Source organism: Conger conger, chromosome 6, assembly GCF_963514075.1.
Source record: "Conger conger chromosome 6, fConCon1.1, whole genome shotgun sequence".
NCBI lineage: Eukaryota > Metazoa > Chordata > Actinopteri > Anguilliformes > Congridae > Conger > Conger conger.
In genome coordinates, this window is record NC_083765.1 from 17,405,209 (window position 1) to 17,461,327 (window position 56,119).

At 43.2% G+C, this 56,119-nt stretch overlaps 1 protein-coding gene across 5 annotated transcripts; it reads left to right on the forward strand.

Moving 5' to 3' along the window:
• The first annotated feature begins 16,455 nt into the window (after positions 1-16,455).
• On the forward strand, positions 16,456-55,670 carry LOC133131747 (inositol hexakisphosphate and diphosphoinositol-pentakisphosphate kinase 2-like). Of its 5 annotated transcripts, XM_061247185.1 has the most exons (31): positions 16,456-16,586; positions 21,746-22,262; positions 23,824-24,019; positions 24,557-24,647; positions 25,004-25,089; positions 25,915-26,069; positions 26,976-27,077; positions 27,610-27,771; positions 27,873-27,994; positions 28,111-28,212; positions 29,247-29,333; positions 29,425-29,500; positions 30,008-30,117; positions 31,564-31,649; positions 33,149-33,274; positions 36,310-36,431; positions 36,936-37,118; positions 38,210-38,351; positions 39,417-39,640; positions 40,132-40,259; positions 40,350-40,464; positions 40,571-40,678; positions 40,776-40,892; positions 40,989-41,126; positions 41,564-41,657; positions 42,543-42,668; positions 45,772-45,834; positions 49,156-49,335; positions 52,406-52,543; positions 52,878-52,991; positions 53,615-55,670. In XM_061247185.1, the coding sequence occupies exons 2-31, from the start codon at positions 22,116-22,118 to the stop codon at positions 54,205-54,207; spliced, it is 4,233 nt and encodes a 1,410-aa protein (XP_061103169.1). In that variant the 5' UTR covers positions 16,456-16,586; positions 21,746-22,115; the 3' UTR covers positions 54,208-55,670. The 5 variants fall into 5 exon arrangements, with proteins under 5 accessions (XP_061103169.1, XP_061103171.1, XP_061103170.1 ...); XM_061247187.1 differs by lacking the exon at positions 49,156-49,335; XM_061247186.1 differs by lacking the exon at positions 45,772-45,834.
• Positions 55,671-56,119: the final 449 nt, after the last annotated feature.

A 56,119-nucleotide genomic window follows, 5' to 3' on the forward strand; every position in this document is an offset into this window, starting at 1 on the left:
CCGTCAATGCATGGAGCACTGGTAGTGCATGTGCCTTCTCAGGCCCTGGCCCTGCTGTAATTTCATGGGCTTCTAGGTATCGGAAATTCTTTCCAGTTCCAAATGCCAACCAGAGATCATCTTCTGGCTGTAGAGTCCGAGCCACTGCCACAGCCAGCACCACAACATCACTATCAACTGTTTGAATAATGATTTTCTGATGACCATTTCTTGCTGCATGGGCCACATGTAATAACATGTGACTATCTGCTTCCTTATGTGTACAAGGATATGCAAACTATTAACTAGATGTGGGGCTAATTTTAGATAGCATTGAGGAAACTAAAACTACACTAATACTAAACTATCACCACAACCAGTACATTAAATACTGGCAACAGAAAGCATGGCAATTTAAAGCAGAGTGTATTTAGCTGGCATTGAACCCCATGCTGAGTTTTACAGCAGTGGTGTCACCAGTGTGCCCTGGCTGTGTTTCGACATCCCTTCTATTTCCATTCAGACAATGGTTATTTTCATTTTGCAATTCCAATAAAATAGAAACAAGCTCTAATTTATTAGAATTACAATTTTGATGCCGCCTATGGCGACCATCTTGAAAGAAACAGTGGTCATATTGAATTGTGAGGTAGAAGGAGACTTCTGGCCAATTTTAAAGTTCCAGATTTGAATTCTGCATCAAATCAATGATTTGACACCGAGATCATCCATATCAGACATTGTTATCAACATATATCCATATCAACAGTTACGGGTGCCATCTTGAAAAATGGCAGCCATCTTGACTTTTCAATTACTTGCATGTATTATCCAAAAGGTAAGTTCCAAGAACTAGTATGTATTGTAAATAAATTAAAGTAATTATGTCCTCAGTATCATATCATATCCATCAATAATAAGAATACAGTTGTTGCTGGCTGCCATTTTGAAGAATGGCTGCCATGGGCACCATATTGAAAATTCAAGATGCCCATATATCTAGTTTTTTGGGGAATGCCTTTGGCTATAACTGTGCCAAATGTCATGCTTTTATCACAAAATGCACAATTGTTTTGGTTAACTGCCCCGCTATTACCTTGTTTCATCAGGGAGAGAAATAAGCAGAACACAACCAAAAAAAACAAGCAGCCTCTCATGATTTTAATATTTTTAATAACAAGCTGAAGTTGCGATCCACAGGTCATGTCCATGACAGTCAGTTTCCACTCCCTCCCACCCAGACCACCCATCTCCCCACTGAATGTGAAACTGCCCTAATATCAGGACTCATAGGTACTTTCATATATGTTGATTGAAACTTTCCTTCCCACCTTTGGGGGGTGGGGGTTGCCATGGAAATTATGATGAGATGATGTCACGTGTCTTCTGCAAGGTGAATAAGGTGAATGCTGAACAGAGAGCTGTCCATTTGTGCTCATCACCAAATGCACAGTAGAAGAGGATGAGGAGAAACTTACTAAGATTGGGAAGCACAGAATTTTTCTGTGAGAGAAATGTATAATAGGGGTAGCCCATCCCAAATAGAGCTCATTTCCACTTCTTTCAGGAATAAACTCATATTATGAAGAGTCAATTCTTACACAAATGTAACATAATGATTTTTAAATTTACTTTGTATTCAAACAGAAATGAACACCGTCAGCCAATCAGAATCAAGCATTACTTGATGAGCACAATAATTAGCAGGCTCTATGAATGGGATTATCATTATTTTAATGTCAAAAATCACACAAGCTCACTAAGTTATGGACGTTTGCCCTACAAAGAGGGCGTATGTCTGGCTCTAAAGTGATCAGCTACGCCCCTCCTAGCCTCGGACTGCATCCACAACCAGGTGCAGACAGAGGGCTCCTTTCAGCCCAGCTTGTTCCTGTGGTCCATGTGCAGGCCTCTGAAAGGCCTCTGTACAACATGAAATAGCAACACAAGCAATTAAAAAAATTAAGCACATAAAAAAGTGAAGGAGCTGGGATATACTTGGATATACTCAACGAAACTGTAAGTGCCTTCGCTGAGCAGTTTAGTTTTAAAAATTGAAATCAAATTACTGTTTTCTTCGCATTAATTTGAGTTTCTTTATTATTGGCTACTTGGAAGTTTAAATAAAGAATACCTTATTCATATTATTTAATCCTCTGTGAGACAAACCAATTTATGTGCTTGAAAAAGATTCAAGAATGCGTCACAAAAAGTGTAACTAATAACATGACCTGTGGTTGGGAATTGATATCAAAAAATATTTATTGAAGATATAAAATGAAATTACATAATTAAATAACATGCTGATTTCGGTCTACTGATTTGGTCTATTGACTGTAAATTGAATAAAACAAGAGGGGCAAGTACACTGTTCATTGGCCAGAGAGAAAGAATTGTATGTCATCAGCTCTATAAGAATATGACCTTAACCAGGACAAGCGCCATTATCTGAAATACTGCATGTATGTAAATGTAGTCATTGACTCCAAAACGGCTTCAGTGCTCGCATTGATTTATCTGTCAAACCCTTACCTACCACTTACACACATTAGTTGGATATTTTCTGTATCATTCAAATTGTATTTGTACCTCTGATTGAAATGTACCTGTAGTTCTGATTTAAAAGTCCATCCTTTTTTAAATCAGTGGGGTGTATATCTTTGCAAGGCACCTGGATTTTTCCTGTGAGATTTGTTGGTGGCCTGTTGCCATGGTAAAATGTATCCGTTTTTGACTTCAAGATTTAAACTTTAACCTAAAACCAGGCCTGCCTTGTTTCTCTCCATAAATACTTGTTTAGAAGCAGTAAAGCTGTACTGAGCAGGAGAGACCGTTAAATGTCAGCTGAGATTAGGGGAAGGGCGAAGTTATTCAGTCATGTTTGGATTCAAATACAAACTGCCTCAGCTGTAAAAAGGTAGCCCAGGGTTAACCTGTATGGTAGCATTGTGCACCCAGGCAAAATTTTCCATACAGTTGGTCTGTAATGGAAAGGATGCAATTTTATAACAGCTCTACAATGGCACGGTTTGTTTTTAGCCACCTCAGGAAATCTTACACTGCCCTGGCCTTGTTGTCTGTTGTCACTGTCACAAAAAGACGATTAGCTCATATACCATTCAAATCTAAACAGGTGGCCATTTTGAGTTGTTTTTGTCAGAAGATGTTTGTAATATAAAGGTGTACTTGTCAGAGTTGGTTTGGGTGAGTCAGAATTAAAAACACCAAAGGGTGTGACCATGGTGGAAAAGGGTAGGTTGACACAGCTGAAAGGAAAAGGTGCAGGCATTTGTATGTTTTTCCGAATATGCGTAACCTGGACTTTAGTGTGTGTACCTTAAATGTCTTAATGACCTCAGATTGTATCATCATCATTTCTGAGTATAGCATAGTATACTTTTGGGGTGATAACCCCAAATGTCTTGTCTTAATGTAACCTGTAAATTGCATTAATGCAGGGTTATGAGATTATCACAGTGAAATGGTGAAAAACTTCTGTAGAGACAGACAACGGGCCTCTGTCTAGTGCTTTTATGTTGCATCTGTCATGGGGTCATGCTTGAGAGATATATTTGATAAGAATTGTAAAGCAAATGCATGGTCCATAAATATTACAATAGTACATGATTTTCATTGTGACACGTACATTTGTAAAACGTATAGCATGAGAGTATTAGGAGATTTATGGTTAAGCTGGCAGGGAGTGTTGATTGATTCAGATGACAGTTTCAGATAAAGCCTCAAGGGACTAACCGGCATTTGCCTTCATTCATTAGCTCTTTTCATTGAAAAGGTTGAAACACATGGAGTGTTCTTGTGGGGGCTGTCTTGCTTTTACCAAGTGAATATAAAACTGAAGTTGAGGATAAACACAAAGGCTTCTTCTCTCTGCAGATGCAGAGAGTTCCTTCAGGCTCCTTTTCCTCTCACCAAGGCCACTGCTTTGTGCTCAGTTGTTTGCTCTTGAAGCCGAGGTGGGAACTGTCTCAACTCCAAGGCTACAAACCTTACTGTTGGAGAACAAATACCTTTCAGCCGGTGTGAGGTTTTTCCTGAAGCTGACTAATTCTGAGCCACATTTGACTGATTTCACTGGTGGGGCATGTGAGCTCAGTGGAAGAAGTGACTGTGGAAATGTACAGTACATCTAATATACTGGTAACATTTCTTAAGAAACTCTTTTACTCTTTTATACAGAATATTTATGACACCGAACCGAGCTTGACTTTACTTGACTTGACTTTTTCATAATAACCCAAATATTTGCACAGACCAAACCTAGCATGATAGTCAATCCATAAATTGTGAAATCGTGAAATTGTAAAATATCTCTCTCTGGCTCATCCTGCTGTGCAGTCAGCATGCAGTCACGTCATCAATACAGAGAAGTGAGCCAGTAGCAGCCATACAAGCCTACCACGTTTCACAGATGAGTGGGGTGTTTCAGATAATGAGCAGTTCCTTTCTTTCTCCACACTTTCCTTTTCCCATCACATTGGTACAGGTTAATACTCGTCTCACCTGTCCATAAGACTTTGTTCCAGGACTCACCATTCTGTTCTTGAGGCTTACCAGGGGCTTGCATCTGGCAGTGAACCCTCCAAAGTTATGCTGATGTAGTTTTCTCTATATGGTAGTCTTTGACATATCTAGCATAGACCAACATCCTGCGTCAAACAATATATTTTGATGCACCCAGTTTTGGATATAAATCAATTTATTGTTATTTTCAGCCTCATGATGGCTCACTGTACTGGCATTGCTACATATTTGATCCTCATGTTGAAAGGCAACAGACTCCAAATGCACACCTAGCATCAACTCTAAACATTTTGCTGCTAACTGTCCAATTACTTTTGGTCACCTAAAATGGAGATTCAAAAAAGGGCAGTAATTCCTTCTGTATATGGATCACCCATGTGGTGAATAGTTTTGTGCAGATCTTCAGCTTTTATTAAAGAGTATTTTTATACATTTTGGTTTTGCAATGTAGAAATTACAGCACCTTTAATATGTAGTCTCCCCCATTTCAGGGCACCATAATATTTTGGACAAATGGCTTCATAGATGTTTCTGAGATGTTTCATTCAATTGCTTCCTTAGTGCGGGTATAAGAGAGCTTTCAGTATCTTGTCTTGTGTGTCAAGTCTTTGGAGTTTTTGGCCTTTGTCAGCATGAGGACCAGAGTTGTGACAATGTAGGTCAAAGAAGCCAATATGAGGCTGAAAAATAATCACAGATTATCTGATAGGCCAAACACCTGCCTGACAGATCAGAAACTCTCTGGGCTGTGTCAATCACTCCTATCTGCAGCAGACTTGACAAACATAATACAGAGGTAACACTACAAAATGCTAACCACTAGTAAGCTGCAAAAACAGGATGGCCAGAATACAGCTTGTCAAAAACTACCTAAAAGAACCTGTAGTTTCTGGAAAAAGGTTTTGTGGGTAGAGACCAAGATTGACACTTTCTTGTGTCTTTCTGCAAACCTTGCATTCCTGCTTTCTCTCTCTCCCTTTGGGTAATACTAACATACTAATCATGTGTTCATGTGACCTTACGTTTCTTGTGCATGTCATTTACTAATTTACTAATACTAGGGCAGGATTTATTACTAATGATTACTAATTACCTCGTTAACTTGTCAATCCTCCACACCTGATTTCCATTCTCTTGCTGCTCTCAAGCTAATTGTCTACACCTGTCTACACCTGCACAGTTTCATGTCATGTCTGTGTGAAATTGTTTGCCTCCTGTTTGTCAGTGTAGTCTTTTGAGCGGTTAAACCAAGCCATTGTCTACCCGTTATGATCCAAGCCTGGTTTTTGACCATTGTTTATTGACTTCTGTTTTTTTGACCATCGCCTGCCTGTACCACAACTTTGCCTGCTGTTTTTGTTCTTTTGCCCTGCGGAGCAGACTTCGGTCTTGACTCTTGCGCCGTCATTGACCCTGAGCCTGCCTACCGTCCGCCTGTACTTCTGCCCTGTTGACAGCTTTCCTGGCTACCGGACTTCCTGCATGGTGTACCGACGACGAGACTGCCTTCTCCCTCAGTACTGCACTTTGGTTTTCTGGCTGGATATTTTTGTGTATGAACATTGCTTGTTTTTTGACCACGCTCTCTGGATATTCCCCGAATAAAGCCCTGACGGGACTTTATTACATCGTTGTTTCTGAGTCGTGCATTTTGGGTCCAAACCCCCCACGCACCTGTCTCAGCACGCCTGGCTCACAGAACTCGGATCAAACTTGTCAAAGTTTGCAGGTCAAATATGAATCAAGATTCAGCAACTGCATTGCTTATTTCTCATCTCAAATGTTTTCAGAAACATTTTATTTGACTGTTCAGGTGGCATTAGAGAAAGTTTATCAACGGTCAAATGTTTTGCCAAAGCCAAAGAACCACAGTCTACCCAATCAAGTACCGACTATGTGGTAGACAACATCCCTTGATCTTGTTAATCCCATTGACCATCTATCTGATTGAACCCACCTACAGTACTGTATATACTATATTATAGTTCTATCCCTCAAAGTCTCCCTGAGCAAGACACCTAACCCCTAAAATGCTGCTGATCAGCTGGTTGGTGTCTTGCCTGGCAGCCAGTCACCATTGGTGTGTGAGTGTGCATGAATGAGTGAACCAAAAGCATCAATTGTACAGCGCTTTAGATAAAGGCGCTATATAAATGCCTGCCAGTTTTCTGAAGTACTTAAAGAGAAATTTGCAATACGGCTCAAAGATCCCAGACATACCCCACTGCTCTCAATCTTCTTAGTGATATTCCAAAATGTTTATTTTGGAAAGCCTATTTGACTGACTTTATTTTTATACATTTGATTTTTTTTCTTGTCTCTCAGCCTCATAATGGCTTACTTGTCTTACATTGTCACAACTCTGATAAAGGCCAATAACAGACTCCAAAGGCAATGGAAAGCTTAAACACAAGACTAAAAAGCTCTCTTATGCCTGCACTAAGGAAGCAATTGAACACACCTGATTTATCAGGAACACCTGCAAGGCCATTTGTCCCAAACATTATGGTTGACTGAAATAAGGCAACTATGTAGAAAAGGTGTTTCTAATGGTTAAATCAAAATGTATAAAATACTGTTTAATAAATGCTGAAAACCTACACAAGGACATGTACAGTTTAAAATTGTGTACAAGTCTCAAATTGTGGAGTACAGAGGCGAATGTATATATTTATCCCAAATATATATGCATTGAAATTTTCCAGATTGTGACCGCTGAGCTGTATGGGACAGTATGTTTACTGTCCAGCCCTCTCCATGGTCAGGTCATATAGAGAAAGTCCTCCTCTGGAAAATATGTGATTTATAACACTCAAAATACATACAGCATTATAAATACATACATGAATGAGGCTGCTATATGACTTATTTGACTACTGTTATTTATTCATCAGTTTAGGTCCAAAATTAAAACACAATCTCTAATAAAGCTTATCCAAACATAATCTCTTAATATTTCAACAAATACTGCTTTCATTTGACTTCACACAGAAGGAAAATACAAATTAGTTTATATACCTATATACTATATATAAATTCACTGACCACCTTATTGTGTATTTATTTGACTTAGTAGTTGCTTCCACATTATTGGCTGATTAGATATACTGTATTAACATGCTGATGTACAGGTCTATCTGATAAAGTAGTCACTGGGTATATATATTCTAATACTAATATTGCTGTATGAAATAATATGAAAAAGTATGGAAAAGTAAGTCTTAATTATTGAATTAATGTTTGCAAATAGTTCAAATAATGATTTGTTCTTGACGATTGTCTTTGTTCTGGCTAATTCTTGGAAGTCATCAAAAGGCTTCAGAAATGATCTTCTAGTACAGGGGTGCAGAACTCTTGGAGGGCCATTCTGCGTGCTGGTTTTTGTCATTTTAGTTGTCTGACCACTCTGTAACTATGCTGGCTCACTCCTGTACTGGATCAGTTAAATCTTTAAGATACACCTGCAGTCTGTGACTGTAGCTGCTGCTGATACAAATGACCAAGATGCAGCATGATTGAGCTAATTAAATAATTAAGAGCAGAAGTGGCCTCAAAATCCTGCAATGGTTCGGCCCTTGCTGTGCACCCCTGTTCTCATACATACTAGTCACTACAGCATAGTAGGGGCTACAAAGACGATCTTCTGTCCGATATCCCGTTCTGCTCGTATGCTTTTCTCCAACTCTGACAGCAGGGGGAGCTGCCTTTGTAAGGATTTAGTGGGGCTTGAGTACTGACTGCCTGCTCATCCCCTTTACCTCATTGCAGGGAATACAGGGATTACAGCTGTTCGCAGTTCTGCATAGATTCACTGATCATACTATTATATCTCAATAAAACATGATTCACCGTACAAAAATGATAGTCTTCTGTGTGTACAAATCACCTGAGCAAGTCAATGAATAGACTCTCACAATAATTGTACAACCTATTGTAAAATTATAACAGTTTTGGTAACATTGTTTTTAAGCACAAAATATATCAATGTGATATAATATTTTTAAAGCTACTTCCATAAATCCATTGCAGTTTCAGCAGTAGATCCCTGCTACATGGGCATCCTCAAGTGGAAGTATTGAAGGGGCGAGGTCATAAGCATGTGTAGATCAGCACGTCACACCAGCTCAGGTTGGTGTGGGTGGAGCCCAGCCAAAAAAGCCCCTTTGAGCTTCCTGCCTCCTTTGGACACAGCCTCGCACTGTCAGTCAGGGGTCCTGAAGCACACAAGGGGAAAAGTATGTCTTTTTACAGTCCATTTAAATGAATGGGTTTATTATTGATGTAGTTCTCTGAGCCTTATTCCTAACCAGCTCCAACTGCATGCTCAAGAGAATATCAAATATTTACCAAATCATTTTTTTAAATATAAATACATCTGGCACTCAGCCCCTATGGTGGTCAGTCAGATATCTAACAGAGCTTGAAAACTTGTATTGCAGCATGTCCCAAGTTTACCTTTTCTGGGAAGGTTTATAACTACCTACAGTTTATTAATTTTCTATTAATTAATACACTCAGTGAACACTTTATTAGGTGTTCATTAAACTTATTTTTTTCGACTTGATTTTATGCTGCTATAGGCTGTCCACTTAAAGGTTTGTGTATCGTGTGTTCAGAGATGCTCTTCTGCATACCACTGTTGTGTGTTATTTGTGTTGCTGTCACTGTCAACTTTGACCAGTCTGACCCTTCTCTTCTGACCTCTCTCATTAACAAAAATTTTTTGCTGCTCACTGGATGTTTTCTGTTCACACAATTCTGCAAACTCTAGAGACTGTTGTCCATGAAAATCCCAGGAAATCAGAGAACCTGAGAACCACCCTGTCTAGCAGCACAAACATGCCATGGTCGAAATCACTGAGATCATATTTTCTTCACCATTCTGATGGTTGATGTGAACATTAACTGAAGCTCTTGACCCATATCTGCATGATTTTATGCATTGCACTGCTGCCACACGATTGGCTGATTAGATAATCACATGAATAAGTTGGTGTACAATACCTAATAAAGTGCTGAGTGAGTGTATATTTATACAGTATTTATCATGCAGATAAGATTATCAAGGTTTTCATAAGGAATATTAAGGACATATTAAACACCAAATTATCCCTGAACACTGTATGAACAATTATCCATGAGAACTGTCAACACCCACTGGGGAATGGATTTCATGGGTACAGGGTGATGGGCTTTTTCTTAAAGAAAAGCTCTATTGTGCCTCTGTAGTATTAAAGAATGAAAATATTTATTTTAGTTTCCTGTAGGGAGTGAACAGTGCATTGTGGTCAGGGGTGCACTGGGTTTATCTGGCTCCCAGTGCAGAGGGGAAGGCCACTAGATTCTTCTCAAAGAAGACCACCTACTCTCTGCCATTAGCCTAGCCGGGCAGTCACTCAATACTCAAAGGTAATAGGCCCACAGTCACCCTGTTCCAGTTGGAACACAACCTGGAGCTACAGATGCATCACCCTGTCTGTCTGAACTACTCACTATACTGGCTCATTTGAACTGCTCATTTTGACTTCCTAATTTTCCAGCTAGTTTATTACCGTGTTGGACCCATTTTAATAGCTGAGATAGATTTTTTATTGCATCTCTGTTTTATCCATTCTCCCTTTACACCTCGCCAGCCAACTGAAGATCCGCTCCCCTTCGAGCCAGGTTCCTCCTGAGATTTCTTCCCACTGGGGACTTTTTTTTTTTTTTAACCTTATGTGCTTGCTATTCAGGTATGATATTTGCCCTTCTGTTGCCCTGTAAAGCCTCTTTGAAAAAAGTGCTATACAAATGAAATTGAATTCACATCAACAGTATATCTTCCTGGTTACCCCCTTCCCACCTTTGCGTTCACACAAAGGGTGATCCTTTTGCTGCTTTCCTGAGAAGAAAAAATACAAACCAATGCAGCACTAGGCCTTTTATAATCATTACATGAACACACAGAACATGCATGTACCTTGAAAGATAACCATTCTTTTGATAATCATTGAATTATTGGTCATTTTAGAGATACCTTATGTAATTATATAATAAATACAATGTATTATATTTAGCAGAGCTTGACAATAACATTGTAGCTCATCAGCCACTGTGGCTAGCGGTTCCCTGAATGGTTTCCAAGTGTCAGTGCTGAGACCTAATGCATGTAGCTGCAATTTTAAATCATGTTGATAAAACATACAGAATTATGTGATGTGCATGCATGGTTCATGCTCCTTTACCATACCATTGTTGCTCTCTGTGCTACATCTGGCCTGGAGTGTCACTAAACACTTTGAAGCCATTTTGTATGTGGCGCCCTGTTCGGCTGTTGTTTGGCCCAGTTTGAGTTTTCTCCCACTGTGGAAGCTAGAGCAGGAGGGCAAAGTGGCGGGGCCAGTGTGTGTTATGAACTAATGTATGCTCTTTCTGCAGGAGGGTGAGTGAGAGAGAGAGAGAGAGAGAGAGAGAGAGAGAGAGATTGTGTATGTGCATGCATACAGTATGTGTGCACAAGAGCATTGGAGGTGGGAATTTGTGGGAACAGTATTTCCTTATCCAAAAACACAGACCAGCCTCTCTTCTCTGAGCATGTTTCTATGTTGGGAGCAGGGCCTGGAGTGCCTGCACACTGGGCTAATTGAGACACATTACTGCAGCCTCAGTACCAATGCTGCCATCTTTACAAGCCCTTTGGGTCATTAGCTAAACCACTTTGACTTCTGTGTAACTTGCACTTACAATTCCTGTTAAAAGGGGACTTTAGAATTGGTTTGGTATACATTTACAGGACTTTAAATGCTGAAATTGTGTTTCTTAAATAATTGATTGAATGTAATTTTTTGAGGAAAATTGTCATGGTTATAGTTTGAAAATATATACATAGCAGAAGCCTACTCTTTTCAATAAGGCATGAACCCCCTTTTTAAATTAGTAAGTTTTTCATAAATGTTATGGATTCATATTTATATTGATTTATTTGTTTGTTTTCTGTTTACTCCATATATTTTATATGTGTTTCAAATTGTTTGGTACATTTTCTAGGAAAGTAGAAAAAATGGGTTTAACAGATTTAAAATAATAGCCTGAGATCTCTCTCTTTGTTTTAAAAACTATTTTTGTATCCCATCATTTTTTGTATACATTTTACTGTAGCATTTCAAAGTGCATTCATGTGCACACACAAACAAACAGAAGCACGCACACACAAACACACATTAAGATGCTTATTTTAATGTTTGCAATTGTCGTGGCATAAGTAATACAACTTCTCCAGCACAATGAACTGCCTTAGTGCCTCCTTACCCTCCTGACCTTGTGAGAAACAGATTTTTTTCACAGCAAGTTTTGTGAATTATTTATTCTGCCTTACAATGTACATACTAGCTCTGGATAGAGTGATGCCAAAATGGCTTTTCGATAAACCTCAGAATTGGGCAGAGGTGCTGATTGTACTCAGATGAAACAAAAGCAAGATAAACAGCACCTCTTGGGCACATTCATTTTTAAAATTTGAATTATTGTCCATATAAAATAACTTGCTCCCATGCTCCGCATGCTGCAATTTACAAGAAGATGTTTTATTTTAATATAAGCAGGAATAAACATGCATTCCAAAATGAAAACATTTATTTTACTATATTGTATGTATAGTGCTGCAAATAATTAAACAGAGCCTGCAGAATCACTTGAGATTGAAAGCTGTCTATCCCGCCCTCCTCCTTGTCTCTGGCTTCTTTCTGCCTAGTACTGCCTGCACTTTAGGCTGAGCTGAGTGCTGTGTGTGAACAGTAACATCTTTTGGGATGAATTCCAGGCCCTTGCATTGACCCATGGGCCTCCCCAGGTTGTGGCTACTGCAGGAGGTCTCTAAATGAACTGTTTATGCACTAGCACACGCCTCCCAGTTCATTTACCATGATGGATGGCTGTCCCACACTAGTGTTCACATGTCATTCTGAGGGAGAGTGTGGATCTTCAGAAACACACACAGCCTGCGGAGTGACTCCAGCGTGCCCGATATGAAAAAGACCCTGGCTCTTATCTTCCCCTTTGTTATCTATGAACCTTGAACTCTGAACTTTGTTCTGCACTGAAGGTTGTTCTGTCTTACCTTTCTCCCTCAGCTCTTAAACACTCATAGTTATGTCCCCATAAGCACTGACAGAAAGGATGTTTTACACTTTTGTTTTCAGGTTGTTCACAATACCCAGTGCAATAAAAACAGTCACTCACTCAAAGGAATTAATCTATTGTTTTAACTTCACTGCCAGAAAAGTAATGCATGTTCAATTTGTCTTGTATATATAAAACAAGAAAACATGATTTTTGGGTTAATCTTATCATAGGATGATATGTGTGCACCAGTTGGAGTACGGGACACCACTCCGACAGAGCCAAGCTCTGGTCTACATGGTTGGCGTCTACATTCATTCCATGCACCATCTTGCTGACAGATTTTTGGAACATGTACACTGAGATTGAGTAGTGCCTTACTTCAAATGTGAATATGAGATTGTACACATGCACTACAGCCATTGCTCTGCTGTGGAGGCCCAATGGAGTGTATTGTTTCTGTTGGTTGCTTGATAAGAGCGCTGACAAGGGTGCACAGAGAGCCCACAAAGAAAGCAGTTCTCCAGAGTTCAGGTGTCAAAAGCAGCCTATGGACTGGAATTGAGTGTAGAGATGGGGACAGGTCTCAGGAGGCCCCTATAGCTATAATGGGGCCTGTTGTCCTGGTTTGACCCAGTGAGGTCACATGCTTTGCAGCACCTCTGGCTGTACAAAATAGGAAACATATATGGGTGTTGGAACTGTGATGGTGTGGAAACAGTGAATCTTTTGTGCATCCAGTCAAGAGAGGGGCAGGGTGGCAGCCTGGCAGGTGAAGTATGCCAGGGTATGGCCTCCATAGATGGACAGCGCAAAATCCATCTGCCAATGATCTTCATGTGCAGAGCACAATATGGGTACACCTCTGCAATAAATAAACCTGTTGGATGTGAGCACATCAATCAGAAGGTGTATTGCATGCACTCAAATTATACTGCATTTGTGCTGGATGTGGCAGTATGACACAGAAGGGGAGCACCAGAATATATAAAAATAAATGCTGTTGATATAACTTGAATTAATATTCCCTTGGGTGTTGGCCAGAAGATACAATGACATCAAACTACAGACACAGTATGTTACTGGAATATCACCAGTGGCTCTTTTTTCTTATTCAAACATTTTTCAAACATTGCAGTGATTGATTTTATTTGTAGTTTAACAATTATATTAATAACCAATAAAGGACTATTCTAAACCAATCCATAAATCAAATAGTTGAAGGAAAATTGCAAGATTTTAAAGAACATGTCAGCAGTACACAATTAATAATATCTTAGCTCTGCCAACTACATGCTGTCACTAGATATACAGTGCCCTCCATAGTGTTCGGTACAAAGAACCATTATGTCTTGATTTGCCTCTGATTTGCCACAATTTTAGATTTGGAATGGCACACTTAACATATGGTTACAGGCTTTATTAAAGGGTATTTTCATCCATTTTGGTTTCACCATATAGTCACCCCATTTCAGGGCAGGATAGCGTTCCGAACACATGGTTTAACAGGTGTTTGTAATTGCTCAGGTATGTTTAATTGGCTCCTTAATGCAGGTATAAGAGAGCTCTCAGCACCTTATCTTTCCTCTAGTCTTCCGATCACCTTCAGAAAATATTATTGTTCTTTATCAACATTAAGACCAAAGTTGATCAGAAACCAAACAGATCAGAAACACTCTTCAGGAGTCAAGTGTGGATTTGTCAATGACCACTGTCCTCAGAAGAATGAACAGAAATACTACACTGCAAGATGGAAACCACTGGTTAGCCGCAAAAATTGGATGGCCAAGTCAAGTTCTTAAAAGAGCAACTACACTTCTGGAAAATGTGGACTGATAAGACAAAGATTAACTTACTCTATATCAGAGTGATGGCAAGAGCAAAGAGAGAAGGAACTGCCCAAGATCCAAAGCATGCCACCTCATCTGTGAAACAAGGTGGTGGGGGTGTTATGGCCTGGGCATTATAGCTGCTGAAGGTACTGGCTCACTGGCTTTCATTTATATGCACTTAAACCACATGTGATTAAAAAAAAAAGACAAATCTTACATTGTGGAGTACAGAAGCAAATAAATAAATGATGGAGCTTTGTCCCAAACATTATGGAGGGCACTCTATGTGTTAAAGGCTAGGTACTGAATATGTAAGGCCCTCTGGTGGAATTGTGTGCAACCTGTGATACTACTGATTTTCCCCTTTCTATACATGATCCCATATGAAGAATGTTATTTTGCATTCAAGGCTTTGGTGGTGCTACTGTTTAATAACCAAAGGGAACTTGTCAAGAGAAATGTGTGCATGTTTGCATTTGTTGATATGTCAGCAAGTCTGTGCTTTGCACCCTCATTTCTCTCAAAGACGAGCCTTCTTAGAGGAGGCTGTTGACCTTGCTGTTTATAAAATACCCTTTTCATCAGAAGCATAGAGGCTCACTGTGACCCCTCCTACCCATCCGCTTATGCCCCCTCCTCCCACTAAATCCACACCAACAACTCCCTGCTTGGGCGGCAAACAGACTTGGTGCCAGGGGAGGGCTGGCTAGGGACTGACACCAAGCTAAGCTAGGGCCCACAGGGGGTCTTTGTGAGAAAGAGGCCATGGTCTGACGTCAGCCCCTGGGCCCAAGTTGGAGAGTGGCCCACACTTGGTCCTGTGTGCTGAACAAGGCCCGTCTGTAACTCCCACAGCATTTAAGCAGCCTTACACTGCCAGACATTGTAAGTGAAGGAAAATCAAGGAAACCCGAGTTAAGTTACATTCATGTGCAAATAATGCTCAGTTTTCACTCTCCTGCCTGAACACCCCGGAGAGGCACTGGGCAAAGATCTTGAATTACGACAGCGTTCTAATGTATTGCATCTGTGCCACTTTTGCTTCATCACTGCAACAATGCCCAGCCTAACCTCACTGGGTCTTGCCCTTGACATATGGAGCCTGATCTGTGCACAACTCATTCCTGCTGTTTGTTTTCACTCTTAAAGTTTGTTTTCAGGACCATGTTACCACAACAGAAGTGACAGTTAGCAGCAACAATCAACCCGAAAGACAAAATGACAAAAACGGTCCACTTGGGAATGTTTTTATTATTATTTACAGAAATATCTGAAGAACTTAACTTGAGAAAATCATACAGTTGCTAGCACAACTAGCCTATTTTATTTAGTTAATCATAGTAATGTTATTCCTTTCGAGAAGGAAGCAATTTAACATGAGTTAAGACAGGAGTGTGTGGATGTAACGGATTCGTGTTACTATATGAAAATATGACCTCGGGAGTTCAGTAATTTAGACCTATAGGTTTTGAGAACTGTTTTCATACTGTGGTTATCCAGTTTCTGCTAGTGGCTGCACTTCGGCAGGCAGCGGCTAGAGGTCTCGCTCCGTCTTGTTTATGGAAGAAAATCAAACAAACATGAATTTCTAGATTTGTGTCGGAATTGGTCACTAGGCCCTACCTCCTGTGTCACTTTGGAGCGCCTATTGGCTGAAACCACATTCGGGCCTTTGACTGTCAAAATCATCAAAGAAGGTAGGTTGCACTTGCAAGCTGTCAAGGGACGAGGAAGCGAATAACCGAAAACGAAGTCGTACTATTCGTAAGTAAAGTCTCATCTGAACTGCAAGCTGTAATCGTGCTTATATTTTCACCAATTACTTATCAAACTCTCTTATACTCTCTATTTTTTTGATGCGATGCCATTTTTAAAAACCTAATGTCATGAATGCAGCGTCTTGTTTACACACCATAGGCTAAACATAGACAAGTTCGCTATTTAGCTAACGTTAGCAATAAAGCTATATAGCTAGCTAACTGGCTACCTATTTGTTAGTGCAGTACAATTATTCGCTGCAGTTAGCCTAGCTGTATCCGCAAGCTATTTGGCTGATGATTCAGTGATGCATAAAGGAAATAACTAACACAATATTTGTGTTACGTGCATGGCTTGTAGTGTTAGCTAGCTAATTTGGTAAGTTACATATCGGGCATGCCATTGGTAATTGATCAACAAGTGACCCTCTCTAGCTACCTACAGATTGTAAACGTTAGCTAAGAACACGTAGCTATTATGTACGTGAGCGAACTATTTTGACAGTCTTAGCTAGCCTAGTAGCAAATGGGGTGATATCAACCGGATCAGCATTAGTTAACCCGCGATTGTTACCAATGAACTTGTGTTTGCTAATTTCCACAATATGTTTACGTAACATTTACTAGCGAACTGTGCTAACATCAGCATTACCATTGCTTTCAGCTTGCTAGACGAATTAAATGCTGACTAGCGCGAGTATTGCTTGCTTGCTTGCTCGCGAGTTAGATATTTTTAAAGCTAGCTATCGTAAGGCATTGCGTGCTAACAAGACGAATGGAGCAGTTGCAGCAGCCCCAAATAGTTATTGCGTTCCGCTGATTTAATCTAAATTCGCGTTTTCGAGATAACTTTAATTTTACATTGCTGACTTGGTGATTCACAAAATACAAATTTAATTTTGAATAAAAAAGTAACATATAACGTCATTTAAAATGTTTTAACGTTCCAAACGTGTTGTTAAATCTGATATGCACGTTAATTGATTATATATTTATCTAGTACATATTGGAATTCTATGAGCTGATAACCTGTCGCTCAACTTCTCATGTGATTTTGACTGTGCTAGTAAGGTGTGACAAATAACATTTGTGATAATCCACACCCTCTACAATAAGCTTACAATTACGAATTGCTCTAAATGTTGTTTGGGGGGAATAACCTCTTATCATGCATTGTTGCATTGGCTGATTAGACGGGTGTACCAAGAAATTAAGCTCCGGGCATTTCATGCCTGGTGTAATCTGGTTAAGCATGGAAAGGATCCTTCGGTTAAATAAGATGCACTCAGACACATATTGGGATTTATGAACTACCTGCTCTGCTTTAATTGAATTGAAACCATGTTTGTGGGCGGCACGGATGGTGCAGTGGGTAGCACTGCCGCCTCACAGCAAGGAGGTCCTGGGTTCAAATCCCTGTTGGCCGGGGAGTTTGCATGTTCTCCCCGTGTTTGCGTGGGTTTCCGGGTACTCCGGGCACTCCGGTTTCCTCGCACAGTCCAAAGACATGCAGATTAGGATGATTGGAGAGTCTAAATTGCCCATAGGTATGAGAGTGTGAGTGAATGGTGTGTGTGCCCTGTGATGGACTGGCGACCTGTCCAGGGTGTATTTCTGCCTTTCGCCCAATGTATGCTGGGATAGGCTCCAGCCCCCCTGCGACCCTGTTCAGGATAAGTGGGATAGGATAATGAATGAATGAATGAAACCATGTTTGTTTTCCATCCCTTGGAGGCTTGTCTTCAGGTAGACAGGCAGGCAGGTCCAAGAACATACAGTATGTTATTACACCCAGAAATCCTTGCAACTCACACAAGCTGTCATAGATCACTTTTCAAAATAAGATTCATTTTATAGTAGTACATGGACACATCAAACCTTCTGTGAAGAAGAATGTTTAGCCTATCGTAAGTTATGATTATGTCAGATGGTGAAAGGTCTTTCTCCTTTTTTGGGGGATGGTAGGGATCAAATTTTCTGTTTCATTTTTGCAGTAAGTCTACTTTCACCATCACAGTACTTTGGAGTGCAAATATTTTGTACTACAGCAATGACAGGTTGATGTGTGTTGTACTGTAAATTGAATCAGCAAATCTCCTTTGTTTTTTTCTTACAGTATCTAAATCTATTGAGCAGAGTCTGATTTACTACTTTACTAATGATTACTTAGTTTGATAAGAAGCTAATTATTACTGATCGTGCTTGTTTTAAATGCAGTCCATTTTGTGTTTGTCTTAAGAGATTGTCGTTATCTGAGAGAATTCAAAAGGAGTGATTATCCAGCACTTACTGTACACTGTGTAATGTATGCTGCTTCCACATATAACCTGTGCTTTGTTGTGAACTGGAGGTGACTCCATTAATTACACAGGCTGTTGTCACAGGGTTAGAAAGGCTTTTTGCAAAGTGTGGATCTTCTGCAGATTATTTGCTATTATAATGTGTTTTTCACAGGGAAAATGAAAATTAGAGCAGCAGTACCAGATTGTAAAACAGCATGCAAATTGTCTGTATTTGTGTTAATTGGGACTCACAAGTACATCAACCCAAAAACATTACGTTTGTTCAAAAGAGTAAACACACCTATATGCACTCAGTGAGGACTTTATTAGGCATGTATTAGACTTATTAAATGTAACTTTTTTTTAAATTTTGCTAAGTCTTTGCTGCTATAGCCTATCCACTTAGAGATTTGAAGCATGATGTGTTCAGTTCAGATATGCTCTTCTGCATACCACTGTTGTAATGTGTAGTTATTTGCGTTACTGTCACCTTCCTGTCAGCTTGAACCAGTCTGGTGAACCAGTCTGGCCATTCTCCTCTGACCTCTGTTATTACCAAGGCGTTTCCACCTACAGAACTGCTGCTCACTGGATGTTTTTTCGCACCATTCTCTGTAAACTCTAGAGAGTACATGGAAATCCCAGGAGATCAGCAGTTTCTGAGATACTCAATCCACTCTGTCTGGTACCAAAAATCTTTCCACGGTCAAAGTCAAAAGGTTACATCACATTTCATCCCCATTCTGACATTTGGTCTGAAAAACAACTGAACCTCTTGACCATGTCTGCATGCTTATGCATTTAGTTGCTGCCACGATTGGCTGATTAAATATTTGCATTGAAATGCTGGTGTACAGGTCTACCTAATAAAGTGATCACTGAGTGTATAACTGGTGAGTTGTCTTCTCCCTCCCTCCTACCCTCACTCCTACCCCCTCTTTTGCTGTCCCTCTGCCCCCTTCCCCCCTGTGTGTGTGTGTGTGTGTGTGTGTGTGTGTGTGTGTGTGTGTGTGTGTGTGTGTGTGTGTGTGTGTGTGTGTGTGTGTGTGTGTGTGTGCAGTTGACATAGCCATATATATATATATATATATATATAGAGGGTCAAACAGCCCCAGAGTTATTAGCCTAGATAGGATTAGTGGTTTCAACACTGATTAGCTTTTATCCAAGATTTGTTCTCCATTGCAAAAACATAATTATTCCAGGTTATCAGGGAATGGCAAGTATCAGTTTAAAGTAGTGTACTATTACACTATTGCACTAATTGAGGACATGCCTCACCCTTGTACAGGGTTAAATGACTCCATCGGACTTCAATATGGCCACAAAGTGCAATGTGTGATATGAGAGCCCTATTGGGAGAGCCAGTGGCTTTGACATTTAGCCTGTTGTTCTGCTCTCATCCTCAGCCAGCACGTCTGAATTACAGCAGTTGCCATCAGTTGTTTTCAGTATCGTTTGTTCGTGTTGCCTTTTAGTGGCCGAGTACCCTAACCTCATTCTTTCTTTGTGCTTCACTCTCGCCACCCCAGGGCTGGTTATATTAAGGATATGCTGAACTTGGCATCCGCCCCTTGAAGGCAGGAAGGCAGTGACGGGGACTGCGGTGGTTTGTTGGCATTTAAAGAGACAGCACACTACTGCCTGGGCAAGTTTGTGTCAACTACATAAACTCTGGAACTGTAGCATTCTGATGTGTGTTGTTTATTGAGGAGTTTAGGCTCAGTGCTCAGTCCCTGCTCTGTGTTTGGAGCCTACTTTGTTCTGTATAAGGCGATAAAACTATTTAAACTATACGATAGAAAAGCGATATCTTAACTAAAAGGTAATAGACGCTATCTTTGCAGAGGAATTGGGGAACACTCTCCTTTAGTCAGGTCTTTGGTCTGCTCAGCCTGTTATCAGGGCACTGCAGTGAAGAAACCACTTTAGTGCAGTCAGAGTGAGTCACTTTGATAAGCTCAGTTTAACTTGCCTATTTACAACACATGCTGAAAGTCACTTTTCTAGCCCCTTTTCTTCTTTAGTAGAATCCATTCTTTATTTCGACAAATGCTATATTTTTTACCCACCTTCTCCTTACATTTGGGAAATAAAATTAGTATGGCTGTGTTTTGTCGTGTTATTTCTGTGCCACCTACCCATGAGAACTGGGCCAGTGACTACTCATACACTACTAGCCAACCTGACCGTAGCGAAGTCTCGTGCCAAGTTTTTATGAAAACGGAAGAAATTATACTTTACACACACACACACACAAAAGCCAATGCTGATCTGGGAGTAATTTTTTAGTTATTTCTCATGAAAGTTGCACTGTTCAGAACATGGTGAGCTAACTTGGTGTTTGGAACACAATGATTTTACATTACTGATTGACCAGACTGTCTTCACACCTGACTCTGTTAAAGGGATGGTGGAAAACTTGCCGTTCTTGGCCCTCGAGTACTGTGATTTGGCAATCCCTGTTGTCCGCTATGGGTCTCTGCACGTCTGTTGAGTGCTGGTCGTGCAATCCAGGCGCCCCGGTAGACTTCATTTATATTGCCAAGTGCTTGGTGATCTGGGATTTTCCTGCTGGATTTGTTTCCATGACTGTAATTCAGTGTTGACAAAATATCCAGATGATGTATTTAGTGTATCTACATAATAGTCTAGTAGTTGTGTGCATGTTTTTATGTAACAGCGTTTTCCCACGGGAATGTTCTCTGTCTCTCCTCACGTCATCACTGGGACATTATCCGCTGACAGAAGGCATCAGTAACTGCATGGGAAAATTTGGTGGTGGCGCACAGTGTAATTAGTGCCTTCAGTAGTTGGGAAGCCTTTGAATAAGACGTTGCTTGTCTGTTTTGCAGTTCTCCCTTTACTTGCAGATGGTGGCCGCTCTAGACTTGCGTTGTCTGCAGCTGTGAAACTGCAGAGTGCTGAGTCAGCAGGCGTGCTTCATGAGAGCCAGGGCGGTGTTAGAATTAGCAGGGCGCTTGAGCCAGCCTCTTCCCAGGGGGCCAAACAAAAGCGCAAGACTATCTTTTAAGTAGAAATCCCAAATTTCAAAGTTTGTAAACTAAAACTTATTTTACCTGGGTGTGCAATTTCATGGATGCTATGTCGACTTTGCGTTGTCATCAGACATGCTGGAGAGTAGCATAATAAGTCGTTATCAATGCATTTTGTGTCCTGTGCTATGCGTTGTGTTCCCCGAGCTGTATTCCCGCTCATGTTGTGTGAATGTGTTTTGTGTTTTTTTTTCTCGCAGGCTGTAGCCCTCGTACACAGCGGAATGAGGTCCCTTTTCATTAGACTGACATCCATCAACTCCTAGGACCACTGGAGAAATGACACAGTATTTTTGAGCGAGGGCGGAGACTTCACCGTTTGTCACCTCGGACCATTCCTGTCACGCTGTGTAACAACTGTACCTCCTCTACGCCTCCCACACCCCTCCACCCGCTTCTCCCCCCCCCCGCACCCCGTCTCCGCCTCCCCCGTGCCCCGTCCCCCGCTCCTCGATCCAGAGCGTGCCCGGGCCACGCCGCTGTGCGGCCCTTCCCCCCGTCGGCGGCCCCCGCGGTGTGTTGGCGTGCGATGGCGCGGCGGGACGCTGAGGGTTGGCGCGGCGGGCTGTGATGTCAGAGCCCAGCAGCCCCGGTGAGAGCCAGCGTGGCGCTCCCAGATTCTTCGTGGGCTGCGAGGACGATGAGAGCGAGAGCCTGGACGACTGCAGCATGAGGACAGACATGGAGCTGTACGAGGACGACGAGGACGCCGACTCGGTGAGGGGGGCGGAGCCGCCGGGGAGGGCAGGGCCAGGGCTCGTAAATCAAGTTTATGTCATTGGTGGATTTCAGATGGCCTCTGACATTTGGTTGCTTACTACCACATCAAGTATGATTAAAGCAACAAAATGAATAAAATTGGATGCAAAGCCCTGAAACCTATTGTATTCATTATTATTATTATTATTATTATTGTTATTCAACCAACCGCAATAACAAATACTGGTAACTTTTTTGCTTATTGGTACACAAGTAGAGGCCCCACGCTCACAACACAATTCCTGAAGGTTGCTCTATAGCACGCTCTATAAGTTCTGAGCTTTGAGAGGCCATAACTTTTGCACCGTTTGTCGTAGAGGCACAAAACTAACAATTTAGAATTTTGTGAAAAACATGGGGAAAAAAAATCTTAAAATAAACCGTAAGTCTGATCGACATGAAATATAAGAACATATGCCAATGAGGCTAAGTCGGTCGTAGTTATGCTAATCATTCTCAAACTTGGTGTCTTTCCAGACAAGTTTGACATAGATGTGTATCAAGTTTGAACATGATCGAGTAAACAACATGGCTGCCACAAATGAAACTGGTGACGATACAATGTAGCCAGATTTGGCATGTTAGGATGGTTTAAGGTGGGAAATCGGTGTAAAGCTTAGATTGCCATACTGATCTCATTCCTTCATTTATTATCTCTCCATGCTATGGATGATCACCAACAGAAGCTGCAATAGTATAAAAGCAATTAGAAGATGTGGACAAATGAACAAACACAAAGTGCAAAAATACTTTCACTTTCCTGTAACTGTGCCAAAATATGACTGATCTGCACCAATACAATTTCATCTTTTATATTTTTCCAATGTAATCACTGATTCATTCCAAACTTAATTAAGTCATATTCCCCATAAAAGGGCACAACATCATGAACAAGACACAATGTCAATAAGATTGATATCTAAAAAAACATCTGCTTTCAAGCTTTAAAAATCCAGCCTTTACAACCATTGTCCACCATTTGAAAACACAATTACTATATTATTGAGTGATGTTCTTATTATTATTTTTTATTATTATTCTTATTAGTTTAGTCTAGTTTGCTGCTAGTTTTGCACCAGAAATGCCATAGTCTATTTGCCCTATTCCAGTTTTAACAACCCTAAACAGGTCTGCCGTAGGAATGAAGTGAGCTGAATCTAAGCACATGATCTGCAATGTTCTGCTGACTCAGCACAAACGTGTTTTTTCTGTTTACATGTTAGTATATGTATGAATGTGCTCCTGTAAACACCATTAAAGGCTAAGTGGATGAGGAAAGGTTTTCATATCTCCTCTCCTATTATGTAATTATACATGGGAGGATGGGTTGAAATGATTATACTTATGACAATTAGATGGATGGTCTACATGATGTAGTCAGCTGTGCTGTAGATGAAGCTGACTTCAGAGAGGAGACTGTGCTCCTTTCAGAATATGACTGTTGTGTAGAGGTAGTTTTGGAGTGGTTGGGATGAGGAGAGGATCTGACTCGACTGGTTGGGACCCCCCTTTCCTGCAGCCCCCAGAGCGGCAGATCGTGGTGGGGATCTGCTCCATGATGAAGAAGTCCAAGTCCAAGCCCATGACGCAGATCCTGGAGAGGCTCTGCAAATTTGAGTACATCACCGTCGTCATCTTCCCCGAGGACGTCATACTCAACGAGCCTGTGGAAAACTGGCCCCTCTGCGACTGCCTCATCTCCTTCCACTCCAAAGGTGATTCGCTCAGGCTGGTCACATGACCGCTGTAGCCCTCAGTTCTGCCGTTGGTCTGGGTGACATGAGTCACGTCTGTCAGAACGACTTCATGGTCTCTTTTATGAGCGTTTCTTGCCTTGTCTCCAGGCAACAAACGTGCTGCAACTGTCTCCTTTGCCCTCTGTTGCTTCAGTTCCCTCTTCTATTGCGCCAGCAAATGCAAACAAATGAATGTGTTTGAATGTGACAAAATGGGGCAATTTTGCCTTTGAGCAGTGATTGTTTTCAGACCTGGGTCATGTACATATTTGTTTTTGATTCGACTACTTTTCTCTATGCTTTACTCAGCTTGCCTGGTGTTTGGAAACCTATGAAGTGCTCTCAAAAATGGCCAAACCGACTTCTGGCAGGCTCAATTGCACAAGGAAAGATCAATAGAGCACAGAAAACTATTTGAATTCAAAACAAATGCTGTACGTATTTGACCCAGGTCTGGTTATTATTGAGCATTGTCAGGTGTATGCCTACAGTACCGTTGTGCTTGTGTATTTTTAGGATTTCCTCTAGACAAGGCTGTGAGTTATGCCAAACTCAGAAACCCACTACTCATCAATGACCTGAACATGCAGTACTTCATACAGGACAGGTATGGCCTTCCCGCGCGGTCACACGTACCACAGAACTATGGCCTGGCAGTGTGTAGAAGTGCGTCTCAAGCATATATTGTGATTGTGGGCCAGATTATGTTGACAAAGGATCGTCTTGTCAAGCCCAGTTAATATGGGGTGCATTGGCACTGCCACAGAGCGTGGCTTGAAATGCACTTTGTTTCATTTTTTATTTATGAGAAAGCCTTACGGTACATTAAGAATGTGCGCCTCATTTGGCTGCCGGCTGAGGTTGTGGTAACGGCAATTTGCTGAAAATTGAAATGATTTCGCCACGCTCTGTCTCCCGCATTCCGGAAGCTCAGTGCACAACCTCAGTTTAATTGCTTTTCAGGAGGGAGGTGTATCGCATCCTGCAGGAAGAAGGGATCGATTTGCCGCGGTACGCCGTATTAAACCGGGACCCAGACAAACCAGATGGTGAGTGCCGGCCTCAGTGGACTCATGCTTTTTCCCATGAGCCTTTTCCTCCCACCGTTCCATCCAACGCGTCTGCAGCCAGCCGGAAAATCAATCAGCCCTTCGCTTCCATTCCAGTTGTTTCTGATTCAGAAAATATATATTTTGCCTGCTAGTTTGCCAACTGTTAGTTCAGTCTTGCCAATCAATTTAATGCTTTATTTAATTGTGTTCCATAGTAAGTACCTCTGCCCCCGGTGTGTTTGGTGTTCAGGATCCACAGAACCCTATATTGAATATGTAATGTGCCTGGCATCTTGCAGCTCTTTATGCCTGTGGCCACTGCCCTGCTTTGAGTCACTGAAGAATGCACGCTTAGTATTTTACACTTTTCTCACACCTTAAGCGGGTGGTTCACAACTCCCTGGTTAATATTTTGGGCTGTCTGCGTGCCTCAGAAGGAGAAATGAATACTGATAAGAGTCTGACAGGCAGTGTGGGCTGTTCATCTAATTAGCATATATGACATCACAGCACAATACAAGTTTTGTGGTGGATCTGAGATGGTAATAATGGCCCGGATTAGCCTTATGATTTCAACGCTAAACGTATGTCGGGGTTGAAATGATCTGTAATCTGACATGCTTAACACGTTTTCTGTCCAGCAGTTTTCAGGTGAGAAACATTTGTGGTATTAAGCTGAAATTATATTGACTATTGATTTTGACGAAGGTCAAAATGTGGTGAGCCATGCAAGGTCAATGGTCTGATTGATCTTTACTAACTGCCCAGCGGCAATTGTGTCCCTCGGTCTCTGATTGGTTGGTATCTGTCCCCATCTCTCAGAGTGTAATCTGGTAGAAGGCGAGGACCACGTGGAGGTGAATGGGGAGATCTTCCAGAAGCCGTTTGTGGAGAAGCCCGTGTGCGCTGAGGACCACAACGTGTACATCTACTACCCTACCTCAGCTGGCGGCGGCAGCCAGCGCCTCTTCCGAAAGGTCCCTCCTCACATTTCAGCTCCCCGGCGCTTCCCAAGCAGGCCAGCCTGATTTAAAGGGCCTCTCGCCCCAGTGACGCACGCAGAGAAACACTTCTGCTGGAGAAAATAGAACAGGCCGTGTGTGAATCTGTAATAACACTCCGCGTCATTAAGCAATAAAGCATGCTGTGGCGTTCAATTTCACGACCCGTTGAGTTGCGGAACAAATCACCTTATCTTTGGCTGTCACTTCCTGTCTTCCTCTCGAGTAGGTGTTATTCAGAGTGATAGTTGGTCTGTTTGTTTTCAGAGTTTGGCTGTCAAGATTGGGGGGGGGGGGGTTATGACGAATAGAACATGATGCTGTTACCTTAACAATGCAGCACTGTGTGCTTGTCAAACTCCCATGAATCTCTGTAATGTCAATCAGTAGCAGCTCATTGAACAGCGATATTGGGTTGTTCAGTTGTATGATGCCAAAACACGAAAGCGATGTCTTTATAACGAGAACAAAGAACAGTCCTGGTGAGATTTAACACACTTATAGAAGGCTTTCTTCTATTATCTGCTCTCACATAGACTTGGGCTTGGTTTTATTTTTATGTGTGTTCTTATGCAGCGAATCTTGAAAGGTTGACTGAGCTGTTGATGTATTTTTGGAACATAGATTTATTTATTCTTTATCTGTTGCAGATGTTCATGTGTAAATTTTGATTGGTCTTGTCTGAAAATAAGCATGTGAATGACTACTAGAATTGTTCTTTTATGATCAGTAGTTTACAAGTATTTAGCATGGATTGTCTGTCTGAACAAGTCAACATTTTAAAAAATGAGAACAAGTTTAGTTGGGCACACAAATAATGCACCAAATAACTCCGCCACAATGTTTTTCAGTCTCATATATCTCTCTGTTTTTCCCCTGCAGATTGGGAGCCGCAGCAGTGTGTACTCCCCAGAGAGCACTGTGCGGAAGACAGGCTCCTACATCTATGAGGAGTTCATGCCCACAGACGGCACTGACGTGAAGGTATGGGAGCGCTGTGCCTGCCCCTCTGCCCCTAACCCTAACCTGCTTAGGAAGGGGCGGCTGTGTCTAACCTCACCTCACTGTGTCCCTGCCCCTCAGCCCCTCTGCCCTTAACCCTAACCCTAACCTGCTTAGGAAGGGGCGGCTGTGTCTAACCTCACCTCACTGTGTGCCTGCCCCTCAGCCCCTCTGCCCTTAACCCTAACCCTAACCTGCTTAGGAAGGGGCGGCTGTGTCTAACCTCACCTCACTGTGTGCCTGCCCCTCAGCCCCTCTGACCCTAACCCTAACCCTAACCTGCTTAGGAAGGGGCGGCTGTGTCTACTCACTGTGTCCCTCACTGTGTCCCTCACTGTGTCCCTCACTGTGTCCCTCACTGTGTCCCTCACTGTGTCCCTCACTGTGTCCCTCACTGTGTCCCTCACTGTGTGCCTCACTGTGTGCCTCACTGTGTCCCTCACTGTGTCCCTCACTGTGTCCCTCACTGTGTGCCTCACTGTGTCCCTCACTGTGTCCCTCACTGTGCCTGCAGGTGTACACCGTGGGGCCTGACTACGCCCACGCAGAGGCCCGCAAGTCGCCCGCCTTGGACGGGAAGGTGGAGCGAGACAGCGAGGGCAAAGAGATCCGCTACCCCGTGATGCTCACTGCCATGGAGAAGCTGGTAGCTCGCAAAGTGTGCCTGGCGTTCCAGGTGGGTCTTCGCCCTCTCGTCCTCCGACCATACTGACGTGAAAGCGCTTTTCTACATTCAGTGTGATAAGACTGTGCCCGTGACCACATAAACCTTTGCAGCAAACGGTGTGCGGGTTTGACCTCCTTCGAGCAAATGGACACTCCTTTGTCTGCGATGTCAACGGCTTCAGCTTTGTGAAGAACTCCATGAAGTACTACGATGACTGTGCCAAAATCCTTGGGTTGGTGAAATGTGCATTATTTCCCTATTTAGCTTCAGTAAATCAGTGAATAATAGCAGTTGTAGCTTGTTCACGTTTTTTGGCAAATCAGTGGAACTGTGGCTGTTCTCTCTCAGGAACATAGTGATGCGGGAGCTGGCTCCCCAGTTCCACATCCCCTGGTCCATCCCCACTGAAGCAGAGGACATTCCCATTGTCCCAACCACATCTGGAACTATGTGAGTGCACAGCCCCCTCCTGCTTATGTAGAAAGAACTATAATGGCCAAGCATAATGGCCAATTTTCACACGCATAGCTTAATCCTAGTCCTGGACTAAATTGAGTTAATTTTGTTTGGAGAGTCTCCATTCAAAATGTAATTTTGACATGCAAAGGTGTACAAATGCATTTTACAGTAGGTTGACAAATACTTGACAAATCTGGCCCTCAAATCCAGGCCTGGTTTTCTTTTCTCCTGGGTAATTGACTGGACATTTAGTGCTACCGCGGTTCTTAGAGGGCTGCCCTTGAGGGCTGTAATTTCATGATCCCTGATTAACACAGTGGCTTGGATCGATTCCACTGTAACACATTCCCCTTGCTGTCTCCCCTCAAGGAAGGAATTCCCCGGCCAACTTGACGTGACGTGTAATAAGCAAACTTAACAGGTGCTCTGCAAGGGAGGATAGATTATGAACAAACCAAAACAGTCAATGAACCGCCCTGCCAACCTATATAGGAAGTACTCTTGGCTCTGTGCACAAGTATGTTATTTTTCAGTTCCCTGTTCATTAAATAACTCATAACAACTACTGTAACTTATTTTTAGTGATAATAAAAACACACCAGCCCGTCTTATGAAACAGTAGTGAGGATTTCCTGAAAAACACAAACAAAAAAAAACATGTAGGCTAAAGTCTGTCTGTCAAAGTTAAATTCTCAGTTCTTCATCCCCCCTCCCTTTCCTCAACATGCACTCCCAAAATTATTCCCAAACTCCCCAACTGCAACAAAAAAATATTGCCTCTTCCGTTTGAAAGTGCATGTGACATCTTGCTGGAAGTGTGCATTTTATAACCTTGGCAGGAGGGAGGAAAAAAAGAGGGAGCAGGGGAATATAATTGCTCCCTCCCCTTTTATAATTCGGAACTGAACCCCACTCGCCTCCATATTTCATCCTGGCATTTTGGGGATTCCCCCTTGAATTTGGAATGGAACCCAGCCAAAGTATGAGAGAGTATCTGTGAGATGTCCTTTTCCTCCTCATCACAGGATGGAGCTGCGCTGTGTTATTGCTATAATCCGGCACGGGGATCGAACACCCAAACAGAAAATGAAGATGGAAGTCAGGAACCCAATGTGAGTTCATGCACGAGCAGTATACAGACATATAATGATACAATGTTCATCAGGTCCAGAACTCGATTAATAATGGTTTCCTTTTTCCTAGGTTCTTTGAGCTGTTTGAGAAATATGGAGGTTACAAGACAGGGAAGCTGAAACTGAAGAAGCCCAAGCAGCTACAGGTAAATCAGGTGCTGCCTTGTTAAGTACTCCCGATGATTTTATCCAGCCAAATCTGTCCCTCCACAAACAATTCCTCTCTGGTGTAGTTTAATTGGTCTGTTTTTTTTGTTTTTTTTACATGTAGCTTAACATTTTCTTTCAATGGATTTTTAAATCTATTTTTCTCTTTTTTTCCATAATTTGCACTGGCCTATTATATATCTGTGCTCACCGCTGGATTCTCTGCTGCAATCAATCTCCAAATTTCAGTTTTTAGTTATCTATAAATAACATTTAATAGTAATTATTTATATAGCTCGCAGTCCGTATTCTTTAAGGAGGTACTAATTTAAGACCAATGCAGGGTGTGATCCTGTAAATAAAAACACTGAATAATGCTATGTTATTGATTATAATCATGGTTGTTTATTTTCTTAAGTTTGTTGTTAAATGTGGAGTGTGAATTCTTGGTAGACAGGCGTGTGAGAGAGAGGAACCGCTGGTTAACTTATCCCTCGCTGTCTCAGGAGGTGCTGGACATTGCCCGGCAGCTGCTGGCGGATCTGGGACAGCACAATGACTGCGAGATCGAGGAGAAGAAGTCCAAACTGGAGCAGCTGAAAACCGTCCTAGAGATGTGAGTGCACCCTTAAAACTGGGCCAGTGACTGGCCTTGTTCCAGCACAGGACGGTATCTGGTGCAGAACATGCTTCGAGGGGTAACTGCATGCAGGTCATTCTTTTAACATGATCGCTATGAGCCTGGGTTCCTACAAAGATAGTGGTGTACTTATTTATTGTGTATTTACTTACACAGCCATCGAAATGCTGTGTTAGGGAATGTGGTTCAATCTTCCCCTGTTCTTGAAAAGTTATAATAAATTGCACAAAATGAACCAAAGTAAGAAATTTGTAAGAAAATTGTCCATTTACAAAAAACAAAAACATTTTGGTACCATGATATAATAAACCATTCGCTGGAGTACGATTGCTGTGCCAATATTGCTGACAAAGTAACTACCTGTAGCTGGCTACTAAGGAGTTTCACGTGTGGGAAAGTAATACCGTACCATAAGGTATTCATCCCTTAATTTCTATGTTCAAAATATCCAGGTTTTGTGGGATTTGACCACTTAAATATGAAAAAGAATCTTGTGAGGTTCATTAAAATATAGTGTCATTGAACATTTCAGTGTATTTTGATTAGAAATCTCACTCGTGTTCAGCAAAGGGCAAAGCTTACAGTAACACCTTCAGCTTTATTCACACCGTGCTTTTTCACTGACAGGATTATTTTTATCTGATCATTTGAGTTTCTTCTCTCCATGCTATTTCTCTGTGTGTCCTGTACAGCTTGAGTGCATTATTTATGGAAGCTATAGAAGGTTTTTCTACTTCATAATTTGCATGGCAACTTATATTAATTCCTAAAAGTGTTTTCATAAGCACTTTTCCTTGCAGCAGAACCTTAGCCCCCAACTTATGGCTGGCTCCCTGCAGGTAATACAATGTGCTCACTGTGTGGAAACCACCGTGGCTGGGAGTAAGAAGGGCCCTTTTTAGGATGTGTTTGTGATGGAACCCGATGGTTTGGGCCCGGCTCAACCGCCATGCTGTGGCTTGTCTGTCTGCCTGTTCGTGAAAATATCCTAATAACGTCCCCCCCCTCCCCTCCCCCCCCTCCAAATTCAAATGTGACACTGTTTCAATATTTTTACATTGGCCTGGAACTAAAATAAGCAATTAATTCTCTGAGCAAATTTATTAGGTGTTCCCGCACCCAGATTGTTAGACTGGCACAGTAATGAGCTTGTCATACTGTCAAAGTGAAGTACTGCTGGTTAAACCATCGATCTGAAGAGAAGATGATCCATGGCCGGGTACGATCGTGTCACCTTGCACAACTGCTTTCAAAGTCCACTATATATTAAGGACATGGCTTTTAAAGGTCAAAGTGACATGTTACCTGATACATTCAAGTCTATACCTGCTAGCAGTTGAAATATTCTTGCCTGAAATGTCCTATCCTATCGTGGAGAACTATAAAGTATTAAAGTGCCTGCTTATTTTTTATGTTCTGCAGGTATGGACATTTCTCTGGAATAAACAGAAAAGTACAGCTCACATACCTGCCCCATGGTCAACCAAAAACATCCAGTGAGGAGGAAGGTAGGCAAGCAAAGCAATAAATGACCTTTACGTCTGTCAGTTGTTAGAACAGCTGGGCATACAGTGCCCTCCATAATGTTTGGGACAAAGACCCATCCTTTATTTATTTGCCTCTGTACTCCACATTTTGAGCTTTGGCAGGAGGCCAGATCTTGGCAGGAGGCAGGAGGCCATTGTCAGATTTTATTAAATGGTATTTATATGGTTTCACCATGTAGAAAGTACAGCAGTGTTTATAAATAGTCCCCCAATTGCAGGGCACCATAATGTTATATCATTGAAAGTAGTCATGTTTAGTATTTTGTTGCATATCCTTTGCATTCCATGACTTCCTGATGTCTGTGACCTATCAACATCATCAGTCTGGATATCTTATTTTCAGGCTGTCCTACAAGCTATACTATAACTCTGCATTTGAATGGATCTCATTGGGAATGGGGGGTGGGGCTAGATTCAGCTATAAATGATGTTGATACAGTATGGAACACATTTGTTTGCTAAACGACTTTAAGTCATCAAGGGTCCAAGGTATCAAATGAGCCTCAAACCACTGAGTTGCTCCCCGATATGCAGTTTATATGAAAATAATTGTTTCTCCTGAATATTTTTTCCATTGAGTTCAACAGGAAAATTTGTCATGCCACCCCAGAATTCCCATAGCGATCCATTCAAATGCACTTTCCTGACAATGTGATTTTTTTTTTATTACAAATCTCTAATTTGGGGTTACAGAAGCAAATTAATAAATGATGGGTCTTTTTCCCAAACATTATGGAGGGCGCTGCACTTTATTACTGAATTAAACTGTCTTGATGACCGGATGCCGCACGGATTATACAGTTATTGTTTGTGTAACTTTGCTTGGAGTTCCTTTGAAAAGCCAAAAAATTTAAATTTGACCCTTTGTTTAAAGTTGCAAGGTAGTTCCTGTGAATAAAATGTTAAAGTGGAAATCATCTATGGCTTTGTGTGTGAACATAATTACAGACTACCATGTATCCCTTACAGCAGCTGTTATTATTTAAGACTGCTAGTAATAGAAAGACTGTGGATTAGTTTCAGAGCCAGTTGTGGCCATATGTCATAGTGATGCCATCTGAGAATTCCGCTTGCTTATTTTTTCCAATGTGAACTTTGCTTATTATTGCCTACTGTAGTAACAAGATAAGATAAATGTCTATTACTGTGTGCTAATATCTAATTTATCGCACACTTTCTGTTGTGCTAACAGAGCCCTGTTTGAGACGCAGTCCAGAGAAAATGCAACTTGATGCAGTTTTTCCTGAAATAAATTGAATAGTCTTGTTGAAGAGCTCTTTCCACTAGGTTTTTTTTCCCCCTGGAGCAGTGGCTCATAAGGCTGGAGGCCAAATTTTCACAACATCAATAACGGCAATCTCCGCCAAGCTCACAGGAGCAGGGTGCGAGGGAGAGATTTGTGATAAGTAAGTACTGTGTGGGAGTGTGTGTGCTTAAGCTGCCAGGCCTCCTCCCCCCAGACACCCGAAAGGACGGCCCGTCTCTGCTGCTGGTGCTGAAGTGGGGCGGGGAGCTGACTCCGGCCGGCCGGGTCCAGGCAGAGGAGCTGGGCAGAGCCTTCCGCTGCATGTACCCCGGAGGACAAGGTACGATGCACACCGCAGACCCGCCATTTTGAGGGCCGTCGGAGAAGCACGACACCGAAACGCCTGCCCGCGCCTCCCGCTTCACACACGAGGGAGGAAGCGTTCGGTGTGGTGCTGTCTCTGCCACACCTGTCAGTCACTTCTTCCAGGTTTAAAACTAGCAGCAGAGCTAGCTGAGAGCGTGCTATTCATAGACCAGAGCCCTGAAAGAAGACCGTAGTCCTCAGCTTATGAAGTCCTAAGAGCTCTTAGGAGCTCCTGTGAGCTCTTCTGATCCTATTAGCAGTGCATGACATTAACTTTTTCACCCACTCGCCAGAATGACTTGTGGGTTCTAAAAATCACCAGCCATTTTATCATAATGTTACCTTTTACAAAAAAATGAAACCTGGTTAGTTACCTGCCAAAGTGGCTGCTTGTGTAGAAGATTTTTCCTGTCAAAATTCTAACCAGCAGTTGGCTGGTGGCAGGTGCTAATTTCATACCCTGCTGTTAGTGTGCCATTTTAGACATGCCGTCAAAAAAACAAAAAGACGATTTTCCTGGGATGCTTATAAAGAAATGTAATTTAGATTTTCTAGAAGCTAATTCTACCTTGTTTCTTGTGTAACAGTCCAAAGACTGAGGGATTACAGATGAAAATTCTGGCACCTTTATGTTGATGTAGAAACTGAAAATATTGATTAATGTGCACTGTCCCTGGTAAATAAATAAAATAAACAACACACTTTGAACATTGAATCGGCTTGCGTAAAAAGGCCTTAGGATTCCCATATCAGGTAAAAAGCATTACCCTGCTTCTATGCTGCTAATTGTTTGAATTCAGAAGCACTTCATTATGATGTTATGTTTCATTTCTCTGCATTGGCGAGACTGAATTCCTCAGTGCTAAAGGAAAGGCCGCTGTTAAAGGAGTATTTGTCATATCACCTGGGTTTTTACATGTGCTCTGCTCTTGGAGGTCCACGCAACAAGACTGGTGCTGTTATCACTCACATTCTAAAATATTCTAACATTTTATAAAATACAAAAAATTTATTATTGTGCTGATTTACAATATACAAATATATCGGGCAATTCCTCACCCATTATGTGATTTTCATGCGTAAATGTTGCCATGACTCATTATCCTAATTGTGCTTTTCCTAAATGCTTCACATTAACATTAACATTAACATTGCTTTTTGTTGAATCAACTGGATGGAGAAGTATACGGCCAAATCGTATGTTCACACCTATTCCTTGTAAAAGATGTTTCCGAGCCCATTTCACAAAAAGTTGCCACTGTGGATCTGACGGAGTCTGCATTATCACTCAGATATGCGGTGATTTAAGAGGGCCTCTAGAATATTCTTGAAGAATCGCTTTGCCTTATTAAATGAGGGTAACCTTGTGGGTGAAATGCAGGTTTTCTGTTAATTCTCCTCTTCTCTCCCTGCTTTTATGACTCATTAAGATGGTAGCTGCAGGGCCTTGGGCTGCGAGTCCCCTAATGGCTGTGGTAAGAAGGGCTTTGGACCACCTCTCCCTACCTGTATTAACATGGGCCTGATGCCTTGCTGCCTCAATCACCCACACTAAAGCCATGCTGCACCTAACACATCCATCACCCTAACGCCCCCGGGTGTACTAAACAGGGCACAATGCACAAGGTACTACAGAGAAGCAACCCAATGGACTACAAAGACAAGTTAAGTTGGTGATGGCTGTTTATTTCTACCGATATCAGGCCAGAACCAGTCTATTGTAGTTGCATTGTGTCCAGAGTGCTGTTGGTTGCTTAGACTTCAGGTTGACTGGACATGAGGAAGGAAGTCCAGACTGCTTTTCAAGGAGCAGCAAGAACACAGACCATAATCACTAGAGTGAATTTTGCTTTCTACATTCCTTTGGAATTTTTTTAATAGGTTAGGAATTAAGAAGTTGGGGTGATGGTATGTTAGGTTCAACAATGGCGAGGGCAGGGACCAAATTCTCAACTTTGCGTAATTGGAGCTGGATTTTATGTTGCCAAAGTCTTTGAGCGAACGATGGGGCCCTACATAGAGAAATACTCAGTACAGAGATGAACAATCAATTTCTCTCTGTGAGCAGTATGCTAGAGGAGGAGAGTAAAATGCCATAATGCAAGAGATCCATAAAAAATATGAATAATAGAATGGGATAAGAATTCAGTTGCAACCTGTACTGTTTTAACCTTGTCACATCCTGATATTGTTGTGTGTTTAATAGATAAATAACTTTCACATTCCATGTAATGGTGCTTTGGGGAGTGTTTCAGTTTAATTTCATATTGGTTATTCTCACTCAGAATGCTGTTCACTCATTACTAAAGAACTGTATTCTACTTACTGTCTGACCCAGAAAGCTAATTTTGCCTTGAGCCATATTCACAAAAACTGTCAACGGGGAGAATGATTTGTATGCAGGATATAATTTGTCTTCATCTCAACTGCCCCCCTTGAGGTTTCCCAGGATGAATGGTGTTGGCAGAAGGTTTCATTTTCCTGCTTTTCCAAGCAGTTTTCAATGGGGCTACACTGCCATGAGCAGTAGCTACTGGCAGATCTTTACTAAACAATGCCATAGCAGCAGTTTCTATTTTAAAAAGGTGTAGTGAGATGGAACAGTGTATAATGTGCGCCTGGTTAGGTTTGTTAGTGGTTGTCGCAGTTTGCTTCTTTTCTGATCAATATTGCAATGATAACCTTGAAATTTGTGTTACGGAGCCTGCTGTCTTCCGGAGCCATTTTAAAATCCAGGTGGGAATATGAAGTCCAATCTTTTGATCATAAATTTTGCTTGCAAGTTTTCACCATGTGATGTCTTTTTTTCAAGCCATTCTATTTTATATCAGAGTATTATATTTGAAGGATATTGATGTTTCATTTACAGGTGACTGAGAAGTTTACTTGGGATCTTGCAAATATCAGCCAACACGCCATTTCCCTGCTGGGTTTACAGATCGTCTGATGAGGTCTGTATATGGATGGCTTGGCCCCCCGTAGGCTGACACGTTGCTGCTTCTCTCCCAGGTGACTATGCTGGCTTCCCCGGCTGCGGCCTGCTGCGGCTCCACAGCACCTACCGACACGACCTCAAGATCTACGCCTCCGACGAAGGCCGAGTGCAGATGACCGCGGCGGCGTTCGCCAAGGTAACCCACCGGAGCCGCACACAGGGCTCTGACCTGCAGGCCGAATGACCATCTGTTTCATCTGGCCCACCACCTGGGGAACTAAACTCTAGGTGTTTTTCAGACATGCCTCGACTGCTGCTGTCGTGCCACTTTTAATGATTTTTTTTGCTTACCCATAATGCAGTGTTATTGAAGGAAGAGGCAGTGAGTGAGTGTGTGCTGTGTTATTGAAGAGGCAGTGAGCAGTGTGTGCTGTGTTATAGAAGAGGCAGTGAGCAGTGTGTGCTGTGTTATTGAAGAGGCAGTGAGCAGTGTGTGCAGTGTTATTGAAGAGGCAGTGAGCAGTGTGTGCTGTGTTATTGAAGAGGCAGTGAGCAGTGTGTGCTGTGTTATTGAAGAGGCAGTGAGCAGTGTGTGCAGTGTTATTGAAGAGGCAGTGAGCAGTGTGTGCTGTGTTATTGAAGAGGCAGTGAGCAGTGTGTGCAGTGTTATTGATGAGGCAGTGTGTGCTGTGTGTGGCAGGGCCTCCTGGCGCTGGAGGGCGAGCTGACGCCCATCCTGGTGCAGATGGTGAAGAGCGCCAACATGAACGGACTGCTGGACAGTGACAGCGACTCACTCAGCGGCTGCCAGCACCGCGTCAAGGCCCGGCTCCACGAGACCATGCAGAAGGATGAGGACTTCACAGAGCAGGACTTCAACAAGGTGACCCCGAGGGAGCTATTAGCAGGGAGCTATCATCTTTGAAAATGTGTAGAACAGTTTTATTTTTGGAAAGTCATGGCGAGGGGTGCAAATTTGTTCAAGTTTAAGTATGAAAATAAAATGTCAGGGACTCTTGGAGACTGGAGAGCGATGGAAGGTAAAAATGTAAAATACTTTCAAATTCCAGCCTGTTTTGACTGGGCCTTTGTCAGTGCAATATTCCAAGAGACAGCAACAGTTGCTGTTATTTAAAGTGGCATTTAAAGTTACAATTAATATATTTGAACTTACTTTGCTATCCAAGAGTAGCTGAAATCTTGGCATTTTATTTTTCTTTCCTTTTCATGCTCCTTGGTTGAGTTGTGAGGTTGTGCCAGAACATTATTCTCAAATTTAAGTATGACCTTGCTATCTTTTATGCCAAAAAGATTTAATTTAATATCTTGTCTAGCACTGGCAATGCACTGAACACCAACAGATTAGCTACTTTGTTGGGTTGTACCATATTTCCACTACAAGTAAGTTAAGTTGCAAGTAACTTATTTATGAATAAAATACTAAAATATATTTCCCCCTGAAATTCTCTGTTGGTTGTGGGCCAGTTTTGTGGTGTCTTTTGTTCCAAAAAATCTTACATTTAAGCTTTAACAATCATAGACAAGACACGTTAAATATTCGAGAAGTATATTTTTGTATACTTTTGTATATTTTTGGGAACAAGACTGCAGGGGACACCTGAGCATGAATTGTTTGATGTTGTTAGTCAGTGTAGCTTGCTGGTATTTTGTAGATGATGGTAATTGCTCTGAAGTATCTTACCTTTGATCAAGCTTGAGTTGATAATTGGTTATAATGAGTCTACAGTGAGCTTGTACTTCTGCAAGCTCACTGCCTTTGCTCTACAGCTGATAGTGTCCTCATGCAATTTCTTTAATCGCATTGCGGTGCGCACAAATGACTAGCTTGGGTTTATTGGCTAAACACACATTCATTAATGATCAAGCCTGGTGGTAGGAATAGTAAATAGAATGTGTTGACAGATATGCATTTCTTTTCATTTCTTTTTTGTGGGTTTATGTATATGTGCTCAGCTGGCTCCAACGAACAGTCCATCCCTGGTGAACTCTATGAAGATGGTGGAGAATCCAGTAAGGACATGTGACCAGGTTTACGCACTTATCCAAAGTCTGACCTCCCAGATCCGCAAAAGACTTGAGGACCCCAAATCAGCAGGTCAGTCTCAATCCATCACCACCAGCGAGTTCTATGTCCCATGTACCAACTGTGGCCTTTAGATTTATGTGTCCACCGTTCAGCAAAACTTCAATATTAAACCCCTACAACTACACAGAAAGTTTAGCCTTATTGTAGTTGCATTATGAAAGCCTTCAATTGTTCCAAGCCAAGTGGTTTTGTATCTACAGTAGCATTAGCCAGACTTGCAATAAGGAAATTTGTCATTAAAATGTGGTTAGTTATGTAGATTAGATAGATTACATAGATTACTGATCTCATTTTGGAATTAGGCGATACTGCCTTCATCAGCTGATGAACTTGTTGTTGCTAACTTACTGTACGTAATGAATATTTAAAATAGTTAGGTAGCTTTCACTGATTTCACCTGTTTCCCTGATGTATCATTCACAACTAGTTTCTCGCCTCTGAACTTCAGAGGGTTGAATTGATCAGAATAACACCCATCACCTATCACTTCTAAGGTAATAAATAAAATAAAATAAATAAATAAAAATCACTCCACTCGTCAAATATATAAAAAAGAAAAAACAGGTGGCATGTGGTTAAAAAGAATCTTGTGTGTATGTATGTGTAATTTGAGGTCCAGATTTGATGATGGCTGGTATAGCCAGATGCAGTTTTGTCAACCATGTACGTTTTTAGGAACCAAACCCCTATGGTTGGCAAGGGACTACATTATTATATTATATTGTATATATTTATGGTGTTGTTATGAAATGGGAAGGATTTTGTTGCCTTTGTTTTCAGTTAAAAGATTTTTGAATGATTTATTATTAGTTACTTGGCTGACGCTTTTATCCAAAGCGACTTACAGGTGACTAGACTAAGTGAGCTCAATCCCCCCTGGAGTATTTTGGGGTTAAGGGCTCAATGGCTCAAGGGCCCAACAGCTGGTCTTATTGTGGCTACACTTGGGTTTGAACCACCAACCTTCCAGGTCCCTGTCAAGCACCTTAGACACTAGGCTATCGGTTGCCACCTGGATGTGGGTGTGAAAAGCGAGAGGAGGCCAGGTGTAACACTGGCCTTCCTGCTCCACAGACCTGCAGCTCTATCACAGCGAGACCCTGGAGCTGATGCTGCAGCGCTGGTCCAAACTGGAGAGAGACTTCCGCATGAAGAGCGGCCGCTACGACATCAGCAAGATCCCGGACATCTACGACTGCGTGAAGTACGACGTGCAGCACAACAGCTCCCTGGGCCTGGAGGACACGCTGGAGCTCTTCAGGCTCTCCCGCGCGCTGGCCGACATCGTCATACCGCAGGTGAGAGGAGGCTCCCTGCGCCAGTCAGGCCTGGAGCCACTGTCTGAGGGGGTTTCCTCCCCTAAGGGAGTCCTTTACCTCATATGCTACTGGTGGCTGAGAGCTGATATGTTTAATTCCTCCCTCTGTAAAGTGTCTTCGTGACAGTCTTCTGTGGAAAGCGCTATACAAAAAATACATTTAATTGAATTGAGCCATTTTGTATCTTTCCTCTGCTTTTTTCATCCTCCTTCCTCCAAGATATTAACCAATGGGCTCTATCCTTTATGTGAAAGGTTGAGTTGTCAGATTGTTGTATGTTTATCATCAGGTACTTCTTCAAATTCCTTTCAGAGCACCAGAGGGGTGCATCCCAATACTTGCATCCTCCTCTCCTCCCTTATCACCTCCTCTCCTACATAAGGTGGGAGGAGATGAGTGGAGGAAAAAAGGACACGGCACCCATGGGTCCATTCTTTTATACACTTCCTGCTTGTTTACTTCCTGTGCAGGAGTACGGCATTAACAAGGTGGAGAAGCTGGACATTGCCTATGCTTACTGCCTCCCGCTGGTGCGGAAGATCCAGCTGGACCTACAGAGGACACACGAGGACGAGTCGGTCAACAAGCTGCACCCTCTGTGAGTCTGGAAGACTGAAGGCTTTTGTTGATGATTTTGGGATTGCTGGTACCCTTGTGCGAATGTGTCCTGTGTACTTTTGCTCTGCAGGTACTCCCGAGGAGTGATGTCACCAGGACGTCACGTGAGAACCAGACTGTATTTCACCAGCGAAAGCCACGTGCACTCCCTGCTCAGCACCTTCCGCTACGGAGGCCTGCTCGATGTTAGTATCACACCTTCTGGAAGCAGGAAGCACACGTTCTGTGCATATAGACAGCTGCTTGATTTTGTGCGTTTGTGCTGTGTGTGTGTGTGTGTGTGTGTAACAGGAAGAGAAAGACCAGCAGTGGAAACGTGCCATGGATTACCTCAGTGCCGTGACTGAGCTGAACTACATGACCCAGATTGTAATCATGCTCTATGAAGACAATAACAAGGTAACATGTCCTCCCAAGACAAAATGTCCTCCCAAGACAACATGTCCTCCTGCCCCGGCTCAGCTCCCTGCTAACCTCCCCACACACCTCCTCCTAGGATCCCACGTCGGAGGAGCGCTTCCACGTGGAGCTGCACTTCAGCCCCGGGGTGAAGGGGTGCGATGAAGAGGAGAACGCGCCCCTGGGTTTCGGCTTCCGGCCCGCCTCCGCTGAGGTACAGCAGGTCTCTGCGTTAGCGCGTTCACCTGGGGCCGAGGTCGGTGTGTTCCCGTGTGACTGACCGTGTCCGTGACCGTGTCCACCTCCGCAGAACGAGCAGAAGCAGACGGATCCAGGCAGCCTGGAGGACCTCTCCCGAGACGAGCCCGACCGCGCTCCTCTCTCTGAGCCAATCAGCATCCAGAGGAGATCCCCACTCATACGCAACCGCAAGACCGGCTCCATGGAGGTAGTGAGCCGGTGCACTTTTTATCATTTCATTTCATGCATTTCGTGTAGTATTTGGTGGTGGCTCACCTTCTGGGGTTTTTCCACATGCTCTTGTTGTCTTTTCCTTTGCAGTAAAGGATATTTTTGATATTAGCATAAGATTGACTGGCATTATTGGAATGTAGACTGATATTGGAACATTTTGGATGTGAATAGATTAATTTGCAAATATGAGCATAGATGTCAGTTTTTATATCGTGGCATTCCTTAGTGTATTCTTAGTTTGCATGTCCCATCAGTGCAATGAATGCCAGCTTTTGGAAACCTTGTCTTTGGCCAACTGAGCATGTTGTTCTATGCACAGGTTGTTGGTAAATGTAGACTAGGCAATGGTAGCTGGATAAATGGTTTGACTCTACAGTGTGCAGGCCCCTGAGATTGTCCCTGTCTCCACAGGTCCTGTCTGAATCGTCCTCCTCCAAGGCTGGGGGCTACCGACTCTTCCCCTCCGGTTCTCGTCAGTCTCCAGAGATGAAGCAGAGTGGATTAGGTGGGTGTCATGTTTCTGCTCCTTAGCCATGTTGACACCACGGTATTTCTTTGCTACCATTAGGTCCTGGCATATATGTGCAATGGCCGCTCGGGTTAATCTTCCTGTACTGACAGCAGAGTTTGAATGGCATAGTTCAGCACCGTGACACTTTTAAGTTCAAGGAGCTGCTAGGCTGTACTTAGTACATCGACTCCTTTACAGTGATGTTTTGTAAACAGCCTATTGATTACTGATAGCTGTTTTGGTCAGAAACAGTTGCGTAACTGATCGTGACCATTACATTAGATTGGTTATGATTAATCACTGAACACCATTTTATTCAGTTGCGTGAAGGTACTACTAACACTGCATAATATCTTACTGGAAGAACATAAAAATATTCCATCAATAAGAATGGAAACCATTATTTTTAGAATATGTAGATAATAAAAACGATATTCAAACGCTATTTCCATTCTTATTTGTAGGCGTTGTAGAAGGAAGTGCATGCATAACTGTCTTTAAACAAATTGGTGGTAGAAAGTACTAGATAAATTGTAGCTAGCATGTACTAGAGCACGCTAACATAAATATTGCTGTCTATGGAGGTGCTTTGAAGTTTCCATTTAATGCAGGACTAATGATCACTGATTTGCACTGGTTTCTTTCCTGTTAATATAATTGTTAAACTTCATAGACCATCCCAGGGGGCTTTGACACCGGCCATAGCTTCTGTCTGGGAGAAGCCGTTAAATGACCTTTTGTGAGTTATGTGTCTGGATTTAAACGCCTCCTTTAACTTCATGGTATCTGAGCGGTGTGCATTTTTTAAATAACTGCATGTGGTGTAGTGGAGACTAATCCCCCCCCAATCCCGTCCCATCCCGTGGTTCTCCCACACAGGCTCTCAGTGTGCAGGACTCTTCAGTACCACCGTCCTAGGGGGGTCCTCTAGCGCCCCCAACCTGCAGGACTACGCTCGTACACACCGCAAAAAATTCTCCTCTGGCAGTCTGTCCTATAAAGACGGTACGTCCCACCCATCTCTTGCTCCTGTTGCTGTGGCAATGCGGGTCAGGGAGTCTAGTGACACGCTCAGGCCAGCTCTTCACCAAGCCTTCAGCAGTCACAGAACCCGTTAGTGCCTTGCATCTGTTTTTCTTTTCAGCCACTCATTGCTCCCATACCTGCTTCAGACATTGTTACTGACATAGACTGCACAATGCCCAGCCTTGTTTTTAGCTGCAGAGAGAAGCCTAGCTCCTGCAGAGTAATCATATCATAGGATTACATGTATTATTAATGCACATTTATAATCCATCAGATGTAATTACTTTCACAGTCTCAAATGTAGAGTTATTGTCTCAATTTTTGAGGTCGCAAACCTCAAACGTCTCAATACAGTGCGTAATTCAAACCGTGTTTTTTGCAGATCATAATTGCGGAACTCTGTAGAGCCCGCAGATTATCTCGAGATCACAAATTATTTATCTTGCAATCTGAAAATAACAAAAGATGTTTTCTTCTGATCACAAGATCATCTCTTCCATCTGAATCCACAGTGTTTGTGTGTGACAGACTGGGCATAGCATTAATCTATGAGTCTATAGATAAGTTATTTATAGTATTTACAGCACACTGTTCTCAGATCTTATTGAAATCAAATACCCTGAGACTGGACTGTAGAATGTCAGATGGGTGGGGTTTGTATTTTTGTAGTGAGTCAGCTAGATTCCACTGTACCCGGCAAGCTTTCCCCTTGAAAGTCTCTGGTCAAAGTACACGTCAAAGTTGTCTATTATTGATAAACATAATGCGATTTCTACCCGAGTCAGTCCCTGGTCAAAGTAAAATCAAATGCACTGGCCTGTGGTAGGGCCACATAGCATATGCTATCCCCAGTAACAGACGATCACTGTACATTCAGATGGTAGAGGTCAGCTTGTTATGTAGAGAATGCAACTTTTATTGTGTCACGATCACAAGATCATTCATGATCTCAAGATTATTGAACGGACTTCCGTATATAATAGTGCTTTCATTTATTTACCAGTTTTTTATTTTATTTATCTTATTTTTGCATGACGTAGATTATAAGCAATTCACACACTTGAGTTTAGTGCTCTATCCTGCTTGGTGAGAAATGTAGTGTAGTTATGAGACATGCACCTTTATTTTAGTGACTGCTTACTATTTGTAAAATGAAACCTGTACAAAGTAGCTACAGCTCAAAAGCTAGTTAATATTCAGGCTGTTGTGGTAAAACATTTCCTGTTTTATTTATTATTTTTTATAGTTTTATTATTATAAGTGATGCATCTCTTGCTTTAAAGCAAAACCTATACTTTATTATGGAGGGCTGGTGTAGGTGTTCTTTCCAGAAAGATCTACAGTTTCATTTACACTCAGACTGTATGCAGTTATTGAAAGTGCCACCAGGTGGCTGTTACAGCTGTCTGAGCATATATAAGAAACTCAGATGAATTTTGACATTTTTAAATGGTATATATCTTTAAAGTGGTTACTCATATATTTTTTTAGTTTCAGTTCTATATTTTATGCAGCATTACATTTTACCCTTATAAAGTTACTTGAATGAGAAAGAGTAGGACTTGGGGTGGGAATTCAAAAGGCAAACTGAAATAATTAGAATTTACAATGGATCATACCACAAAACTGTCTGAAGGTCATAAACATGTTTTTTTTTGTTTTGTTTTGTTTTTTCACTGACCATATTGACCTGAACAGCATGTTTTAGCGTTGACAGTTAACACATCATTGTAGACAGGTTTTAATGCACAGTTAAAACCTGTCCACAATAGAATCCACAAGAATCCACTATAGAAATGATCCCAGCTGACATGTTTATCCAGTGTTGTTCAGTATTTTTAGAAGGATTGCTGTACTGCACGCAGGCATATTCCGTAACATTCAGATAAATGCTAATTTATTGTTTTTGTGTGTCACAATCTGAAATGGACTCATTCGTCAAGGATTTTTTCTTTTTTTTTTCTTTCAAAAGAAAAGCACTTAGCTACAGGCTTTAGTAATCATGTACATGTGTTATGTACTGAGGACACAATGAGCGATTGTCTGAGGAAAGTCTCAGACTCATTTAAAACCAGTGTCTAGCACAACATTATCCACTAGGTGTCACTGCAAAGTCACAAAGACGCATTTATATCAGCAGCCATTTTCTAGAAGGTTGTCTCGTCTCTCTTACGAGCATTCTTATGGGTCTTATCATGCATTTCATATTGTCCCATCATGTAATACCATTCTGCTCCATATTTTCTAATATTCTTGCTATATGTGTCAGTTAGATTTAAGAGTAATCCGTTATTCATGAACTGAAACCCATTAAGTCAACGTGCGGTACGCCTATAGAGACCTCCTTTGTTCAAAGTGTGATTTCATTTATTGTTGACTTTGTGCTCATATGTGAGAGACAGGAAACGCCCCCAAAATGGCCTGAGAAACAGATTTCAGTGAGTTGCAGTATCCAAGGGTCAGGAGTTGGGATGGCAGAGAGCTTGAATACAGACAGTGACTGCAACATGACTATTTCACTTCCTAAGGCCTCAGACAGATAGCAGGGTGCAAGCCTGCCTAAGAGAGAAGGGGCTTTGTGTGGGCAGATTGTGTTTTATTACCCTATTCCATTTGCTGATTCTCTTTCAGTTTGAGCTTCAAGGTCAAATGTACTGCTATATGAACACACATACTGTACAGTGAAAGGGTCGAGGTCTCGGTAATGACTGCCCGCTCCGTTGCAGTTTTTCTTTCTTACATTGGTCCTTTGTCCAGGATATCATTTGTTGAACTTTTCACTTAGTGACTTCATCAGAACGGCCTCAGGACACAAAATGGGGTTATTTTCAGGCCCAATGTGTTGTTGCAGTGTTTTTCTTTTTAAAGCTTTTCTAAAACCAGCTCTACTCACAACTGCTTCTCAGTGTTACTACTCCATCAAGATCGTACACTCTTAACTCAAACAAAATGTGCTCACCCTCCTCTCCTAGTGCCTTGCTCCTTCACCTCTTGCAGAAACCCCCCTCCCCAAAATTATATCTAAAAAAAAACAGGTGCACAGTGGTAAAGAGTAACTGTAGTGACTTTTTTATTTCCTCAGAGTTGTTGTCTATGCCGGCAGTAAAGCGATTTTCTGTGTCGTTTGCAAAGCATCCGACTAATGGTACGTCTGCTTCTTTCAAGTATATTTCCCTTCTCCACCTCCCCTTTGTCTTGCATGTCTGTGGAAAACACATTGTTGTATTTTTCAGCTTTTTTTGTCCTTGGTAATGAACTACATTGTCCACGCTGTCTCCAACCTCCCACTCTCTCAGATCTCTTCTCTGCTCAGTCGCTTGGACACTCACTGTCTAACAACCGTTTCACATCCTGTCCGTACTGTAACTTCCTGTTCGAATGTAAAATTTGTCACTCCCACTTAATGATTCAATGTTTTTTTTCCCCCCCCTCAAGGGATAGTTATGTGTATGTATGTACATGCCAATGTCACATGCGTATACACATTATCATCTATCCTATGAATGCAAACCATCTTTTGAAAAATACACCAATTATATTAACCCTTCCCCTGTTATTTTTTTAGACTTTTTGGGAAGTCACATGTGATTTAGTGCTATTCTGTAAGAAAAAGTACCTGCAGATTGAAAGTCCTCTTCAAATTGTGATGGAATAACACCAACTGCATGAGACCAGGCCTGTTCTGGGCCAGCCATTGCTAATGGGGAAAGGGTTAACAAGTGATTTGTCTCATCACTCATCATTTTGATTGATCTGTTAATTCATTTGAATGAATACAAATGATGTGCTTTTGTGTGTTTTTGGTGCTGGTTAACAGCGAGGGCCATTGCCCGTGCCGAAAACCCTCTATGCAGGGACAGTGTAACTGCCTGCATGGGGGGCCCTGCACCAAGGCCAGTAGACTCCTCTGTAACCGGGCCCCCTGGTTGCCACGGGGCCCCTCTGAATGTAATCCGTAAAGAGAAATACTCTTGAAATTTCTTCAAAGTTAAGCAGCACTGCTGGATTTGCGTTGATTACATTTCCTTTTTTCCTTTTTTTTCCCCCTGTGAAGGATGTTGTCTGCACAACGGTTTTTTTTATATCTCCCACAGCGACGATAAGTGTTCAGGCGACACGGAGAGACCCCAGCCTCCTCAGGCTCCTTTTTGCTATTCAGTGAGGTTCAGCGGAGGTGGCCAGTGATCTCATCTGGTGGTCAGTGCCTGCTGATCCCTCAAATTTAAATGTAAAAAAACTTTGAGTGGGGTGTGCTGCTTTTTTACAATTTACGACTGGGATCATCTAATCTGGCCCTCAAATCCAAATCCAGCCCTGGTTTTCTTTTATCCTTGGTAATTAGCTGAATAGGGAGGGTGGAAAACGAGAAGTTCTCCGCTCTCGAGGACCGTGATTCCATGATCCCTGATCTATAGGCTCAAACAAATCTGAGGAAAGCAGGCGCTATTGTTCCTGTTTGCGGTCCAGTCTCCACTCGGTCGAAGAGAGTGTCAGGGCCACTGACCACATCCAGCACATCGTCTCAGTGAGCACAGTGTGGTGGTCATAGCGGTTCATTAGTTTGGGACTGTGTGGTGCCTGTCAGCGGTGTCTAGGATATGGGTACCTAACAGGGCCTCTCTCTGGCAGTGCAGCAGCACTGCAGACAGGGCTGGGTTTAGCATGGGCACAGAGCGAATTGGTGTCCCCCACCCACCCGGCCCTTCCATCTGCACAGAGCACTCGGCATACATGCAAGAACTAACCCACTCCACCCGCTTCTAACAGCTGCTGCAAAACAAACTCATGTGTCATTCATTCCTCTTCTACCTAACGTTAGAGTAGTCCTGTTCTCTTTGTGTGGGTGTGCTCAAATACCACTACTTCAGGTCTCAAACTTGGCTTCATGGCAGAAAACGTCTGACTCGAGCAGATTCCAGATTTATGGAATAAAAACAACCGTTCCCTCGCTGATGGAAGAACCAGTCCCACTGCAACAGTGCATGTTGATCCATTTCAGGTTTTTGTATTACATGGTGTCTCTGGGCTTGCACTGAAACCGTAACCCTGAGGTTTTCTAAGCATTGTTGTAACTACTACTGTTTGTCATTTGTTTAGCAATTCACACTAACGAGACGACCGTAACCTGCAGGAGTGCACTAATCTGCGGATGGCAATACCTGGACTGGCTCCGTATGCATTGGGATCAATATTTATACATTCAAGCAAAGTGGGGCACAGTGATGTGGATAGATAGCTTTGTCACATCAGGATTTTTGCTTACTGGGCGGTCTATTAATCTGATTAATTACAGAATGACACACAGACACACACACACACACACACACACACACTCACACACTCACACACAGATGCACATACATGCTCTGGAGGCGTACGGTACAGTCATCATGTCGCTGTGTCATCAGCATCACCGTGCGTTATTTCCACTGGAGCCGGTCCTCCTACACCTTGTATTCCCAGGACAGACAGGACGATGGTGAGCATTATTTACAGGAGGAGATTATTTATGAAAACCAAATTCCCACCTTGTCTCCACAAAACCCACTTACTATCACCTGTAAATTACACAAAGCCATGGCACAGAACAAACTGCTTCACTTTAATGTGTGTTTTTGAGGGACAGGCCGTTTTAGCCCGTGTTATGATGATTTTGTAGATCAATAGCGTGAAGCACTTTGGGTGTTGAGAGACTGTAGCCTGCGTGTTTTAATAATGCATGTGTTGCCACCGAGGTTAGTCAGTGCATATTAAGTGCGGTAAACAAGCTCCCTCGAGAGCCATTTCTTTCTGCAGCCAAGCGCATTTTGTTTTGCCGGAAGGTCCACACCATACAGTGTCTGTTTTATATTGTATTATAGATGAATTATTAAATGAAAGTTTTTTTCAAATTACTTTTAGGATAACAAAATTAACTTTATATCTTATTTAACTTATTTAAACCTGCAATGTTTCCAGATTTTTCAGTTGTAGGACTTGACTTTTGAATTCTGGAAATCTTTCTCTCAGAAATCTGTATCTCTGAAGCTCCTTAGTGACCTCAGCTTTGTGGGTGCGAATAAAAGCCAGTCAAGGAGTACAAGCATTCACGTTGTGCCATAGCACAGTGTGAACCTGCAAACCCCCACTGGGCAGTGCCATAGGCCTGGGCCATGACTGCGGTTTGGCACTACTGTATTGCCAGTGACTGTGGAGTTGAAAGCGTTTGTTATGGATGTTTGAGATGGATATTGTAGTGCTAAACCCTCCGGCGTTGGTGGCCCCTAGGCCTGGCAGGGTGAGAGAGAAGCAGAGCACTGCCCCCCCTCCCCATACCCCCCCTTCCCCGCGCTGTCAAGATGCTGCCTCCTCCTCTTCCTCCACCTCCCCCTCCTCCAGCTCCTGCTCCCCCTCTCCCTCCCTCCCTCCCTCCTCCCTCCGCCCGCCCTCCTCTGCTCTGTCCTTCCTGTACCGTCTTCTTCCCCAGAGCCCCTGGAGGAGCACCATGTGGCCCAGCTGCTGCGACGGTCCTCCACTGACCTGGCTCTGCGGTACCCCCTCTTTCTGGACACTGCTCTGGCCCGCCACCTGCACCAGTGCTCCTACCACCTGCGCCTCTTCCGAAACTGGTTAATCTCCGGCCAGGACACCATAGAATGCTTCTACGGTCAGACCTGCAGTCCCCCGCCCCCCCTGCCCCCCGCCCCCTGCCCCTACCCCCCCTCCCTCCCCCTCATTGTGTCCGCGCTGGGGAAGCCCCCCCGCGGTCCGCTCGGCTTTGCGCTATGCTGCTGCTACCTTACCGCATGCTCGCCTGTGACTTGGACAAAGGACGTTTGTAGGTGGAGGTTTGTTGTCTGTTGTTCCTTTTGCACACATTTGTTCGTAACTATTTTTTTAGTTTTTTCCGATAATGAGCTCTTCGAATAAACTACTCGAACAAATTTGCCTTTTATGAGTTCTCTGACTCAAATGCCCACAGCTTGGCTCTTTAGTCTGGAAGAACCATGCAGGCTTTTGGGAAATGGGAGATGTACACTCTTTTCTGTGAAGCCCCTGTTTGCCTCAGCAGTTCCCACTGTTGAGCGCTGCACTGTGCAACAACAGCTGCATGTCACAGACTATGGGACCTTCCCTCTGCCTAGAGATGGGCTCTTTACTACACATAAGCAAGATCTTTTTCCTTTCTACCGATATCTGTATTTCTCTCTAGGGCCCCAGGGCCTCAAAAACAGGACTGCACTGCATAGCCAGCCATACCCTCATTGGCGGTACGTCTCTGTAGCAGTACCCCAGGTTGAGATCCAGGAGGTAGCTGCTGTAGAGCGTTTGATCCCTGTGGAGGTAGCTGGAGAATGGCTCTGCGGTACGGGGGAGGTGGCTGCGTGGGCACTGTTGGAGTGAGTGGCTGGCAGTGTCCTGGTGCTCGGAGACAGGGGCCCATGGAGCTGGGCTGCGTGGGGTCTGGAGTGGGCATGGCGTAACAGGCCTGTGACTGCATGTACTGTGGGAAGGAAGCATGACCAGTGCACTCTCTCTAGCTCTCTCTCTCCCACTCTCTCATTCTCTCATTCTCTCTCGCTCTCTCTCCCACTCTCTCATTCTCTCATGCTCTTTCCCACTCTCATTCTCTCTCTTTCCCACTCTCTGTCATTCTCTCATTCTCTCTCGCTCTATCTCTCCCTCTCTCTATCTCTCATTCTCTCTCTCCCACTCTCTCCCACGCTCTCTCATTCTCTCTCTCCTACTCTCTCCCACAGACTCTCTCATTCTCTCACTCTCTCTCGTTCTCTCATTCTCTCTCCCACTCTCATTCTCTCATTCACTCTAATTCTCTCATGCTCTCTCTCCCACTCTCATTCTTTTACTCATCCTCTTGTTCACTCTTGTTCTCTCTTGCTTTACCTCCCATTTCCTCCACTCCTGTTTTCCTCCTCTATTGTTCCCCACTCTCTGTTTCTCTCCCATCTTTACTCTCTCCACCAGTAGAGCCTCGCAGGGAGATGGTGACCTGCGGTATGGTGATACTGCTGCGTCCCGCTCCTTCTGCGTACCGTGTGAGCTGAATGTGTTAGTCTCACAGAGGGAGCAGGAGCGAGGGAGCGAGAGACCGAGAGAGACCGAGAGAAAGAGAGAGCTTCCATTCGGGAGCACGGCATTGGCGTTCGGCGAGAAACAAAATGTAATTTCCATCAAAGAGTGAAAGAACAGTCAGTGCTATTTCACTGAAACAGCCACAGAAGCAGTAGCGGCCCGCACTGTTCGGTACTAGCCTGGGGGAAGCTGTGTGCTCCCGCTGTTCAGTCTGTCCTTTTGACACTCCTGAATTGGAGGCGTCATTTTTGGCTTGCTCGTTTGGATGACGCAGATAGCGCTTGTTTGCCAAACTCCTTCCTACACGAAGCATCCGTTAAACAGTGAGTGTATCGTACTGAATCCATCTCTGATCCTTGTGTAGGAGGAGTTTTCAGCTAAATGTGCCCTGGGATTTGCTGCACACCGCTGTTCCCAGATCCTGCTGTGGCTGGGTATTTGGTGCTCTCTAATGAAGCAGACTCTCTTCCACATTTTACATTCAGATATTATCCTGCCAAGGCAAGTGGCAGATACACCGTCTGCACCAGTGATGCACAATCATGTGCCATGGAGAGTCGTGTGTGCAGGTTTTCGTTCCAACCAATCACGTCACCTGCTGATTTCACGAATTGGTCCTCTATCTCTGGTTGTAGTTGTGTTAATTAAGGACATCAGTAGATGGCACATGATTGTGCACCAGTGTTCTACATTTTCAAGCCAAAAAGATCTAATGTTTTGCCAGTGCAGTGTGTCAAAAGGGACATCCTGAAGAAGAAAAATAGCAAATACTACAAAAACACTACAAGACGGGTCGTATCACTATATGAACTACATTTCTGAGGAAAAGGTAATGTTATACAGCAGCTAAAGAGTGGTTTGCCATAGTGAATAGAGGTTAAGTACAGTAGTATGACTGATGTATTGGGTACTCATTGCAGGCATGCTTAAGGTGCTTCTCTCTGCCATGACTCTAACCAGCGTGTGTTTTTTACTAATGTAGTGGTATTCTCTTTGTGTGTTAGTTATGGTCATAATTAGGATGTTTGCATTAAAGTACACTTTTCAGTAACGTGACTGAAATATTCTCCATAAGTTTCCTTTTAACTGACGAGGTATATTCGGTGTCCAGGAGAAAGGTTTTGCTGTGAATGAATTGGCCTCTTATTTGGAATTGGTGTGTGGCTAGTATACTTGTAAGATGCACTTGCTGACAAAATGCACCCAGCGAATAGACGGAATGCTTGACAAATCAAATTGAGCGATTTGTTTTGTCTTTTGACGAGTGCTGCCCGGTGCGGTTTGGGCTGAAGCGTGTGGCAGAGACTGATTTGCTGCTGTGTTTGAGGGGCTGACCGTGTTTGAGATGGAGGCTTCCGTACGTGGCCCTGTGTCGGTGTGGCTTACACCAAACCCGGCCTGTGGGTAGAAGCCGTGCCGCTGGTGTTTCATGGCGGATAGGCCCGGTTTGGTGCGCGTCTCTGCAGTGCTTGTGGGTAACCTCCTGTACGTGCAGTACCGGGGTGAGACAGCAGGGGGAGTGACTGGCCTTAGTGACGCAGTGCAGGGCGTGTAGGCATCTGGAGCTGCTCGTGGGGAGCCTCTCGGCACGGACTGATGGCGGGGACGCGGTGTTGTCGGCTTGTGTCTCCCCTGTGCTGCAGGGTTCGAGGGCTGCTCCATGGTGCCCTCCATCTACCCGCTGGAGACGCTGCACAACTCTCTGTCGCTCAAGCAGGTGGACGAGTTCCTCACGGCCGTGTGCGAGAGCTGTGGGGACTCGCACTCCCGAACCAGCAGAGGTACCAGCGCCCCCCTTTCCCAAATACACTGCCGCTGCGCATTACATGCAAAAAGGGATTATTTACTGCTTATTTCATGATTTATATCAAGTCACTGCGTGCTAGGCTAACAGACAGAAGTCCAGTTTGTTAGCCTAGCGCCTGGCCGGCATGTGTAAATGACATTTTACAGGTAAATGCTTTCACAGGTAGTAATTATCCTGTTACTCCTGTGGTTTTTATGTATAATGGTTCATTTGTTTTTAATTATTAGATGAAGATTTGTTGTGCTGTGTGTAATGGTGGACATTTTGCTTGGCCATTCCCTGCTAACGCTGCTGTGTCCTGCCCACAGCCCTCTCTGCCATGTTTGACTCTAACAGCCAGCCGTCCGTGGACGCCTACATCCCGCAGAGAGTGCTGTCGTCCTCCGTGTCCCTGCGTCAGCGCGCTGAGCGCCCCGCCTGGTGTGAGTGCCCCCTGCCCCCTGCCTCCTGCCCCCTCACCGAACCAGCCTCAGCCGGGCTTCACAGTGCCGTCTGGCACACTTTAAATGCAGAGATGCGGGTTACTAAGCCTTAACCATTTTCAAGAGGTTGTTTTTCAATCAGTGTTGTTGTACTCCATTGCTTTCAATTATCAGCAGTGATGGTTGACCTCAGCATTATAATGTTCAGTTACTGTAAAAACATTCGAATAGCTTTCTAATGTGTGATGTCACTCCTTAAAGGGCTCTTCTTAACATGCCAGTCCAGTAAAGGCAGTCACTGCTTTGGTCCTCTGTCTGTGGTTGTATTTGTGTTAATTAAGGACATCAGTAGATGAAGTCTGATCAAGTCCAGGTCTGCCTCCGTCTCATGTGTGCTGTTATGCAGCCATTCTCAGGTCTTTTTGACACTGCCTAGGCAGTTATTTTAAACTTGCTACACTTGTGAAAACGGTTTCTCTCTTCGTCACAGTTTAGTCAGTCATATGGAGGTAAGGCCCTGCAGTGTAACACTGGGTGTGTGTTGTTATTGGCGTCCTGTGGCTGCTCCCTGGCAGGTGAGTGTTGTTACTGAGCCCGGCTCCTCTCTCTGTGTGCCCCTGCAGACAGCAGCGGTCCGTCCAGCACCGTGTCCAGTGCCGGACCCTCCTCTCCCACCACGGCCGACACCTCCCCGCGCTTCAGCTTCAGCGACAAGACCCCGCTCACCCCCCAGAGCAGTGAGGAGGCGCACGGGGGGCAGCAGGGGGGCAGCCAGACCACCCCACCCGCTAACTGCCCCAACAGCACGCCCCCTGACCCCAGCCCCACCGCCACCTCGCCCGTCACGGCCGCGCAGCCCGGCAACCGGCCGCCCGACGACGGCGAAGCTCCCGCTGACCTCGCCCACGGGCCGGACGCCGAGGCCCAGCAGGCCTGGGGCCCCGCGGAGGCCTCCCCAGACACGGGCGAGAGCCCCCCCTGCTCCCCGCTGGCCCAGCTGGGCCTGGAGCGCATGGAGTCGTGCTGCGGGCCCCTGGGGCCCCTGCCCGTCCTGCTGGAGCTCCGGGAGAGCGGCTCCGAGGCGGGCTCCAGCACGCAGACGCCCCTGACCCCGGAGGACCCGGACGAGTTCTTCGACACGCAGGAGACGGTGGAGGTGTGGAAAGACATGGGCGCCCCACTGGAGCTGGGAGCGGCCAATGCCCCGGAGCCGTAGGCCCTGGGAAACGCGGAGAAAGGGAGAGGCACAGCTGCCTGAGTCATCTAGCATACGTTCAGTGTGTGTTGTCCTGAAGGTGTATTACAATGTGGTCAAATGTACGCTACTCATACTGCTGCTGAACCAGACATCTGTTTAGCACGGCACCGGACACCAAGTCTTGAGTATCATAGCTTGCTTTGCTGCAGCTCTATGCAACTACTATATAGAGAAGAAAAGAAACTCTTCATTCTTGCAATGTTTGTGGTGAGAGTTGCACATTCACCCATTTTCTGCAAGGAAGCAATGCCCCTGCCCCCAGCGTAGTCTCAATCTCCACCTCTCTGTATGAGCTGAACCCTGTGGAGTGAAGCACTCAATGCTGCTTTTCTGGGCTCAGTCTAATGACAACCGTCTGAATACACCTGACCACTGTGTGTGCTTGTGTCAGCTACGCGCTCTACCCGCAAATGAATTTTCAGCTGTCTGACAAAGCCTGGCAACTTTGCTTTTCCGTCTTTGTTCCTCACCTGTTTGGGAAGGCTGTTTCCCACTCAATATTTTCCTCCACGGTGACTCAAGAGTGGCCAGTGGATCAAGCTAGAAACTGCTCTTGTTCAGCAGACAGGTGTTTTCTGGGGTGTTTGATATTTCTGTCCAGTGTGGGATTTTATCTTGTTCTGTTCATTTCCAATGAAAAGTATTGACCTTTTATGTCCTTGTTTAAAAATGGTTCTTTTGAAACTGCATCAGGTCTTCACCACTATCTGCCTCTTATCTCTACCCTTACTGCTGAAACATTGTACATGTCGAGGGACGAACATGGTCATGATCAACGGTCACGGTCCACTGTACTGCCATTCTATCGCAGATTACTCAAACTCTATTTTGAACACATATTTTAGGAAAAGAAACAATCACTTGACTGCTTTCTTGCCAAAGTTTTTTAAACTATCATCTGCCACTAATATATAAATAATTATATATATATTTTTTGACTGCAAGCGTGGACTGTGAGGAGAAAGGTAGTATTTTTAATGGCTTCGAAAACACAAATTCATATCAGGTTTGTATTTTTGTAGCATTTGACATCACTAAAAATGAACATGAAAATTAATTACAGAACAGCTTATTTGCCATTTATTATTCTGCCACCCTGATTATGGCTCACATGTGTTAGCATAAGAGAGTTTTTGAGAGTTGTCACCACTGAAGTACTGCTGTTTTTGTAACTTGATCTATTCTTTTTATTTGTGTGTATTGTACAGTATTGGCAATAAGTTAAATGAGATTCTGTATTTTATAATTGGATTTATTTAGAGTGTTCCCTTTGTATAGTATAGATGCTGATTTATGTAGAAGAAAAATGTTATTTAATGTCAATCAGAGAAAGGAATGCTGCTCAGAAGCAAACACTGTAAAATATATGTCAATAGATGTGGGGAAAAAAATGAACAACATTAAAAATGTCCTTGATCAGATTGTGTGATTTGTTCTATTGTGCCTTAAGGATTTGTAATCATGCTCTGATTTCTCCAGTGGAAGACTGTCCTAAATTGTCTTAAATAGTTACAGTTAAGGAGGTGAAAATAATTTAACCCAGGCCTGCCCAACCCTGTTCCTGGAGATCTACCTTTCTGTAGGCCTTCACTCCGAAGCCTGACAAGGCACACCTAATTTTTTCAAGCATTAAACCTTGAGATCTTTTTTTTCTCAAATAGAAAATATTGCTTTATGTTACTGTTTGCTTGACGAGTGAAGTGTTCTTACCCCATTGGTAAATCTTTAAATATTGGCAATATGTTTGTCGTATTTAGCAAAAAAGTAAACCAAGTATGATACTTGAAGGGATTGACTTGTTTTCGTTTTTTTTGTGCTGCTGGAGAGCTGACTGATTAGCAGAATCAGATGTGCCAAATTAAGGTTGAAA

Coding starts and splice junctions, on each gene's coding strand:
- LOC133131747 (XM_061247185.1), top strand. CDS start 22,116: ATGTCAGAGCCCAGCAGCCCCGGTGAGAGCCAGCGTGGCGCTCCCAGA. Junction 24,020..24,556: donor CATCTCCTTCCACTCCAAAG/GTGATTCGCTCA, acceptor GTGTATTTTTAG/GATTTCCTCTAGACAAGGCT. Junction 27,995..28,110: donor GACTGTGCCAAAATCCTTGG/GTTGGTGAAATG, acceptor GTTCTCTCTCAG/GAACATAGTGATGCGGGAGC.